The sequence below is a fragment of the Lactuca serriola genome, chromosome 8 (genome assembly GCF_051521515.1).
Source record: "Lactuca serriola cultivar US96UC23 chromosome 8, Lser_US96UC23_V15, whole genome shotgun sequence".
Classification (NCBI taxonomy): domain Eukaryota; kingdom Viridiplantae; phylum Streptophyta; class Magnoliopsida; order Asterales; family Asteraceae; genus Lactuca; species Lactuca serriola.
The window spans coordinates 191,115,067-191,187,155 of record NC_136415.1 but is presented as its reverse complement, the minus strand read 5'-3'; the positions used below and the strand labels follow the sequence as shown (position 1 = coordinate 191,187,155).

The 72,089-nt window shown below is 34.8% G+C and overlaps 1 protein-coding gene across 1 annotated transcript; it reads left to right on the top strand.

Moving 5' to 3' along the window:
• Positions 1–45,079: 45,079 nt before the first annotated feature.
• Positions 45,080–46,000, top strand: LOC145067704 (uncharacterized). Its single transcript, XM_079014781.1, has one exon. The coding sequence runs from the start codon at positions 45,080–45,082 to the stop codon at positions 45,998–46,000; it is 921 nt and encodes a 306-aa protein (XP_078870907.1).
• Positions 46,001–72,089: the final 26,089 nt, after the last annotated feature.

The window sequence follows — 72,089 nt, the reverse complement described above, 5'->3', positions numbered from 1 at the left end:
AGATAGGGTGCAAACCCCAAATATTAGGGTTTCATCCAGACAGTCCTACCCGTCGAGTCGGTCTCCCGACTCGTCGAGTAGGTCACTTATCCTGTCGAACCGATGTCGAGTCTACTCGACGAGTTGGGCCTCTAACTCGCCGAATCCCTGAGCAAAACATGAGATTACCTTAAATTAGAATACGCATCGGGAACCGGGTGTTACATTATCAGATGTGATTATCATATATATATATATATATATATATATATATATATATATATATATATATATATATATATATTCAAATACATTTAACAAAACAATGTCTTAGACATCCAAATGATATTGTATTTAAATATTCAAATAAAAATTAAGTATTCAACAATCTATTGTTTCGTTTGGTGAACTTTTCGTAATTAATAATGAATGCGATCTACTAATTTATCTTATTTCTCTGTTTTTTCAGTTTATCTTAGTTCATTGAACTTTTCGTAATGAATAATGCATGCGATGTACTAATTTACTTTAACAAAACATAAGTCAATACAATCATAGGACTATCGAATAGATTTGGGGATGAATGATATGAAATTAAACGAAAATAATCACCTCATAAGATCGATTCAATCTACTAATTTACTATAACGAAACACAAATCAACGCAATCATAGGTCAATCAGATAGATTTGAGGATGAATGATATGCAATTAAACAAAACTAACCACATCGTAAGATCGATCGATTTTTTGTTGAGAACAAAGTCAATTTTGTGTTGAAATCGAATAGATTTTAGGATGAATGAATGATCGTTGTTGAATTTCTTCAGTTGAATGATTATCAGCGTCCCATAATTTTGAAGAACTTCAAATCAGATGATAATAGAGAATATTTGAAAAAAAAATCGTATAGAATCTTTTGTTTTTTTAATGAAATGATGTTATAATCAGCTAATTAAATTGTTTAAAAGTATTAATTAAAAAGTGTAAACGACAATCTTACCCTTATGATCGTAAATCAAATCTAACAGTCCATTTTTAGTTTTTGGGTTCTTGAGAAACTATAAGTTTTCAACCGATTATATATATATATATATATATATATATATATATATATATATATATATATATATATATATATATGTGTGTGTGTTTTTGTATGTGATGGTTATCAAAGCAAAAAATGCTAAAAGATTATATTATCATTTCTGAAACATTGAATACAAGATCATATTATCATTTCTAAACATTGAATACAAGATCATATTATCATTTCTAAACATTGAATACAAGAAGAGATAACAAAAGGCTCTCTCTCTCTCTAAATACACATATCTTTGGTTATAGCATATTCTTATATTTATTTATTTTTTTTCTCAAGAAATTTTAATTTAATATTTTTCATCATTTATAATTTTAAAGTTAAATTATTGATTATTTGTAACTTAGGACTTTAGCCCCTTGCTATGATTTAAACTTATGTTTTTGGTCCCTTGTATAATTTTTTATAGTTTTTATTTTTATTAATTTCCTTAACATACACTTTCAAGCCTTATTTATGTCCGCTTCCTCCATACATAATTGTTTGGATTAAAGTTTTATTTTGATACTTTTGTGGTATCGTCACCATTCTATATATGGATTGTTGACATTTATAAATCACATCATATATACGAATTGCAAATGAGTAATCATGCGAATTAAAGTTATGATTATGGTCCGTTACGTAAATTTTATAGTTTTGATTTTTGAATTACAAATGAGTTCTCCATGGAAATACGTAGGATGAGTTAAATATTAGTTTGTACATAAATCAGTAAGATATATTATCATTGGATCAAAACATGTTCAATCATGTTTGGTTATGTCAAACATTTTTTTTTCATTTTCTTAAAATTTTGTAAATAATTATTATATTAAAAATAGCTACAAAACAATAGTTATTTCATTAAAATGACGATATAGTTTTTTATAAAAAAGGTTAAGTTCAAAATTAAGCACTAAATTATAGTTTTTTTTATTAATTTAGTAACTAAACTTTGTTTATGTTGTGAAAAATCTTGAATTTCTTATTTTTTATTTAAAGTGGTCATTGAACCAGCTATCAAAATGGTCACTAGTCATGCGGACCATTTTAAATAAAATACAAGCTACGGTGATTTTTTACGATTTAAACAAAATTTAGTGATTAAATTAACACAAATTCAATAGTTAATGCCTAATTTCGATCTTACCCCTGCTTTTATTCTTTACTAGGTGTGAGACCCATGTATTACATGGGTTTAATTAAAAAAAAATATGAAATTTTAATAATTTGAATAGTTTGAATTAATAAGAAAAATAAGAAAAAATTTTAATTATTAAAATTAATGAAACTTTAATGTATTAAATATATTACATATATAAACCATTTCTAATAAATACTTTACATATATATTACTTACATATTAAATGTGGAATTTTCATTTAATAAAATGAAAAATACAATAAAATGATAAGTGGAAAATAGAAAATTTAAAATTCTAGAAAATGTCATTTGTCCAAATAAATAAGAAGAGGACATTTGACAAAAAACCTTCATTTATTATAGTAGATTTTTCTTGTTTTAGATTTTTTTTCATACATTGCAGGTCGTGTCGATAGTCAAGGATCACATTCTTTAAGGTATATAAAATAAACATTGAAATATATAATACATAAAATATGAACAGTTTAATGTCATAGATGTACGATCAAAGTTTTATTAAAATATTCGAGTGTGAAGCATGAATTATTTTTTGTAGGTTGACAAGGACATAGGTGATGATAAATCATGAATACTAATTTTGAAAGTGTGATTTGTGATAAATTTCAAAATTAGACTACAATGGCAATTGAATGATCAAAATTACAAACATTTTCATGTATTGATGCATATCTAATTTGAGTTTCAATGAATTAATTTCTTATATATTAGCAAATTTAAATGAGAAGTAAAATAGATATAAAGATGATCATATTATTGTATTTTTTTTAATTTATATATGTAAAGGAAAATACTTTGAATCTCTCTATCTGTATTTTATATATATATATATATATATATATATATATATATATATATATATATATATTAAAATGACCATGACTTCCGTAGAGAGAGGGCCTCTGCGGAAGTCATTATACTCTAAGGAACAAGAAACTCTCTGAGGAAATGATATGGCGGGGGAAAAAGACAAATATATATATATATATATATATATATATATATATATATAATTTTAATTTCGTTGAAGGTACATCGTTCTATAGAGATGCCCTCTGCGAATCTGTTCTTCAGAAGAGTATCTCTGAAGGATTGTTCTTCGCTAAAACATGGTCTAATAATGATTTTTGTATTAGTTTTCTTATAAATCTAACGATGTATCAACATTTAGCACATATCATTGATTCAAAATAACAATTTAAACTATAAAACTATGTTTCTAAGAAATAGACTTAGAATTTAGCGAAAAAATAAGTCATATTTTAGCGAAGAACAATTCTTCATAAGTACTCCTCTGAAGAATAGATTCGCAGAGGGCATCTCTGTGGAACAATGCACACTTTGCGGAATTAAAATTTTATAAAAAAAAATTGTCTTTTTCCCTGACACATCATTTTCTCATAGAGTTTTCTTGTTCCTCGAAACATAAGGACTTCCACAGAGTCCCTCTCTGCGGAAGTCATGATCATTTTATAAAATTGTGTTTTTCTTGGTCATTTGCTTCAAACACTTCCCTCATTTTGGTTATTAATTTGATGAATTTTCTCATATATATATATATATATATATATATATATATATATATATATATATATATATATATATATATATATATATACACACACACACACACGTAGAGAGAGAGAGAGAGGAAGAATCATTTGAGAACTCATAGTTTTCCGAGAACCCGATAACTAAAGGTGGAGAGTTAGATCAAAGTAAACTCATTAAGGCCTTGATCGACATCTTAACAATCTCATTTAATGTTCAATTTTTTGTGTTATTGAAAATATTAATAGAAATGTCTTAAAATTAACATAATAAATCAAATTTTCATACTTTCTTTTTAAATAAAAAAAAATTATTTTTTTAAAAAAATGCAGATTATTATTATTTTTTTTTTTGGAAAACTTTAATTTTTTTTTAAATTGAAAAAATATTTTAAAAAAAAAAAAACAACTAACAGTAATTTTTGAAAAATTAATAAATTAAAAAAAAATACTATAAGTAATTTTTTAACCAAAAAAATCAACATTTTAAGTGCATATATGCATATTTTTCAAGTACATGTATGCATCTTTCTTATACTATAATAATCGTAAGTAATCATATAAAAATCTATTTTTATTTAATAATATATAAACACAATAGTACAAGTATTTTATTCGATATAAAATAAAATATAAAAATACTAAAGAATTTCAAAACGTTTTCACGTCTTCGTGTCAAGATTTCCATATTTTCTTGAATTTATTAATTTTCACCTCTTCAATATTTTCCACAATATTCTTCCAAATCTACCAAAAAAATTAAAAAAAAATGATTAATGCAATAAAACTCACAAAAACACATGTGTGTATATAGACGTATTCATATGTGATTCACTTGTGATTTATATGTGAATCACATGTTATCCATATGAGATTTACTTGTGAGTTACATGTGATTCATATGTGGATTACATGTGAATCACATGTAAATCATATGTGATTCACTTGTGGTTTACATGTAAATCACATGTAATTCATATGTTATTCACTTGTGATTTACATGTAATTTACATGTGAATCACTTGTGATTTACTAGCGTCACAACTAGCATTTTTGCTAGGAAATTCTATTCTCATGTAAACATCATCTATTGTAAGGCATGTACTCTAAGTGAAAATCATACTCTATGCTTAATCAAAACCATCCATTTGAATCTAAACTCTTGATTTAAGATCAAAACCTAATACAATACATCTCATATGGATTGAAACCCCTAGAAATCTCGGTTCAAGTTAATATGGACTAGGATTCTCTTATTGGGCCTAATAGACCAATAAACCTTCAATTTGACTACTTTGGGCCTAGGAACCCTATTTGGGCTCTAATTGGACCCACCTCCATGAAATTAGGGTATTTTGGGTCATATGGGCCTAGAATAATCCATCTTATTTCTAATGGGCCATGATGGGCCATAACTAGTTTCATAAGCCCAAATGGGTCGTAAACTACATCCTTGGTCACCATTGGGCTGTGAACCCTCATAAAGGCCCAATGGGCCGAAAAATATTATTTTGAGCCTCATGATTTCGAGCTAGGTCAAGGAATCGCCCAAACTATCTCACTTCCTTTTTCTCCTAGCCCATTCTTGGCCCAATTAAAACCAAAAAAAAGATTTAACTTGCAAGTGCCACCTCAATGTTGCATGGTGGTCATCCATGCACAATAACCACCATACAACAAGGTAAGTCCCATGTATCTATGCATGGTTTTCTCTCTCCCTCTCCCCTCTTCAAACTCACGACCATAAGGCCTCCCCACCATCACTCTTCATTTTCAAACTCAACATTTTCTCTTATCTTTTCCTCTCAAAACTCAAAGAAATCCTCTTATAATTCCCTTCCAAATTTCATGAGTTGTGTGGGTGTTTCAAGATAGCTTTATCAAAAACTCATCCATTTTGGTAAGCTACTCTTACTCAAGAAGTTTAACTTCAAGTTTACACCTTAAATCTCTTCTTAACCCACAGTATTTTATGATTTATGCTCTTAGAACATCTTAGAGCTCGAAAATCATCTTAAGAACACACCTAGGGCCGAGATCTCCTCATCTCATCACCAAAAACCGAAAACATCAAAGCAATGTGAGTTCATACCCCTTGTTTTTCGGTATTACTATGTTATGGGGGAGGATACAAGTTGCTTATGTGCTAGATCTATGTATTTGTGCATGTTTATGTGTGTTTATTAAGTTATATGTTGTGATTATGTGAAGAACTTCATAGATCTCGACAATATATATATATATATATATATATATATATATATATATATATATATATGTAAACTAAGATACTTTATGTAACTTACCATAAAGATGAAAGTGTTAAACATGTTAAGGGTGTTGAAAAACTAAACAAAATCTTGTAAAGGGACCATTTTTGACAAATAGACAAAAAGGAATGGAGTTTTATGAAACTTACGGTTTTACATGGACTAAAAGAGTCATATATACATAAAAATGGTTCTTTATGATAATCATAGTTTTAAAAGGGCCAAAAGTGTTAAAATTTTGTATAATGGGCCTTAATGTGGGCCTTCACGGTTTCTTTGGGCTTAAATTGTAAATTTATGATTTTTATGGATTAAATTGTCATTTAACACAAATTTGAGCCAAAAATGCAAATTTACGGTTTTTGATGGGTTTTGAACATAAGAACCTCCTATGTGCTCATACAAACCCTAATGCTTGGATCTAGGTTTCTCTATTGTACATGCAATTTATCCAAGACTATAAACCCTAGATCTAGCATATGATAATCAATATAACATATAATTAGGGTTTAGATCATACCTTGATTGTTATATAGCAATAACAATCTCAAACCCTCCTTGTAATGACTTTAGAAAGCTTAGAGTCACAAATGTCACTCCTCTAATGGTTCACAAACACCAAGAGCAAGAGGATGAAGAAGAGAAGAGAAGGAGGCTGCCCAAAACATGTGGAAACCCAAGAAGGAAGCTTGTCCACGTTTTTGGGGCATAAGGGCTCTATATATAGTGAGGCTATTAGGGTTATCTAACAAGGAAACCCTAATTTGGATGCTTAAGCCCTAAGCAACCCATGGGCTCCATCCTTAAAGGCCTTGGGACGATTTCTAATGGGTTTCCCAAAGAAATCGTCCACCCCTTTAATATGGAGTCCATTAGCTCAATATTCAACTATCATACAATTGACAGTTCAAGTCCCTTAAGTTTAATTAATCTCTTTTAGTCACAAACTTAATTCTTATTAATTCTTGACTAATATTAATTAAACAATATGATTTCTCCTTTAATATATTATTCCCATAATATATTAATAAATCATATTTAATCCTTTCTCTCCATAATTCATCCTATCAAGTTGCTTTGGTGAAGACAACCCCAAAGGATCATGCATCATCGGGTCAAGTACATACCAAAATAGTTATGGACTTAGACACTAATCCAACAGTATCCCACTTGGATAAGTCTAATAACTATTATGCGTATGACTTCAGATCCTGATGTGCAATCGTAGCTTTCCAAAGCCGCTGTCAACTTTGATCCTATCAGATACGCGTGTCCTTTAGATAAGGGATCATATATTCCTCCATTCTAGATATCGTATGTGACATGACTTCTAATCATTCTCTCTGTACCATTTCTCGACTTCCGATTTATGACGACTGACTAATTGAATAAATCAAATTAGCCCTAGCCCGGCCGAGCATTTACGTTTGTCATCACTAAATCATCGAGGGGCCCAAAGATATCGCTTTTATCCTACTTTGGATAAAAGGAACGGATAAACTTTGATTCAATGCTCGCTTGCACTTACTCACCGAATCACACACAACAATATATTTTATAACACCAAGTTACTGGTGCGTTTACATATTATCAATGTGCAACCGATTTGCAAGATACAACTCACACATCTCAATTTCAAGAATATAAGATGTTATCGTCTCACCAATCACTCGTGATACAATTCATGGAGTGATCCAAGTGAGCGTGGGTTTAATCCAATGCTCAAATCATATTCATAAGCACTCATGAACGTTGCAGCAAACATTTGCTTATGTCTAATACTCTTTAGACAATCCTCACACCAATTCACGACAGTCTTCATTCATACCTACTTCCAACATATGAACGACTGTGGCCCGTTCGAATAATTTGACTGTTCTCAACCAATTAAATTATTCAGGAAGTCAAAACATGCAAAGTGAAACACAAGGATAATACTAATCCCATATGGCCTCAAACCTTTGAGTATAAATAAAACACCTTTTATTTATCACCATATCGATTACTCATTATTTGTTGTTTCGCGTAATCAACTTCTTACTTGAATTATTACAACACTTGTCCCATGCTCCTAGTATGCACACAATGTTTACCTATGGTTCTTACTTTGTGAAATAGATCAAATGAACACATTTCCAATCATACTCGTTTCACAACTCCTAATCCTTTTCACAAGTGAAAGAATATCAAATTCTTGCCACTTATGGAATATGCTAGATTCTAACATTTTATGCAATGATCCTTTTGTAATGTCACTGCACTAAAGTCACAAAGACTATTGCCAATGATATTACAAAATCCTCTATCGGAGATTGTTACAATACAATTCCTTAGATATGATGTCTCTCACTCAAAGTACATTCCTTCAAACATCCTTTTGCATAAAAGTTTCTAATCTAGACATAGATTTTTTTCAATATTCAATTCCCAATATAGAAAACTTTCCATACTTACCATATGACAATTCATTCTTAATAGAATCTTTTCTATTCATAATAATGTCGATATGGTCCATCCAATACTATACTTCTAACTACTCACAAGCGACCAATCCTAGGCGAACTTTGGATTGTCCTTTGATAGTTGTTTAATTATCTTAGTCAAAACCGATTCTTGTCCTTTTTCCCTCTAAATGCGCTAGACATTTGGAAAATTTTAGAATGGTCAAATATTATAGCATTTGCAATTAATCCTATACCCGAAGCGTATGGGACGCGATGCACAATGTCTTACATGAAGATTCGATACTTTATCAATCTTCTGCCATAATATTTTATGTGCTACGTTCTCAAAATTCAAGCTATGAAGAGAATGCCATAATCATAATCGAAATTTATGAACAAGCTATGTTTCCTTGACTAAATTATTAACATTCCACAACCTAAGCCTTTAGATTTGAAATGAAGCATAATATTCTCTCCCTTAATTATAACAAAACAATTTTTCAACTATTGCGACTTTGCAAAATGTAACTTTTGTTTTCTATAATTAATATTGCTAACTTGCAATACTTTCCATAATAATCATGCATCATAACATTTATGCTCCCACTATCACGATAATTATTATAAACATAACACTTATGCTCCCACTAGCTTTGACATGTATTCAGAAACCAGCTTAACTTCTAGAAAATCAATACTTATTGAATTTCTTAAGTTCATGTTTCTAATACCTAATGCTTTGATAATCCTTTATCTAAGCTTCTTAAACTTATACACCTTTGCCTTAGATAGCTTATATGTGTTTCTAAACAATTTTAGACTAATTGCCAAGTCTCACAATTCGAATCATGGAAAGGGATACCGTAACCATAATCGAATTCGAGAATACAATTTCACAATCACTATCTTCTTAAAAACTTTCTTGGTGAAAGCATTTCCTCATAGTCATTTTCATGAAGGAGGGAATCTTATGACACTTAGATTTTAATGGTGTATGTGTTCCTATCCATGTGATTTTTCAAAACTAAAGTTTACGACAAAATCAAACTCATATGGACCGAACTTTCTTAATCTTGATTTCTTGTCTTATGGTAGCATAGCTGCCCACCATGTCTTCCAAGTAGTTAAGCAGCTCACCTTTTCTTATCAATGTACTTTTCATTGATCAAGGCCCTTGCCTTTTATGCATTCAAATGAGAACTCATAGGGCTCACAGGCATAATTAACTCAATTGGAATGGCACAGAAACAAAAATAGTGTCAACACGATAGGTTGTAAACCTCAACTCGTGTGCTAGTGATGATCAATAAGGTTTATTTTGATTTGTTCTTGAACCCTTTCAAGACCATTAACACTCCCACTGACTCCTTGACTTATAACATTTCTTGACAAACAAATATTCAAGAGTTAGTGTAGTTTTTATCAAAACACTTCGTAAATTGGTCCTAGTTGGTCTTTGTCTTATCCAAGACATCACAACTTTCCACATTTGATGAATGTTATAAACCTTCTTAATACTTTTCACTCAATGTCACAATCTTAACTCTAAGACTTGTTTCGGAACGAAGTATGATTGAATTCTTGATTTAACTATTTCTTCAATTCTTGATTCCTCTTCTTAGACATACAATTGTACTAAGACTCACTTAGAGGATCAATTGAGATGTGGTTCTTAATCATTAAGACCTATCATAGAGCATAAAAAGTACTCTCCCTTCTTCTTAGAATGGAGAAACTTTTATCTTTCTGCCTACTTGATTCTTCTTATTCGTTCTGCTATTGATTTAAACATTTTCGATCAATTCAGAATTACACTTAATCTTATAAGTATAATCATATTTATTAAACCTTTAGCAAATCATGACGAATATCTTGGTTACTCTTATGGCGGACTTGATCAATACGTAACTTTGTGTACTTGATCTCCTAGTCCTTCACTTGACACTTTGTCAATGAATTAGTCTAATTTCCAAATATGAAATTTCTCATTCATCGTGCAACCAAGTTGCATGATTCCAAGTTTTTGTCCAATTGAAACTTGGGCGATGAGAAACTCTCCCTATTTGGTAAATTTTCAACATTTCCATAATTAAGAATCAAATCCATTATTGCTAATAATAGAAACATTCAAACATCAATTTTTCATACACTCCATTGCAAGGATAAATAAATAATATAAAATCAAAATTTACTTTATTGCGGAAAAAAAATTGGTCCTTACAATGCAATTCATTGAAAAACTATGCTAACACATATTTCTTAGCAATCTAATTCTAACTCTAAGTAGTAGCTCAAGAATCTAATCTTCAAGTAATGCGATCGAAATCCATTTCTTCACGGTTAGATTCTGATCACTTCTTCCCTAAAGCTTCCTCTCTTTTCTTCGATCCTACAAAACATCAATTGTAATCTTATCACATTATGTATTAAGAATCTAGAATAGGAGCTTAAAAGAGTTAGTCAATGGATTTTACCTAAAGTAGAGCCATACGTTTTGACTCTCCCATCTCTTAGATCTCTTACGTAAATAGGGCAGCTTCGTCTCCAATGCCCCTTCTCTTGGCAATAAAAGCAAATTGACTCCTTTGGAACAGTTAATGGAACTACTTCAGACATTGCCTTTCTCTTATGATCAAACTTTTCGATCATAGCATGTCTTTCATTGACATTGTCTATATCCATAGAGGTCTTGAAGACAGATTCACCAATTAACTTTGTTTCTATTGCGCCAAACCATTGATGATTCAGCAACAATAAGCATATAGGTGAGATCTATAAGGGTCACATCGCAATTCATCATATAGTACTCTCTTACGAACTCACTATACAAGTTAGGAAGTGACTGAAGAACCCAATCAACAGCCATCTCCTCACAGACAACGGATCCCAACATTCTTAACCTATCAACATGTGACTTCATCCCTAGGACGTGTGCACACACCGACTTTCCCTCTTCATGTTTACTTGCCAAAAGGGCTTGAGTGAGCTTGAACTTTTCAAGCCTTCGAACTTGTGGGTTAGGGAGAATAATTGGAGGAGGTGGAGGAAGTGAAGCATGATTTCTTGTTCCTCGATCGAATCATGGAATATCATTTTCATGTGTAAAACTTGTTCCACGTGATTTGGGAAGACCATAGTTGTCGTACTTTGACATCTACAAAACGGGAGAAAACGAATTCAAGTTAGTTGATTGATTGCGTCCTTAGTAAATCACCCAAATGAGAAACTAAGGCTAGGACCCAACACAATACGCTACAACCTAGAAAAGGGATGCCGTAATCTAGTTGCAGAATATTTGAAGGTAAGTGAATGACGATTCACTAATTTCCACCATGAAAAACGAAAATTAAGTTTAAGTTTTAAATTTATGAAAACTCCTAGATCCTTTGATATTCATTGAACATTTCAATGGCATGTTTAAATCTCGATATGCCCCTCTAGTTTGTGACTGGGATGCCGAGGATCACAAAGCGGGTGTGAATAACCATGCAAACTGACATGGTGCCCTCACATGTTACAGTCACCTATTTGATGTGCCGGTAAACCACACACGCTCCACCGAACTATGACAAACATTGAGTCACCCTATGCTACCTTTGCTTAGAACCATTTAGTGTGTCATTTAACCACACACACTCCACTAACGTCTTCGCAAGGGCACAAAATGTAATTTCATGGAATTGCATCAATTCACTTTTGCCTAAATAACTAAGATTGGGAATTTGTAAAACATTTAGTTACTTTTGTATATCATTATACTTATAATGGAAGGTTTTGTCCTATCCTACCCGTTCGGCTAACAACCCTCCACTAGTCAAGAGTGCGGTGGGTAAGAGTGGATACCCATTCAATCGCCATTTTATAGGCAATTTCCTTAAACACCCCTTATAGACCAGCTTCGTGAATGAGGCCTACTAACGGTAAGACTGACTTTTACTCATACATATATATAATGTTAGACTTTTAATGTTATATATAGTATAGGGTGTATTTTACACTTTTACAATACTAGGTGGTCAAATTTAACAATTATACTTTTAATTCAATCAAATTGTAAACCAAAACTTTATGGATTTATTAAACCTCTTTTAATTATACACCTTAATTAATTAATAAAACCATAAGGGTGTGATTTGAATCTTTTCAAAACATGACTAGGGTTTTAGAATTTAACATTCCTAAATTAAACCTTTTAATCAACTTTTAAATTCCAAAACTTGAGGGCAAGTTTTGAAACATTTCAAAACATTTAGGTTTAGAATTTAAATATACATCAAAATTAAACTTTTAATCAAAATTTAAATTCCAAAACTTGAGGGCAAGTTTTGAAACCTTTCAAAACACTAGGGGGTCAAATAACAAATAATCTAAATTAACATTTAATCACATAATTATCCATATTTGATTTATTTAATGATTTCTTGCAAAACAATTTACCAATTTAATCAAAATAATTAATCAATTGTCACATAAGGAAATAAATATTTTATTAATTGATAAATATCTTCAATTAGATCAAGAATATACTCATATATATCATAAAATCGGATTTATATTGATCTAATATGATAAAGGCAAGTATCTCAAAGATAAACAGCAAGAAATCCCGAAAATAGCTCCATCTGACGCTCAAACTCGCCAAGTACCCCCATGGACTCGCCGAGTATGGGGCAACTCGCCGAGTCCACAGTGGGAATCGCCGAGTCCATCATGCAAAACCACAAAAATTGAATTTTTTCAACATACAAGGCATCAATACAATAGAAACCAATCAAGGCTCTGATACCACTGATGGGTTTTGAACATAAGAACATCCTATGTGCTCAAACAAACCCTAATGCTTGGATCTAGGTTTCTCTATTGTACATGCAATTTATCCAAGACTACAAAGCCTAGATCTAGCATATGATAATCAATATAACATATAATTAGGGTTTAGATCATACCTTGATTGTTATATAGCAATAACAATCTCAAATCCTCCTTGTAATGACTTTAGAAAGCTCAGAGTCACAAATGTCACTCCTCTAATGGTTCACAAACACCAAGAGCAAGAGGATGAAGAAGAGAAGAGAAGGAGGCTGCCCAAAACATGTGGAAACCCTAGAAGGAAGCTTGTCCACGTTTTTGGGGCATAAGGGCTCTATATATAGTGAGGCTATTAGGGTTATCTAACAAGGAAACCCTAATTTGGATGCTTAAGCCCTAAGCAACCCATGGGCTCCTTCCTTAAAGGCCTTGGGACGATTTCTAATGGGTTTCCCATAGAAACCGTCCACCCCTTTAATATGGAGTCCATTAGCTCAATATTCAACTATCATACAATTGACAGTTCAAGTCCTTTAAGTTTAATTAATCTCTTTTAGTCACAAACTTAATTCTTATTAATTCTTGACTAATATTAATTAAACAATATGATTTCTCCTTTAATATATTGTTCCCATAATATATTAATAAATCATATTTAATCCTTTCTCTCCATAATTTATCCTATCAAGTTGCTTTGGTGAAGACAACCCAAAAGGACCATGCACCATCGGGTCAAGTACATACCAAAATAGTTATGGACTTAGGCACTAATCCAACAGTTTTATGGGCTGAAAACGTCACTTTATTTGGATTTGAGCCTAAAATGTTATTTTTATAAAAACATGGGCCGAAAATGTCATTTTTATCTAAACATTGCTGAAGATGTAAGTTATATATAAATAGGCCGAAAATGTCATTTTTATCTAAAAATGGCTATAAATGTAAATTATATATATAAATAGGCCAAAAATGTCATTTTTATCTAAAAAGGGATGAAAATGTAAATTATATATATAAATAGGCTGAAATTGTAAATTTTTATAATAATGGGCCGAAAACTTCAATTTATATTTACTTGGGTCAAAAATGTCAACTTATATATAATTAGGCTGAAGATGTCAATTTTCATGATATCGGGCCAAAAATATCACTATTACAAAAATTAGGCATTTATGTTATTTTGGTAAACAACCGAACAAAAACCAACAATGTAATAACAAACGGACTAAATACATTGATTACATGTTTATTGGGCCTTAAGGGTCCATTTACGTACTTATTGGGCCTAATACTTACCTTACATGTTTATTGAGCCTTAAGGGTCCATTTACATGCTTATTGGGTCCGGAATGGACAACACGTGCTTATTGGGCCTTTGTGGCCCATATACATGCTTCTTGAGCCTATACCATGCATTACATGTTTATTGGGCCTTATTGGTCCTCCTACATGTCTGTTGGGCCTCATACATTCACACACATACTCGTTGGACTTTTCAAACATAAAACGTACTCGGAAAAATATTATACATAACATGATACCATATTCACGTAAACACAGTTAAGGATCTAGTGATACATGTCGGTTGACACCTCTAGAGTGTAGAATCATAGCCTTTAGTTATAACCAGAGTCTCCTGGAGGGAGAGTGCGAGCTTGTGTATAGATCTATACGGGGTGACACCCCACACCTAAGTTGTTCGCTACAGTTAGACTAGGCCAGTCTAGGGTGACAAACCTTACTTTAATCAAGTCGGCGCCTGAAAATGCCATGACGGGCGAATTCGTCATAATCAAGTATGGTTAAAACGGCTCACCTAGAGATTCTCTCTAGCATAATTTTATGGAACACCTATAAAATCTTGCTGATACGAAAACACACATACACTGATATTCGGTCTTAAGGTTGAGACCACGAATCTCTTATAAACAGAAAATATAGGATTTTCTGGTAAAAACACAGTTAAACAATACCTTTTACTTACAACAGAAAATACTGGATTTTTAACCGAATTACATCTTTATATACATTCCAAAAACAGAAAACACACATGCATTAATACTTGATTTTGACACATTACGTTCAAACTATTTTTTCAGAAAATATCGGATTTCTAGTGCTTTACTAACATTATAAAACCTTTCATTCGAACATGCTTATGAACTCACCAACATTATATATGTTGACGTTTTCAAAATAACTTGTATTCTCAGGGAATCGTTAAGCGGAAAGGTCTACAAGAACATGTGGAATTTGTTGAATTTTGTTATCATCGTACATTGAATATTTTGGCATGTAACTTATGATACTATACTTGATGTAAACAATGTTGGTTGTATTTTGATATGTATGATGATGGTGTTGTCTTGTTTCAATTATATACATTGTGATAATATTACAAGATGAAGTCACGCATAAGGCCCCAGACGTTTCCGCCGTTTGGTTCGGGGTGTGACAACTAGTGAATTACATGTGACTCATATGTAAATTACATATGAATGGCACGTAACTCATATGTGAATCACTTATGATTTACATGTGAATCACATGTAATATATATGTGAATCACTTGTGATTTACTTGTGAATTACATGTGATTCATATGTAAATTACATATGATTTACATGTGAATCACATGTAATTCATATATGAATCACATGTAATTCATATATGAATCGTTTGTGATTTACTTGTGAATTACATGTGATTCATATGTAAATGTAACTCATATATGATTCACTTGTGATTTACATGTGAATCACATGTAATTCATATGTGATTTACTTGTGAATTACATGTGATTCATATGTAAATTACATATGAATCACATGTAACTCATATGTGACTCACTTGTGATTTACATGTGATTTACATGTGAATCACATGTAATTCATATGTGAATCACTTGTGATTTATTTGTGAATTACATGTAATTCATATGTCAATTACATATGATTTACTTATAACCATCACACCATGATTCAGACAAATACTAAAATTCAATAAAATTCCAACATGAACCATTATCAATTATGATTGACCTGATGGAAGAGTTATAGGATGACACTTGGGATCATATATGCATGGCAGTCCTTGTTCATCTTCTAAGTCTTTTTCTTCGACTTTTATAGTTGAGTTATCATGCATATATTAGTATATATATGCACTGCTTCCTATGAATGCAATCTATAAAATAATCATTTTCACCATTTTAATATTCTGGCATAAAAGAGGTTAATAGAATTTAAAGGAAACAAGAACTAGACCTTATGAACATTGGTATGAAACTATATGATACCATCTATATGGGTCAACTTTGACTTTTACATATTAGTTTTTGAACTTCAAAATCGATGAAAATATATATGTTCAAGGGGATGGATTCATTCTATAATGATTCATTGATTTGTAGAAAGATTTTGTACCTTAGACAGCATTTGAATTTGGAATGTCATAGATTTTGGTTATAGAAATCATATCATAGAGACACAGACTGTATTTATGTACCAGATTTTGCGGTTTGAAGTATTAGATTTTATACAGGTGATCAGCCAAACCAGCTTCAAATGTACAAATGCTAATGCACGTTTTACAAGTTACAATAGCAATAATTTTCTAGGTATTCCGCAAAAACATAAACTCTAAATTTGTTGTCGCGGATTATGAAAGCCACGAAATAAAATTATTTGAGAAAACTGATTGTTTCAGAACTAATGAATGAAAGAATGAATGATTTCGACCAAACTACACCAGAACACAAACATGTGTTGCCGATCAATTGCAGTGAAGTGGTTGATTTGATTTGGGGTGAAAAGAAATAAATTGGTGTTAAAAACACCCTAACAAGCATTCTGATTCCATTCCAGTCACCCATCTCCATCGATTCGGATTCCATCCCTCCGAACCATCGGTAACATCATGACGGATGATGACCTTTAAACTCAATGCATCATGGAGTTGTTAATTCATAATTCTACATCACCTGCCACAAACTAAGCAATCAACTTAATGGTTGAATCCATCCAGAAATTGGTATGTTATCTCTTATAGATACTTACGAGAGATTGCTATTCAGCTCTTTCTTGTAATCGATGCAAATAGACACATACACATCGAGATACATTAAAGTATATCACACCTGACAGAATTCGGTCCGAACAGTGGAATTGACATCTTCAGTGACGATCATATAGGGCCATTCCATCTCAATCGACCGCCTTTGACTCCTTGAATGCCACATCACACCTTCATTTTGTTCATGATCGTCAACAATGAAACTTCCGGGGCGATTTCAAAATAATATATATTGATGATTGATTGTGACATCCCCAATTTTTTCGGCCAGAAAAGACCGATTTAATTTATGCTTTTAAAATAAAATTAGAGTAATTTTCCAAAAGATGTTGCGGAATTTGTTCTCAAAACAAGATATAATTAAAAAAAATTAACAAAACATTTATTAAAGAAATAAATATTTTCATTATATATCAAAAATCTTGGGATGTCATGTTTTGAAACAGACCAAAAGCATAAACAGTAAATTACAAGCCTTGCAACAGATATTTACAACTAATGGCTTATAATTCAAAAATCCTTCTTCAACCTCCAAACTACGCTCAGGGTCCACTACCTGTAATACAGAAAACTAAGTGGGTCAGGCTTGGGAGCCTGGTGAGCATATAGGGTTTTCAACCCACAATAAATAATTATATTTAATTTCACCAACCAACAAAAACCCGATTACCCATTCCCGTTATCCTCACTTTACGTCCCTATGACAACAACTATTACAAGGGACCTAATCTAGGATTTTCATCGGGACAGCCACTACTGCAAAGGGGTTTCCTGAGTAATAAATGTCCTAAGGCAACTATGAGGGGGATAGAATACAGCAAATGAACACCCAAGTTCATTACACCTACAGGTTATGAGCCTCCCAGCGTTCCACTGAACTGTCTAGAAAAGTCTATGGTCGTCATCCATATTCTGCTGGATGACTAGATCACAATCACATCGAGGCCTCTCATCATTTTTATTTCATCATACATCACTATCTACCCATGTTTTACCCAACATATTTGAAGATAAAATATATTTCTTTATATACAGCTTAAAACCTGTATAACATATTCATTCAATACTCATACCACATAACAAATAGTATATAATCACATAGCACGTATTTCATAGAGTATAATTCATATTTGTGTATTATCGTAAAGCAACTACACACTTACTCATATCATATATCTAATACATTCATCAATACTTGTATCAAAAATCGTGTATATGAAAGGGACTATAAACTGTGATATCTTCACACACCGGGCTTCTCGCGGGCAGAGCTTCGGCTCGAAACTCTTTTCTTGTCGGGATCTTCGGGGCTTCGGGACTTGCTTCGGGCTTTGGTATGATATCGGGGCTTCGGGGGTACTTCAAGACGGCTATAGAGAGTATCAGGAGTGAGAGAGTGGGGAATTAGCAACCATGGCCAGCTACCCTTCAACTTCTATTTATAGGGATGAATTTATGTGCTCATGTCGTGGGCCACAACTGCTCACGTCGTGAGCTTAGTATGTAATTGCGTTCTTCATTCGGCCACTTGCTCTGGTAGGCACACATCACCTGCTCACGTCGTGAACATTATGCTCACGTCGTGAGCTTTGACACAAGTGGAAGTTCGTGCCCCGAACTTCAGAAATTCATATCTTTCGCATACGAGCTCCATTTTCGACGTTTTTTATATGCACGTGTAGGTGAGATTATGCTCTACATCTCTCGTTTAGACTCTGTCGGCTAATTTCAATTTTAACTTTTATTTTATTCTTTAAGTAGGCCGGGACAGGAAAACTTTGTTAGGAATTCACAACTCCTTCATCTGACGTCTGTTTTCGTTTGTCTTTTTACCATTGGACTACTATCGACGGGATCTTTGATTCTCGTTTAGATTGTTTCGGCTAGAAATCACTTGAGCTCATATTCGAACTTTGGGCTGCATACTGCTAAGTCAAAACTTCGAAAAATCAAAACTTCCTCATGCGAAGTTAGATTTTGACATTCCTTTCATGCATGCTATCGGTTTAACTTATTCTACGAATTTCGTTTAGATCACTAAGGCTAAATAACACTCTAACGTAAATTCATGATTTACGTCACACAGTGTCATACCGGTTCTGTCGCGAAACTTCAACAGGTCATAATTTTTTCGTTATAACTCAGATTTCGGCATTCTTTATATATCTGGAACCCTTGTCACGACCACTACAACTTCCTTCATAGATATTGAGCTTATCTAATATTTTATTATTACGCTTATTTTTATTCTTAATTCATTTAAGTGATACAATTAAGCAATAAACACATAATACTCAAATAATATATTTTCTTAATTCATTTAAGTGATACAATTAAGCAATAAACACATAATACTCAAATAATACATTTCTATTACTTCAAACGAGTTGCAAATGTTAACCTAGACTATTACATCAATATTAATGCATAGCCTAGAAACACAGGCGTTACATTGATGACGATAGTTAGATCGATTGGGATCTACAAATCAATGATAAATGTGGTTCATTGTTTATCTTCACTGTATTCGTGTGAATAGAAGCAATTTCAGAATCAAAAGCATTGAATTTTATGAATGATTCGAGGGGATTTGACGGAGGTGATTCGTCGAAGGATGGATCGTATGTTTGAGCGAGAGAGGAAAAATTGGAGGAGAGAGAGAGAGAGGGAGAGGGAGAGAGAGATGAAAATTTATTTGATCAGACATTAGATTTAAGAAATCATTTAATTATACTTTTATTACTATCATATCCCTGATTGAATTAATTAAGATACCCCTCCTTCATTTTTTGTAATTATTTACGAAAACCCACCTTGCATCTCGACTCTTCCTTTTTCTAATCTAACGTTCCACCTTTAGTTCTCGAGTTTTCGGGAAACTATGAGTTCTCAACGGATCCCACTCCTATATATATATATATATATATATATATATATATATATATATATATATATATATATAGGGTTAGGTTATTTTGTTTTCACTATCTACTGTGTGCATGTATAATTGATTATAGACCAATCATTTTAGTTATTTTAAGAAAGTAATTAATGCATATTACATGTTGAAGATATAATGGATATTAATTACATCTTCAGCATTTAATATACATTAATTACTTTCTTAAAATAACTAAAATGATTGGTCCAGAATCAATCATACATGCACACAATAGATGGTGAAAACATTTGAACCTAACTCTATATATATAATCGTATTTATTTGGAGAGCGCGTACAGTGCGTGAGATGACTTTAAAGAATTCCATATTGCGTACATAAAACTAGCCAACCAAATCGACGTGTATCTTTGCCTTTCTGTCTCTTCGAGATACCTAACTCCATCACCGCTTCATGAAATGATGCAGTAATCGACACACCTCTTGTACTCTTGGTGTATGAGGAAGACATGTTCATGTGTCCAAGTAAAATCCATTTTTGTGAAACCCGTTACCAACAGAGACTTATTGATTAGTCGTGTTAAACCTTATCAATCAGCTGGATACCCTCCTATGAAACTTACCCTTCCCTTCGACACTCACTTTTTCATTGAATAAGATTCCATGACTTTAATTTTCTTAAAGAGAAAAGTAGAACAATAGTCATCCTTGCCATGGAATAGATCCCTTCTTCAACACTTCAAAGGTACATGAACATAACTTAATCGTTGGTTTTGACCTAATTTTTATGAATATACTCTTTATTGATATTACATCGGTGTTTTATTTTGTTTGTGTCACTATAGACCCTAATCCATGTTTTCTTTTTTACATTCGGTTAATTGCAACACTTAGACTAACATCCAAGTTATTGAAGACAATTCTATACACGATAAAGTCGCGCTTACAAGGAAGGTTAATTAGGAATTGCTTGAAGACAAACATTCTTGTTTGGAGCATCCACAATGTATAGTTTAATGGGAGAGTTGAATGAGGTGGCATGCCTAATTGGTATTCAATGGATTAAACTCTACCATTATGGGATGCCATGTTGGCACTCAATAGATATGGAGTTCAATGGCCATTGAACTCTTCAATAGGAAAAAGGAAACCTTTTAACTATTAAATATATATTCCATTGAACTCTAATGCATTGTAAGAAAATTAATGTAAAGTTGTATATTAAGTAAAATGATGATGTGTCAATCCATTAAACTCTAATAACTTTAATCCATTGTGGATGCCCTTATCACAGGTATCTCGCTTTCAGATTTTATGAATTTTGGTACTCTGGTTACTGAAATTTATTTGAAATATTAAACATAATGATGCAGGGTGGTGGTTGGAAAAATCTAATCAGAGAACCAAGGTAACATGGAATTCTATGCTAAGAGGGAACATGATACATAGATAAATATTATTGAAGACACGGCAAGTGATTGACGAATATCGTGAGAGAAATATTGTATCTGGATTTTTTTTGTAATTTGTTTGATTGATAACCGTTTGTGTTTCTTTTGCGATTCTCTCAAGTACACTGGTAGAATATCAAGATGTTGTGGTTCAAATTCAGATCATGTGGAAGATTGAAGTAGGAAATCCAACTATATAAATTTCTTTTTGGAACTTTTATCATCTTATTGAAATTGTTTCATGTTATTTTATCCAATTTTTCATGTCTTTGGATTTGAACATAATTTTCAGGATGATGGGATTCAAGTTCAAATCATGAGGGAATATATTTTTTCTCTAATAATTCAATTATTGATGACGATTTCAATTGTAAAAGGTACGGATCCTTCTAAAGGTGTGCTAAAATTGTTTATATATCATCCTTTCATTCTCCATTTGTCTCGTACTCATGTCTTCTACTATCTTTAATAAACTAAAAGGTTATCCATTTTTCTTGTTTCTAAACTGTTGATGTTTTTCTTTTTCTTTTTGATTTACTGTATATATATATATATATATATATATATAATATCTGCATTGCTCGAGGTGAGAGGTAGGTTAGTTGAACCATTGAATCATCTCAGAAACTAGAACAAAGGGTATCCATGCACACACTACTAGAAAAAGGTTAATAGAGTACGGTTGAAATTATGAATATAATACATACATAGAGGGGCGTATTAGTAGAGGGGTGTATTAGATTACATGTCTAATAGAGTACGGCTATTTAGTCGTACTATATGTAATCCTATCTACTTTTTACAACCATCGCATACAATCATCTAATACGGCATATATACACATCTAATACACCAATACACAACCGTACTTGATATGAATCCTGTCAAACACACAACCATCTAATACACCATTCCATCTCATCATACAACCGTACTAGATTAGTCATACAACCGTACTAGATGTCAAGATACCAAACCCAGACTCCTTCCTAATGGCCATTCTTAATTGCATTTCAGCCCTATTCAGCATCCAATTACAAACTTCACATTCTTTGATTCTAAATAAAGGGGACAACAGTCAAAACTAATATCAACAGACACCTGGATATATCTTCTATCTTCTGGAGGTAAAATATAATTGAAATTTCATCTTCATTTTCCTTCTTATGAATAGAGAACATATGGACTCAAAACATTGAAGCTCCTGTTTACACAACCAACAAAATCTAATCTTAAGGACAATGATGAATGAAATAAGTGAATAGTTGGAAAATTACTAACCAATATGAGACCATGTTGCCGACAGTTGGAGCATTTGGCATTCTCATATATAAGGTGATACTCCATATTTCTAGGCACATTAATTGCAGATTCCTTGACAGTAAAAAGAAAACAAAGTCTCACCATCTAGGGGCACAAATAGAAAATTAGAAAATGGAATAATAAGAACAAAATCATGTGTGTGTGTCCAAGAGGGCAGAAAATACATTTTCCTTCCATTATCAGGATGATGAGCATGAGATCTTTCAAGTATCCTAGAAAAGGACACAAAAAGACAACAAAATATTGAAAGGTCAATCCAAAATAAGACTTACTTGTGACCATCATTCATAACATCTTGTGTCATAATCTCCATGATATCTTTTAGGCTCCTTTTTTTGCATTGGCACAAGGTGTTCATAGAAAGCTGAAGTAACCCATTTAAATCTTGAATGTAGCATGCCAAGTGTCCTTATCTAAGGATTAAACAACACATAATGATGATGTCATATTTCTATTTCAAAATTTGGTAAACTAAAGATATATACGTACTAACCTCACCTAAGTGGCTGAAGGCCACATAGATTCCACCAATAACTTGAACACTCTTAAAACGAAAATGTAAAAAAAATAAAGTTAGTAACTTATATTATATTACTATATGTTAAGAGAGCTTAAATAAAAGATTTAAAAAGATATAAAGAAAAAAGATGATTTGTTGTATTGTTATAACACACACCTCTGCCATGCCATACCAGTGTAATGACACCTCTTTCGATTGTGCAAGTTCCACTTCTTTAATCTGTTTCTTTAACTTCTCTTGAACACCTTTTTTATGCAATAAAATAATAAGAAACATGTTTTTTTAAATTTTGTTATTGTTATAAAATAATATAAAATATATAAAATTATCATACCTTGTAATTGTAAAAGAAGAAGAGATTGAATCTATTTTCCATTTATTTTTCTTGAACTTCCTTGAATGTCATAGCTAACAATTTCTTTTGCCATATTTACTAATCCCTGAATGGAAGACTATATAACATAATTTTACAATAATAAATACACAGTTACACAAATATTAAACTAAATTCAAAATTCATTTTTAATTAAGTTAATGGACATAACCTGAATCTAAAGTTCTGTTACAGCAAGTTCACTTTAAACTCTGTCACACCCCCGAACCAGACGGCGGAAACGTCCGAGGGCTATTGTGACTCAATTGAATACCATCACAATGAATATTGATGAGTTAAAAACTAACTTGAAGATCGATTAGATCTTTATAACAGGTAAAATAATAAACATGAAAACAGCAAATAACACAAGAATGGATCAAAGTGTGTCGAATGATTAATCAACAATCCTCAGCAGAGCTCGATAAAGAACTTCCGCTGTAGAGGATTTAGGGTTACAAGAACGATAAAGAAATTATGCTCTGATCTATCGTGATAATCGTATTCTCTCGTTATCAAATCATTTTTCTAATATGCATGCAAGCATATCAATATATACTAAACCCTATCAAGCTCTCGGTTGGACAGGCCCAAACCGGAGTTTACAAAACTGGACTAATAAACGAGCCCAATAGACGCAATACATCAAACCGCTACCCAACAATCTCCCCATTTGCGTCAAATTGGAGCGAGATTACTTCGTCTTCTTGCTTGGGCCAGCAGCGGGAACCTTCTTCTTGACAGTATCAAACAGACGTGAGATAAGCGCAAGGATCGTCTGTCTGAACCGAATGTACCATTGTATCATGTCGTCAAAATACTTGATATCATCCGCTGTATTTTCCTTGCATCTGTGGATGATCCCCAACACATGCTCTAGGCAAGCATTGGTATAAAGATGTTTATCAGCTAAGGCAAAAAGACATTTATGTCCTTCATTCCTAGTGAACATGACTGAGTTTCGCCTCGGGTCAATTTTGCCCATCTTCATCTGGTTCAGATCACTAGCCGAGCCAACAGGAGATATTGTTGGTTTCTTCTTGAAGACGTTTGCAATCTCCTGATCCATCAGTGCGACCTCCATGATATAGCACACCAGCATCCTCTTGAGATGGTCAATGATCGGACCATATTCGGCTTCGTTGGTCAGAAGGATATTGTGCAGGATGATCTAATCATGGGGATTGAGGTTCGGTAGATCTGCTAAAGAAATGACATGTTCGGTCTTGGTAGATCCCCTAAGCACCTTGAACCGAACGTTAATGAACTTCCCTTCAGTGTACGGTTTCAAGACTCGAACGTTGTTAATCTTCTGAGCGCTCCAGGTTTGATATTGGGGTTGAGCAGCCTTCAGATAGAATTCAATCAAGTCCCGATCAACCTGTGGATGAGGATGAGGGAACTCGGCAACGTTGGAGAAGGCGTGAAAGATGAACGCCTTTCGGGTCAGTGGCATGTCGAACTGAGAGTCGACAGAATTGAAACAGTCAAATGAGATGACTGGTTCCAACCACAAGATGCTCGGAGTGTCGATTGCCTCCTTTATCATCCTCTCGAGAGTCCAAGCAGGAAAAAGAGTTTTCCTACTCTCGAGAAGGTCGTGGGCTTCTTTCTGTTTGCGTTCAGCTTCTTCAGCTTCTTTTGCCACACGACCACTATCATCTGCATCATTGCGTCGACTTTTGCGTTTCAACAAGTCGGCAATGGTTTCTTGGTCATCTTCCTCTTCATCCTCAGCAATCTTCTTGCCTTTGTCTTTCACACCCGAACCGGAGGCTTGGCCTACAGGAGGAGGTTCGGTTATGTGAGTTGCCTTTGAGGAATGAGGTGGTTGAGATGCAAACTCCTTTTCTCCCCCTTGTTTCGGAATGGACGCGAAATCGGGTAGCCCTTCAATTTTGCTTAACAGGTCTAGGGCAGGAGCGAGCTTCTCTGCAAGGGTACGCCTCACAGAATGGTTAAGGATAGGATCATGTGCTTCGAGGATGTTGGATATGGCTGAGTGGACATCCGAAACACACGTCTTAATGACCTCCCGTTCGGACCGAAGAGTGTCAATTTGCTGTTGAGAATGGGAGAGTTGAGCACTCTTGACTTTCAGGGCAGTGGTCTTCCTTGCCAAAACATCCATCAACGAGTTCTCTGCAGCCAAATCTTCTTGGAGCTTTGAGAGACGCTCATCAATAGAAGCACGGAAGGCTAAGTTGTCGTTGGTGAGCAATTGACGAAGTGAAGCAAAGGACTTCAACTAAGTAGAGACAAACGTGGCCAACTGTTGAACAATTGGTTCCAACGTAGTCTTGGTGGCATCAGCACTCTCCTGTAAAGACTTTAACAGGGCAGAGGCATCAGAAAATAGTTTATCGACTTTTTCGGTCGCAGCCTGACAGGCTTTCGTTGAGGCATCGATGGCGGTGGTTGCAGAAGCGACAGAGTCTTGCTGAGCCCTTGAGAAAGCATCAACAATCTTCTGAATAGCAGCTTCAGAGAGGGATGATTGAGACGTAGAGGAAGAGGCAATGAGCAAGTCGACCTTGTCATGGAGCTCCTTAAGATGTTTCTTTGTGACCGGAGCGTCATCATCATCATCGCTCTGCACTTGAAACGGACTGTAGTAGACCGAATCAAACGTCATGTTTTTCCAGCCAAGGAAAGTGTCATCTCCGTCAGAGGCGTGACCGGGAGATGGTGGTGGTGGTGAAGCTGGTGGTACAGTTGTATGGGTAGGTTCGGGTTGGGTTGTTTCGGGTATAGGTGTAGGGGTAGGTTCGGGTGCTTTTTGGGTTTCGGTTGTGTTTATGGTTTCGGGTGCTGGTGTAGGTTCGGTTGCATCAGTATGAACCCCCATATCAGATACGTTGGCTCTAACATTTGCAGTGGTTGTTGTAGTTGCGTTGGTGAATATTGGTGGTGGCATTGGGATTGAAGTATGTGGAATGTGGGTAAAGGGGTTTATGGTGGGAATGGAAGTAGGAATAGTTTGAGTAGGAGAGGGAATTGGAGAAGGAGGGATTTGCATTTCAGGGGTAGGTGATCTGGGTGGTGTGTTGCCTCGTGGAGAGCCGTCAGAATCCGAACTCTCACCCTCTGACTCACTGGATGACGAAGCGATAACCAGCTTTCTCCTGGGTTGAGTTTTTCGCCTCTTTTGCTGCGGAGACTGAGCAGCTTTTGTGGGTTTCCTCTTCTTAGGACAAGGGCCTTTAGCCCCTTTCGCCACCTGTTTCCCTTTGTCAGCCTTTTTGCCTCTTGGAGCAGGCTTGTCGGCGTCATGGATCGATTTCAACATCTCCGGTGTGAGATCCCTCGGACCAGAACGCTTGAATTCTTTATAGGTTCTGATAATCCGGCTGTCAGCTGGAACGCCAGCATACATAGATTCCGGAATGGAACCATTGAAGGGAAATTTGGAAGCATCTGAGACGATGATCTTCGTGGTATGAAATGTACCAATCGAAGATATCGGTGCACCGGCGACAGTGGGGACGCTGTACTTGTCCATTACCCACTTCGTAACCAAGGTCCAAAACCTAGAATAAGACACCTCTGAATGCCGTGAAGAAGAGGAGAGACTCTGGATGAGTTGTTGCCAAAGAACAAACCCATAATCGACATTGATGCCATTGTAGACACCATATAAGATGGACAGAAACAGTCGACTGGAGCCATCAGAGCCAGAACTCCTTTCAGAAAGGCCTTTGAATAACACAGTGAACAGCCCATTCCACTGTGGCGGCAAGCACGACTTCTTTAATTTGGCAACGGAAGTAAGCACCTCCGTATAACCCATGTTGTAGAACATATTGAACAGGTGCCCCATTGGAATCGTCTCTGGATTAACCCTCGTAGGGTCAGCTTCAAACCCTAACAGGGAGCAAAATCGTTGCTTGGAGATCGACGCTTTGTGATGAGAAATTTCAAAGAAGATCCTGTCAACCACTTTGTCGTAATGAGCAGTTGCATAGATTTGCGACAGGAACTCCATTGGAACTGATTCCACCCTTGAAAGTGCAGGAGCAATTGGCGAAAACTTCAAACACTCAATAATGGGGAACATGTAGGAATCATAGACATGAGGGGTTAGATCGATAATGAGGCATTGTTGAGCACGAATAGGAAGAATGTGGGATGTTGCGTGAACAGAAGACGAATCTGCCATTTTTGAAGAGAGTGAAGAAGATGATGAATAGTTACGGTTTGAGGGATTTCTTGCGCTCTGGGAATTTTGATTGCAGTAAAGAGGTAAATGATAGAGGATGTTGCCTTTTATACTGGGGTTTAAGGAGAGAGAAGGATCTTCCCAAATCTTCTATCGAAATACGAAGGGTTTTTCGGAATTTGACTGATGCGTGACAGTTAGGGTAACCGATGATCACGCATGAGAGAGAGTGTCAGATTCCTAAGAACACGCCTCCCATCAAGCGTCGTTTGGAGATAAACCGTTTCAGATTCACACGCGCCCGTTCTGTGCCATTTAGAGAAGAATCGTTTCAAATTCACACACGCGTCTGCGACGTCATTTGGAGATTAGACGTTTCAAATTCACACGTGTTCCCTTTTTACGCCGTTTGAAATCAAATCAATTAGACTCCCGCCTGAGTCAGCAACTTTTCATCTTATCCCTTTAAAGTGCAACGGTATCTTTTGAACAATGCTCCCACGTGGATGAAAAATTGACCACAACTTATAATTAAGCACCAATCCAATGAAAAAGTCTGTAATTATTAGAACCAGAATTTTGGAAAATCAAAGATTTTCGTGCTAAGGGTGTAAAAGAAAAGAAATAAAGCAATCCTTTTTAGGAAAAATTGTGATGTCAATAAAAGACATGAAACAAATGATCCCGGGCACGAATCTCTTCCTTCAAAGTCAAGAGATACCTTAAAGTGTTAGTGTGGTTTCCCGTTGAATAACGATCAAACACTTATTAAGAAGTGTTGAAAGGCTTCTTTTAATTAAGCTTTTTAGGGTGGCTTTTGCTTTGATTCAACAGTTCTAATCTTGAAATAAGATAGAAAGTGAACAAAGTACTTGTGAGACCGGTGTAGTCTGTTGAACAAGTAGGTTTGTAATAATTGTAAAGTGGTTGGGAAATATAAAATATCAACAAAAAATTAAAAACTGGATCCCAAGGGAAGAAACGTTATGGTTTTTAACAATTTCATAGGAATCACACAAAAGAAAATTTTGAGACTTCATGAAGATACGTCCGTCAATTCATTAGTGAAAACTAGAGCAAATTAATTGTTCACCGTCAATGCAGATTAGGTATTGAACTTTGGGTTTCACTCAGCTCGTAGTGGCACGAAACTAAGATCATAAACGCAGTTTTTAAGTAACCATAAACCTCAGTGGTAATTTCTGAGAGTCTCAAGGGTTACGTTTGTGAAACGAATTTAATGGAGAAATGCAATAGAGATGGTGTAAGAAAGCAAAGTACCTCTACTGTGAAAAATAGGACCAAGCAGAAAACTCTTATCTCATGTGAGAAGAGAGTTAGGTAGCTCACGATTAGAATAAATGTGGTAGCCGAATTGGGAAGACAAGGTTTGTGTATACCAAGTCATTAAGGCTATTATTCAGAATCTGATGAGGCTTTGGGCACATACAGCAGCATGCTTCTAGGGACACTTAACTAATTCAACAATTTACCCATAAACAAACACACAAATAAAATTAAAGCCAAAAAGTAAATAAAGAACAAAATATTTTTGGAGTTTTTGATATTAGAAGAAAAGAAATATTTTTGGAATTTTTGATATATAAAAGTATTTAAATGATACATAATAAAATAAAAAAAACTGAGAAAGAAAATAAATAAATAAATAAATAAAAAACTTTGGAACCGAACCCGAGCGTTCGGTTGATTTCGGTTGAGAAAAATTTTGAAAAACCGAACCCGAGCGTTTGGTTGATTTCGGTTTTGAAAATTTTGGAAAACCGAACCCGAGCGTTTGGTTGGTTTCGGTTTTGAAAAATTTTGGAGAACCGAACCCGAGCGTTCGGTTGGTTTCGGTTTTGAAAAATTTTGGAAAACCGAACCCGAGCGTTCGGTTGGTTTCGGTTTTGAAAAATTTTGGAAAACCAAAGAAATTAGACTTTCAAAAAGGAAATGCTTTTGACAATAAGATAAATAATTTTGGAACAATTGTACATAAACTTTACAACCAAGAAAACTACCTTTAATTGATGAGCGAAAGGCAGATTATCCAACCGAACCCGAACGTTCGGTTTATTTCGCTTCTTACGTTTGAGTTTGAGAGGTAGTTTGTGGTACTGACTCTGATTCCATCATACCTAGCCCTTGTAGAATTTTGTTGAACGACGCTTCAGGAAGGGCTTTGGTGAAGACATCAGCCAGTTGATCAGTGGTTCTAACAAAGTGAATTTCAACGTTTCCATCTTCCACATGATCTTTAATGAAGTGATACCTCAGTGCTATGTGCTTAGTCTTTGAGTGTTGCACTGGGTTATGATAGATCCTAATTGCACTTTCAGAGTCACAATATAGTGGGATCTTTTTCATATTGAGTCCATAGTCTCGGAGTTGACTCTGGATCCAAATCACTTGAGAAGTACAGGATGCAGCTGCAATGTATTCTGCTTCAGCTGTAGACAAAGACACACACGATTGTTTTTTTGATTGCCAACTAACCAACTTCCCGTCAAGGAATTGGCAGCCGCCAGTGGTGCTTTTCCTGTCTAGTCCACAACCTCCAAGGTCTGCATCTGAGTAGGCCTGAATGAAGAAGCCTGAGTTGGATGGATACCATAGACCTAAAGAGGTAGTTCGCTTGAGATATCGTAGAATGTTCTTCACTGCAAGCATGTGAGGTTCGCGTGGGTTCGCCTGAAATCTAGCACAGTAACAAACAGAGAACATTATGTCAGGCCTGCTAGCAGTGAGATACATCAGAGAACTGATCATCTGGCGATAAAGCGTAATATCAACTGCCGGTTTATCCAATGATGGAGTGAGCTTGGTGCCGAACGCCATTGGAACTTTGACCTTTGAATCTCCCATCATGCCAAATTTTTCTAGAAGAGTCTTTGTGTAAGCTTCCTGATTAATAAAGATGCCTTCGGGTCCCTGTCTAATATTTAAACCAAGGAAAAAGTTAATTGGACCCATTGAGCTCATTTCAAATTTAGTCTCCATCAGCTTTCTGAATTCAGCCGTTAAGCTGGGATTCGTAGAGCCAAAGATGATATCATCGACATAAATTTGAAGAATCATAAGGCGGTTACCTTCCTTCTTACGAAAGAAGGTTGGGTCAACCGAACCTTGTTTGAATTTGGACATCTTTAAAAACTTTGTCAGCGTTTCATACCAGGCCCTCGGAGCTTGTTTCAGTCCATACATGGCTTTGTCCAAAATATAACAATGATTAGGATACCTTTCGTTTACGAATCCAGGAGGTTGCTCCACGTACACTGTTTCTTCAAGTTCTCCATTGAGAAATGCACACTTGACGTCCATTTGGTAGACTTCAAAGTTTTTGTGTGCAGCATAGGCGAGAAATATTCTAACGGATTCCAGCCTAGCTACAGGAGCGAAAGTCTCTTCATAGTCAATTCCTTCCTCCTGACAGTATCCTTTCACAACCAGGCGTGCTTTGTTTCGTATCACGTTCCCTTCCTTGTCCATTTTGTTCCTGAAGACCCATTTGAGACCAACAACTGAAGCATCTGGATGAGTTGGAATGAGTCGCCAAACTTTGTTCCTTTCGAATTCATTCAGTTCGTCTTGCATAGCTTGAACCCAATCGGAGTGATCAAGAGCAGTGTTAACTGTCTTTGGTTCAACTTTTGAGACGAAGGAGTTAAACATACAGAATTCTACTTTTGAAAACAAGGAAGTTTGTTTTGACTTGAGTTGTGATCGGGTCAGAACTTTTTCAGATACATTACCAACAACCTGGGAGACAGGATGATCTCTGGTCCATTTGACGAGAGGAGGGTAGTTTGGATCAAAGGTTGGATCCAATTCAGCGTTTACCATCTCTTCTAGTTCAGATTGACTTTCATAGTCGTAAGACATATCTATATTCTCCCCCTCGACAGATAAGCTTTCTGGTGTGTCTTGAGTTTCTGGAGCTACAGAGGTTTCGGATGGTGCTGAGCTTTCGGGTACCACTGGACTTTCGTTTGGTGTGGCACCTTCGGTTGGTGAAGTGCGTTTTGGAGCAGCTTGAGAACTGTTCTCCCCCTCGACATGTGAGCTCGCCTGTGATGACGAAGATGGATCCTCCCCCTCAACTGAAGTATTGTATTGTGGAGGGTCGTCAGAATTTGATCCTCCTTCATTCATTCTCTTTGCAGCATCATCGACAAGTTGCTTCAGATGATCTACCTTGTTGTCAGCTGCGCTGGCTTCTGAGAATGTGGCCTTCTCTGGTTCATCAAATAATTCAACGAACTTCTCAAATAGGTTTGCGATTAAGGCTGTGACTTGGCCAGTTTGAGGAAAGATTTCTCCAGCTGTGTCTTCGTTGGCCTTTAGCTTTTTGACATAGCTATCGTCAAAAGTCACGTAATAAGTTTCTTCTATTTTCCTCGAGCGCTTGTTTAATACCCTGTACGCTTTAGAAGTGAGAGAATAGTCCAGAAATATCCCTTCGTCGGCTTTGACATCAAACTTGTTGCGGTGTTCTTTAGAATTGAAGATGAAACACCGTGAACCGAACACATGGAAAAACTTGACATTTGGCTTCCTGTTGTTGATGATCTCATAAGGAGTGATAGTGAAGCGCTTATTGAGATATGACCTGTTCTGTGTAAAACAAGCAGCAGAAATAGCATCAGCCCAAAAATATAAAGGTAAGGAAGCGAAACTTAGCATGGTTCGGGCCGCTTCACACAAAGATCGGTTTCGTCTTTCGACAATTCCGTTTTGTTGAGGAGTGTAGGGAGCTGAGAAGTTATGACTGGTTCCCTTTTCGGCTAAGAATTCTTCGAATTCTTTATTTTTGAACTCCAGCCCATTATCGCTCCTGATGTTGCGAACGACTTTCTTCAGCTGTACTTCAACCTGCTTAATGAACGTCTTCAGTTTGAGAGTCGCTTCAGATTTTTGCTTCAGAAAGAACACCCATGTAAAACGTGAAAAGTCATCAACAATAACAAGAATGTACTTGCTACCACCGATACTTTCGATAGATGATGGACCACACAAATCAATATGAAGTAACTCGAGTGGTTCAACAACTTTAGTGTTTATTATAGATGGATGACTTTGACGGCTCTGCTTCCCCATTTCACATGCAGCACACAAATGTTCTCTATCGTACTTGAGCAATGGAAGACCTCGAACATGTCCTCCAGTGACAAGTTTGTTGATATCCTTAAAGTTGAGATGAGAGAGCCTTCGGTGCCACAACCAGCTTTCGTCAGATTGTGCTTTGGATAACAGGCAGATAGCTGGGTTTCCTTTGATAGGTTTGAGGTTTAGAGGAAACATTTCACATTTACGCTCCGATTTGAGAATAACTCTTTTCGTCTTCTTCTCAATTATTTCAAAACCCTCATCGTCGAATGAAACTTTGAGACCGGTACCTCCAACAAGCTGAGATACACTAATGAGGTTACGTTGTAGTCCTTCCACGTATGCAACCTTCCTAATCGTGAAATCACCGTTTGTAATCATTCCATAGCCTTTTATGGTGCCGAAGGAGTTGTTCCCGAACTTGACATTTCCATCGTTTGAAAGAGACCTGTATTCCCTTAGCTCTTCCTTCCTTCCTGTCATGTGATGCGAGCAGCCACTGTCAATGTACCATTCTTCGTCAAACTGCTCGTCACTGATAACCTGCAAAAATTAAGCAGATTTAGGAACCCAAAGTTTCTTGGGTCCTCGTGAGCCTTTCACAGGAACAGGAATAGTGAGAGAGATGTCAACAAGATATGTTCTTTTTATTAGTGTTGTTTCATCTTTCTTTTTGATGGTGAAAACCTTAATTTTATTGGGATTCGTCGCTTTTGGTTTGGACTCTGGTTTAACTGATGAAACCTTCAGTTTTCCTTTCAGTTCAGTTGATGATTGAGGTTTTTGAGAGTGAACATAATGGAATTTAGAATGGGGTTGAGAGGAATTAGAAGAATTTGAAGAATTAGAAGAGTTAGAATGAGAGAACTTAGACTGAGATGATTTCTTGCCTTGAGATTCTAGGTGACCCTTTTGCTTTGCATCATTAGTGGGACCGAACCTAGAATTTTGATCTCTTTTGTTCTCAGAACCAAACCTTTGCTTTCGGTTGATGTTATTTTCTGAACCGAACCTCTGCTTTCGGTTGATGTTATTTTCTGAACCGAACCTCTACTTTCGGTTGTTGTTGCTCTCTTGTGATTTAACAGGACTTTTCTCTGACTTTAAGTTCCTGTCATGATATGAGAAATAGGCATTTTGAGATTGCCAAAACTGTTTTCTTTCAGAGAGATTCTTCTTGTATCTCTGATTCCTTTGTTGTTTTTGATTTCTCATCTGCTTCGGTTGATGATGAATATTGGCTTTTGGTTTCTGTTTTCCTTTAGCTGGTTCACTCTGAACTGATGATGTTTCGCTTAAAGGAGTGACTTCTTTTGCAGGAATTCCTTTTTCTTGAGGAACATCTTTTGTACCACTAGTACTTGGCACATCGAAGCTATCAGGCTTATTCAAAGGTTCTGGCACATATCTGCCTTTGCTTTTCCATGAAGTCCTTTCAGACAGACCTACCGTTTCGTCAGCATTGTCGATGGGAGCTGACCAGAAGAACTCGTCGCAGCCATCAGCATTGTCTTCTTTTACAATTGTTGTGAGTTCAGCGGTCTGATGTTCGGTTACGCCTGTGACCTTATACACCTGATTTGGAGTTGTTCTTACTTTTTGGTATACTACAACCTTTTCTACAAGAATCGGGGACTTTTGTTGTGACAAACGAGCAAACTCCACTGAATTTTCTGAAATGAGATTCTTGTGGTTTTCGGGTTCGCTCTTAACAAATTCTGAACAATCAACTGTGTCCTCTACAGAAATTTCACTCATATTGTCGTCCTCATTAAGCTCAAATGCATTTTCAACATCAATTTTATTTTCTGAGCTCAAGTTGGCATTCAATGAGTCAAATTTTTGTATGGTTTTGGTCCTCAGTTTAAGTTTATCATTTTCATCCAAAAGGTTTTTAAGCATGTCCTTATGGTCCTTGGACTTTATGAAAGATTCGATTTTGTCTAGTCCATACATATACGTCGGATTAACATCCTCAGACGAAATAACACTTTCACAATTATACGCTTCAGCATCAATTTCATCCTCCTTAAACTCAAGGAAGGGTAAAATCATGCGATGAATCTTTTGTCCTATTTCACAGTCCAAATGAAGCTGAGTGATATTAGTGTAAAGACGTTTAGCAATCAAACAAAAAACATTTCTCTGTTTTAAAAGTTTTAAATTGTCTCTTTGCAAATAAATGTTTTCATCTTTGGTTTTGATTAACTCCGACTCCTTCAGTTCGATCCACATCCTCCGTTCCTCACTCTTTGAAGATACCCTGCTTATTTGGTCAGTTAGGTTAGAATTGGTGACTCGAGTTTGAGTTAAACTACTGTCTAGATGAGAGATTCTTGAATTAACACTTTTTAATTCTTTTTCGTATTAGCATTGCGGGACTTTGAATGAAACAAAAACGGATTGTACCTTCTTGATCAGTTCATCAAGTTCGTTGAACTACACGCTGAGCGGTTTTGCTGTGAAGCACAAGTCCTCTCGCTCCTTTGCGTCTCCATTCCCACCATCAGTGTTGTATCCCCTCATCTGAGATACATCAGATACCATCAAGCATTTTCCCCCGCTATTCTCATCTTTCTCCACATAAGCCTTTCCATGAGAAGGCTTCCTTACTTCATCATCTTCAGAGTCGGTTGACCAGACCTCCACGCCACCGAACTCATCATTCGCTACCGAACCCTGCACAATTAAAGCATTCATAGAAGGGTTAGCAGTGGATTTCTTCTTCCTGATCTCATCCAGCTTTCTCTGCAACAAAGCTTCTTCATCTTTTTCCTCATCCTTTTCTGCCATTTTCTTGAGGACACAATCTTTTGCATAGTGGTTCTTTCCTCCACAATAATAGTAGCTCACTCCCGAATCTCCTTCAGCTTTCGGTTCCTTCTTTGATTCTTCTGCCTTCGGTTCATCTTTGACCTTTTCAGAACTATAACTTCCCTGTCAATTTCTATTCTTATTTGTGGGAAATCTTTTCTTGATGAACCTCTTGGGGTTTGACACCATCAAAGCATAGTCTTCCGAAGTGAGGTCATAGTCCTCCAAGATGAGGTCTTCTTCTTCCATCACCGCTTTGCTTTTGGACAAAAGGGCCAACAAACCCAAGCTTGAGACCACATTTTTCTCCTGTAACACGATCTTTTCTTGAGATTTCAGGATGCCCACCAGTTTCGCCAAGGAGTAGGATTTGAATTGCTCATGCACTTTAACTGTGGACACTACAGCTCTCCACTCAGATTTGAGGCCGTTCAAAAACGTAACCTTCTGCTCAATTAGCTTCCTTTCAATGTCATGTTTAATCATCTTGCTAAGAAGATGATTGAAGCGATCGAACGTTTCAGTCACAGTTTCTTCGGCTCCCTGCTTGAATTCACCAAACTCAGACAAGAGTAAGGTTTGAATGGAGTGTTCAAGATCTTCGTCCGTAGAATACAATTCTCGTAGCCTGTCCCATATTTCTTTTGCAGTTGTGCACGAACTCACCAGCCTGAAAGTATCAGATTGAAGAGCGAATCTGATTAATCTCAATGCTTTGATATTGCACTGAAATTTATCTTTTTCGTCTTGAGCAATATCTTTAACGTCTTTCAAAAGATCATTTTACTCCTTTTGAGTTTTAACAATCCTTGAAGTTGCTGAATGAGCGAATGATCCAGATACTATTGCTTCCCAGATGAGGTATCCATTGTCCTCAGATCCTATAACATAGTCTTCAAAGTGATGCGCCCAGACTTCATAATCCTGGGTGTAAAGGATGGGAATTTTCGTTGTTGATCCGATGCTGTTCGAAATATTAATGGGATTGGTTTGCAACTCGTCCATGCTTGATCGAATAACCTGTTTAAAAGATCAGACTTGTAATGTATTAAATTAGGGCAAAACAATAAATACCGAGTTACGTCAATTATGGGATGACGGCTCAATAAATATCAGTAAATGCGGAATAACCCTAATCGAAACCTTTTTCACAGAAAAGAAGTGTATGAATTACACAGCCTCCTGCTCTGATACCAATTGATGAGTTAAAAACTAACTTGAAGATCGATTAGATCTTTATAACAGGTAAAATAATAAACACGAAAACAGCAAATAACACAAGAATGGATCAAAGTGTGTCGAATGATTAATCAACAATCCTCAACAGAGCTCGATAAAGAACTTCCGCTGTAGAGGATTTAGGGTTACAAGAACGATAAAGAAATTATGCTCTGATCTATCGTGATAATCGTATTCTCTCGTTATCAAATCATTTTTCTAATATGCATGCAAGCATATCAATATATACTAAACCCTATCAAGCTCTCGGTTGGACAGGCCCAAACCGGAGTTTACAAAACTGGACTAATAAACGAGCCCAATAGACGCAATACATCAAACCGCTACCCAACAAATATACATGAAACATAACATCATACAATACCAAGCATTGGAATATTACAACTGGTAGCGTTTACATTCAGTACATTGATCCATAATATTACATGCCCAAAAGTAAATTGTTCGGTACTAATTAAAACAACAGCAAGATGTTACTGAGTACATTTTTCCTTTTCGATTTACCTGTTACCTGAGAATACAAGTATTTTGAAAAACGTCAACATATGAAATGTTGGTGAGTTCATAAGTAATGTTTGAAATATAGTGGTTTGTATTGTTTTGAAAATCACCAGAAAATCCGATATTTTCTGAAAAAGAGTATCGTGTAAAAAGTGTGAAGATCTGTAAGTATGCTTGTTTGTTTTCTATAAATGTAAAAGAACAATTTGTAAAACTCGGTATGTAACTCGTAGGTGTATTAATTGAAAACCCTAGGAAAACCCGATGTTTTCCTAATACTTTGCATCAAATAATTTATATCTTGTTATTTCGTTACGACAGGTGTATTCGTTGAGTCCCGGTGACGTTGGATTAATTATGGATTGTGAATTGTTATAAACACACATTAATGAAAATGACTAGTTTACAACCATACAAACGATCCCTTAGGCGTCGCTCGCACTATTCACTTAATCCAGACACCCGGACTTCATGTAGCCCCACGACCGAGGAGGAAAAGAGGGTGCGAAGTCCCGATATTTTCCGTAAGTCGTTCAAGGCTATCGTGAATGCGAAGGGCCCTTAGCCCGACTCGCATTTGGTGAATTCTCGACTTTACTAGCAGCACCAGAAGGCCCTTGGGGTCCAACAGCACAAAGCCTGTAAAAGTCCTTTTACACGAAATTAGGTCATATAAGACCCAACTACATGTAAACGAGTTTCCTTCGGGCCTAAAGATCATGTCATTGGGCTAGCTAGGCCCAACAATCACGATTTGAAACTTTTGGGCCCAAAGACGGTGTATCGACATCTGGTGTATTCTCACGTGTGTATTGACTTCCCGAATCTTCCGTGTGTGTATTGAAGTTTCGTCGTGTTAGTAATTTCGGATTCATTATTGATTCGAGACCGAATCAATTCGTTTGATAACGATTTTTGGTGTTGACGGTGTATTATAAGTTGTTGATAGTCGAGATGCTAGTATTTCATCATGATGGATTTATTATTTAAAACATTAGGATGCTTCATTATTGCAGCCCCTTTCTTTTGGATAATTTACACATTTAACCCTTTGTATAAAATAAGTTTCTATTTTAGTCCTCAAACCATTTTTCTTGACACTTTAGTATCAAAACTTGTAGAAAAATTATTTTTCAGCCCAAAGTTATTTGAAAAACAGTTTTAGTCCACCAAATGAAATTTTTCTCGGCTAGAACCCTTATTTTCGCAATTTTTACACTTTTGGCCCAAAATAGAAAATTTTTGCATCTTTGGTCCCTTTTAAATATGAAAAGCATTTTTAACCCTTGAAACGGACTTGGAGCACTAGTAGTCCCCTGTTTTACAGAAAATACAGTTTCAGCCCCTTAAATTTGAAAATCTCGCAATTTGGGCTTTATTGGGCCGAAAAGTTCATTTTTGGCCCATTATGCTTAAAAATTCACATTTTAATCCTTCCGAAGAGTAAATTTCTGGAAAATCCATTCTTGAAACTGTTTTGACTCATCTCATCCCTCAGAATTTGTATTTTGACATTTTGGGCCCTTTAACTTCATATTATTAACATTTTGAGTCCCAAAAATAGGATTTTTAGCCCAATGAGTTCATGTTAACCAACTTGGTTATTTATATAGAAATGATTTGTGTGTAATAATATGTTTAACACTTGTTTCATACATCCTAATGCAAATCTCGATTTTAAGGACTTTTTGACTAGTGTCAACACCATAATCACGTATAAACATGTAAATAAGCATAGAAATCATACAAAGCATACATATACTCATAGATCTACACATTTGCTTGTATTCCCCCCCCCCCCCACAAAACTTATAAAACCGAAAAATAGGGGGTATGAAGCTCACCTTTGGGTGTGGTTTCGGTTTTTTGGAAGAAAATGAGAAGAAATTCGGCCTTAGCAACCTTCCTTGGAAGATTTCGAACTTGAATGCTTCTTAGGTGCTAGATCATGAGTTGGAATGAATTAAGAGGTGATTTTTGGATGAAATGAAGTAGCTAGTTTAAGGATCTAAGAGATTTCTTACCTTAGATGATGATTTTTGTGTAAAAATCCCCTTGATTCCTTCTTAGATCTCGAAATATGGATGAGTTATGAGAGAGTTTCCTTGAGAGAAAAGTGAGTGAATTGTATGTGTGTGTGTGTTTGGAATCGGCCGAGAATGAGAGAGAGAGAGAGAGAGAGAGAGAGGAAGAAATAGATCTTTGAGGTGATATATGCATGGAAGTATGAGATATGTTGCATGGAGAACCAAGAGGTAATAATGAGGTGGCAATTGAAAGTCAACCCTCTTCCATGTTGGGTTGTTTGGGCCGAGAAGTGAAGAAGGAAAGGGAGAATATTGGGCTTCTTATGTTTAAGCCCATATTATGACTTAATTATATAATTTTTCGGCCCAATCACATCAAGGTATGATTATTATGATCCATTAGGGCTATATAAGTTTGTTGTGACCCAATAAGGTCCATTAGGGTGTTTTATTTCATTCTAGGCCCATTATGGCCCAAAATATTGGATTAAATGGAATTGGGTCCAATTAGAGCCCATTTAAAGGTTCTAATCCCATGATAGTCAAATTGGAAGCTTATTGGTCCATTGAGTCCAATAAGGAAGTCCTAGTCCAAAATGGACCTAAACAAGAACTTCTAGGGTTTCCAATTGCATGTTGACTATTTGTAGTACTTGTATGGTGTATTGGATTGAAATTTTGTTGTCATAAAGTAAGCATCATACATGCTCTTAAGTTTTTGATTCTACATTTTACTTGAGTGTAGTGATTACAAGACACAAAACTTCTAGTTGTGACAAACTCAGCCAAAACATCTTCTCTCACAAGTAACAACAAATAAAACTCAAAAGAGTACATAAAATTACATTACATATGTTTAACTGGCCTGATACAGGCAAAAAAAAGTATTTATTTTCAAGAACACTCACCATGATAATTGGATCCGAGATAGAAATAACAATGTCAATATTGTAGGTCACTACAAAATGCTCAAATAAAAAAGTAGTCAGATCTTAATCTAATAAGAGTCACAATTAAGCAAAGTTTGTTTATAAGTTTTTAGATATTACTGTCAGGACAGAACTCATAGTTGCTAACATGCATTTTCACACAATAAAATCATAAATAAACTTTATATCCTTACTTGCAAAGAGAAAAGATGTCCTCATGCATGCCTCTTCCAAAATAGATATTTGGCTGTAAAAATTCACAAAATTTAGAATGAAACAAGAAGCATGTAACATTAATACAAACTACCAACACATAAATGAACTTTCATGTGCCCACCACATTAGAAGAGTGACTATACATCAATTGGGATGCTCTATATGTCTGAACAGAAGTAATGAAATAATGTTTAGAAACCTGTTCCTTATTTACTTATCGAACATAGGGAGTATATCCATAAAACGCATTGTTGCTTGTTTTCTGTAATGATATAAATTACATAAGAATTTGAGTGTTATGTATCAAAACTTAGTGACAAGTGACAACGTTTTGTTCAAGATTTACCTTCTTAATAATTTGGCTTCCAAAGATACCCCTTCTCCTAAAAAAAAAGCCACCTATAGAATATAAAATTTTCAAATGAATGTAATATAACTATTTGGTACCACTATTTCTGAATAACAATGATTTTAAACCTATTTCTCCAACTCCCTTATCCATAGCCTCTGATTCCTCACGTTTTTCTTCTACATGATGAATCTGAAATACATGTAGGCTAATCCTACAATTGTCTTTATGTTGTTATACTAATATTTTTATATAACTGGGATTAATAAAGGAACCAAAAGGATAGAATCACTTTATCTATAATGGCATCATGCTCTTCTTGTAGCATATCATGTTGCAATTAAGCACCAATAAGTAAGATCGTCAAAGATAGCTAATATGTTTCCAATGAACCAAAATGAGAAATTTGTAACCACAATGAAATTAAGATGTAACAATGTCTTAATTCTAGCATAAGAACAAAATTTCAAGTGGTTAGAGGTTTATAAAGCACATTTAAGTAGTCGTTTCTTAAGTAAATGGGGTTAAAAAGCTTGAATCATGATAGGAATTGGAAAGTGGAAAGTAGAATACCAACATACTGGCCCAAGTTTCTGTTGGAGGTCTGATTTTGAGTTTGCAGTTTGATGTTTTGAAATTGATTATTTGCCTTATGAAGTAATAAGTTATGGGAATTTGGTTTCTTTGCTTCATAGGTAACACTTCCATTTCTGATGCAGATTAATAAAGAAATTTAGTTGATCAGCAACTGTATACTGGATCAAAATGCCTAGTACAACTTGCTTTATGATCATTAGCAATAATAACATTCTTATCTATGAAGCTGAATTTGGATCTCCTAAAGTATGTTAGATTATACATACAAAAAGGCTTATTTCTAATTAACTTAAACATTTTGAAGTGAATTGTAAAGCTTTAACTCTTATATATGTTCTTCTAATTACATTATTTGACATATCTACAGATAAACTCAAACTCTAGACTAGAAACAACCTAAAAATAGATATAAAACAAACAATCATATGCAAACAAACCAGGATGAAAGAATATCTACCTACAACTGTGGTTAGCTTCAAGAGCATCTCAATCGAGAATTAAAATAATGAAGGTTCAGATGACTTGATTGCTTCACTATCGATGTAGATTAAATATGTGAAGCAATATGTTGTACACAAAGAAAGACATTGTCATCAACACAACACTTAATCAACTAATCAATCAACTACACCCAAAGGCCGATCATACCTGTAAACAATGTGAAAGAAGGGGGGGGGGGGCGGAAGCGGTTGGAGGCCAATGGAGGTCGGAGGCCGGTGGGGGAGGCTTTGTCGGTGTCATCGGGTGGATGTCGAAGGCCGGTGGGGGAGGCTTCGTCGGTGTCGTCGACTAGAGACCGGAGGCGGAGGCGGAGGCAGAGGCGTCGTCGGCCGGATCATTGACTTTGTGTAGTTGATGTTCTTCTAGTGATAAGTGACCTTAGCAGAAAAATGAACACAGGAAAAATAAGAACATTCGATTCAATTTTAACTTTATGGTCAAATGAATATTCGATTAAGTAGTGAGGCTATTGGTGAGTGGTGATCTAGAATAGTGAGGAAAGACAGAGTATGTTTGTGATATAATTTTCCATAAGAATCATTTTGCAAAATATATACACAGATACAAAATACAATTACCTACTAATGGGCTCAAGCTATACAAATATTGGCTAACTATATATATACACATAATGGGCTAACAATATATACACTAATAATTGAATTATCAACAACTTTCTTTTTTTTCAATTCCTCCCAATTAGCTCAAAAACAACTTATTTTCTATCTTTTCTCTCTCTCTAAACATACATATACTAGTACATATGAAAACAAAGATACTTTTTTAACTCCAATAAACAAAAATATTCATGATGAATGAAAAAATTAAGTTGGTACAAACAAATAATTATGATCAATTATTATGATGATTTTCAATCAATTATTATTCAATATACTATATGGTAGCTTCATAAATATAATATTTGTTTACATCCTCCTATATTTTCAAAGATCCTTAACAGATTTTGGCTTAATCTCTTTATTTTGCAAGCATATCTATAAATTTGTTGACTAAAAATATTCAATAACCGTAACTACGCATGATAAAATTTTATGATGTTTATATTCGTCTATATTTTCGATTTAATGTGTCTTGTAGTAATTATCATCCATGAGACAGCACAATATCACAAAGCTGTGATTACAAGAATTAAGAGGGGAAATTTGGGAATTTCACTTTTTCTATATAAACTTTTTTTTGAACATTCATCTAAATGATTATTTAGTTGTCTAGGATCTATTATCTCTTTTTTTTCTGCAACTTTTACATTTAGCTTGTTTAATCTTAGATTCTATCCATCAAGAGGGGCAATTCGGGAATTTTACATTTTCTCTCTCTGGTTTTCATTTGAATTTTTATCATTGAGTATCCCTATTCTCTCCATCTTATTGTTATTTTTGTTACTTTTAAATTTCTAGCATTTTCACAACTTCATTTTATCTCCAGCATATTGGTTAGCACTATTACATTAATTTTGACCCTTTAAAGTGAAAACTAAATTTTCTAAAGCAAGCTAACCACCTGCCATACATAACCACACATACACAGCTACAAACATAAGTATACATGCCATCATTAAACTATCAACAATCTCAATTAACAGGAAAAAATTAAACGATGGCACTTTGTAAATGACCATTTTACCCTTCTTTTCATATTCAAAGTAAAGTAGGTTATATAAAAACTATTATCACCATACAAAAACTCCAAAATACTCTCCTTATCCTCTGTGAAACTGTTGTGGTTTCTTTTTATTTCTGCGTGGGTTTATTTGTAGCAAAAACAGAAATCAAAGCTCTTCCCTTTTAAATTTGAAGGGCATGTGTGGTTAATTTGTATGATGATGATTGTCCGGCTGTGCGATTTTCATGGTGGTTGTAATGTATAATTAATGGTGGTGTGAGGCTGTTTTTGATGGTTAGTGATGTTGGAACTTTGCTCTATAAAATTACAATATGGGACTAATCCCACATTGGTGGAAGAGGAAACCTTTTCCCACCTTATAAGGCTTGTCCCACTCATTTATTTAAATGGACCAAGTAATGGGTTAAGCAAATTGGGTTTGGGTTGTGGTGTTGGACTAGTCAAATTGGGCTAGTAGTAGGCTTGGATTATTAAATATTAATGGTCAAAGATAGGGCCTTGGGTCATGGGGCTCTTGGGCTCTTCTTGACTAAATAATATTTTTTAATATATAATCCGAAATTAATTAGTCCTTAATTAATCTTTTTTTAAATTGAGTGCAAAACAAATTCTGTTAAATAAAGGATTAACTGCAGACAGTTTTTGGCAGTTAATTTCGGTTGGTGGTTTACAACCACCATTAGAAGCCTATAAATAAAGGAATTTGGACAGAATTTGAAGGCTAATGATACACACACGCTTTCTCTAAAAAAAATTGTTTATCTTTCCAAAGGGATCATGGTGAATTTTGACAAATTCAAGATATGTTCTTGAATTGGATTGTTTTATCCTCAAGACAGACCCATTCCAGGGAAATTTCTGTCTTAGGACACTGCAAAAGCAGGCCTCAATCTCTACTATTTTGTGGTTATATTTCTGTGTAATCATCAAACAAGTATGTTTTCTGTAAATTTGATTCTTGTATATTAAATATATCTGAATTTAGTTCGTTTTATTTCAATTACTTTGTTGATTGTATACTTTTGTATTAACAATCTAAGACAGAAATCAAAGAGTGAAGAATGGATCAAAATTCCATCATCAAAACACATGTGGAAAAGCCTGAGAAATTCAAAGGCTCAAATTTCTGGAGATGGCAACAGAAGATGTTGTTTTATCTAACAACTCTTCATGTTTCCAATGTTCTCACTGATGATTCCCCCTCTCCTCCTATTGGTATGACCACTGCAGAAGGAACAACACCACCCAGTGAAGCCCAATTGGCAGAACATCAAAGGGCAGTGGAAACTTGGAACACAAATGAATATAATTGCAGAAATTATATTCTGAATGCCCTGGATGATTCTCTCTATGATATCTACTCTACCATGACTACTGCAAGAGAGATATGGGAATCACTGGAAAAGAAATTCAAAACAGAAGTGGCATGTTCTAAGAAATTCGTGATTGGAAAATTCATGCATTTCAAGATGGTGGATACCAAATTTGTCCTCAAACAAGTGGAGGAAATTCAAGTCATTGCACATGATCTTGAAGTTGAAGGTATGGGTATAAACTCTAACTTTCTTGTTGGTTCAATCATTGAAAAACTTCCTCCTTCTTGGAAGAATTTCAAACTATATCTTAAACACTTAACTGATGAAATGAGTTTTGAGCAACTTGTGTTGAGAATTCGTGTGGAAGAAGATAACAAATTGAATGAGAAGGTAGATGCAAATTCCTTGGAACCAAGTGCAAACTTTTTTGGAGAAGAAAGTACTTCAAGGACAAAGCACAACAACAATAAAGGGAAGCAAGGCTCCAAAAACTCTTCCAAAGATGGCAAAAATCATGGCCCTAACAAGAAGAATTTCAAGAAGAATTCTGGTCCATGCTATGTTTGTGACAAAATTGGACACAAGGCCAAAGATTGCAGATTCAGGAGGGGTCAAGGAGGAAACAATGGAGGAAACAATGGAGGAAATAATGGAGGGAACAATTGAGGGAACAATGGAAACAATGGTGGCAATTCTGGTGGAGGAAATTCTAGTCAAGCCAACATGGTTGAATCACCAAATCAGTTTGTTGTTGTGATTCAAACCAACATGGTTAGCAATTGTGTGGATTGGTGGATTGATACTGGAGCCACAAGGCACATTTTCAACTCCCGAACCATGTTTTCTACATACTAGAAAGTCTTGGATTCTAAACCAATGTTTATGGGGAATGGCTCTACTGCAAAAGCTAAAGGAAAGGGAAAAGTGAAGCTGCAACTGACTTCTGAAAAAGAACTCATTTTAAGTGATGTTTTGCATGTTCCTGAAATTACTAAGAATTTGATTTTTGGTCCTATTCTTAGTAACAAAGGTTTCAAACTTGTATTTGAGTCTGATAAGTTTGTTCTCACCAAGGGTGGGGTGTATGTTGGAAAGGGATACCTTAGTGAGGGTCTCTTCAAAGTTAGTGTCTTACATTTGTACTATGGTATTGAAACACCAAACAATGATGTAACCAATGTTAATGTTAATGCAATAATGGGCACTACTAGCCCCTCTTCTATGTATATGCATGATCCTTCAATTTTGTGGCATTCTCGTTTGGGACATGTCAATTTTCGTTCTATTCAAAGAATGGCAAAACTTGGCATGTTACCAAAATGTTCATTAGATAAAAACTTAAAATGTGAGGTTTGTGTAGAATCAAAATTTTTACATGTGACAACCCGAAATTTCTACTCTGTAAAAACTATATCACTTCAGTAGAAGTTATAGCAGTCACAGTTAATTTTCAGACTTTTTCGTGTAAGTTTGAGTAATTCAGGGTTTACACTTCAGGAAATATCAGGAGAGTGGATGCACTAGGGTTTAATGCAACTCTATTATTCCATCACTCTATTATATTAGAGATCATTTCGGGAATAAAAATATTTGCCAAAATTATCTCAGGACTATAAATAGAATTCTGAACCAAATTCATTCATTATTCGCATTTCCAACTAGAGAAAAGCCATTTTCTCTCTCACGGATCTTCGGGTTTTTATCCCAAAACGTGAGTATCTCTTGCTAGTAGTGTTAGATAGCTTAATATGTGTTTATAACATGATTTAGATGGCTAAATCACTAGATTTAGGAGTTTACTCCCCAAGGTGTTCTTGGGCGGTAAACTCCCGAAACAATGCCTAGACTTTCCCCCGTTATATGATACTACTTTGGGCTTGTATAGAAGTGTATTACGGACAAGAAAACAACAAAGAATCACCCAATTTTATGTGTTCACGGCCCAAGATGATCTTGGACCGTGAACTCCAAAATCATGCATAAAATGGTGCTTTTAAGGCACCTAAAGCCTTAGACAATTGCTAGAAATTGTTTCCACTTAAATCAAGGACCAAAACACATCAAAAACCCCCCCTCAAAGTGAGTTCACGGCCCTAATAAGGTTCTTGGGCCGTGAACATCAAACAAAATCACCAAAGTGTGCCTAAGGCCTTCATATGCTTGGGATAAAAGTCTAAGACCTATACTACATGTGCAAGAGACTTGAAAGCATCAAAAACATCATTCCAAGGGAGTTTACGGTCGTAAACTCCAAAGGAATTGGCCTTGGGGCTGTAAACTCCTCAAATGAGTGTTTCTATGCCTTAAACCCTTCCAAGAATTAAACCACCAAGTTGGAATACTTCTAGGGATCATTTAACACCTCAAAACAACCAAGGACATTAAGTCTTGGAGTTTATGGCCGTAAAATCAAGAGTTTACAACTGTAAACTCCATGTGTGAGGTTATTTGGAGAGTAAACTCAAGTATAGGGTCCTTTGGAACCCTAAACCCAAGTTCCTTGTCCCACAATAGCTTAGATGCAATCCTTAGGGCTTATAACACTTATATAAAGTGTTTATTATGTTCTAGGATGTCTTAACATTATCAATTAGTAATTTGAGACTAATTGAGTGCATATATGTGTGATTATATGTTCATTAGGATTGTAGTGTGTGTACAAGTCCTTACTTGACGCCTAACAATCCTACACCGTTCAGTTCATCCAAACCACCATCTACAGGTGAGTTCATACCCCTAATAAATGTTTTAAATGATTTTAAATGCTTTAATGGGGGGGGGAATACAAGTAGAAAACAGCATGTTATTAAACCACTCATATGTATTTTATAACTGTGTTTCCATCCAATAGATTTCACATACTACAAAATGTGATGCATGAAATTGTTTTCCATCTTAAAATACCTTGATAACAAAAGTATTAGTTTTGAAATGTGTATTAACATGACATCAAGTCACTCTTAGTTATTATTCAAAACTCTTAGATATCTTGCAAAACCATTACGTTTACCTTCTTGAACAAACAATTGCCTTTCAGTTAATTATCATAGGGATAGTTAGAAGATACAAAACAATATTCCTATTACAAGGAATCACACAAGAGTCAATTCATTCATGAGTCTATACCAGTACATTACATGATACATGAGTACATTTATCTAATATTACATGATACATGAGTACATTTATCTAGGATTACATGATACATAAGTACGTTTTCATAGATACATTTATCTGAATACGCTTACATGAATACCATACATGAGTACTGTTACATAGATACATTATCCTGTATTCACTTACCTGGATACTTGTACCTAGAGTTATGAGGAAGATTTATTCGTACCTTCTGTGTAAATTTTCCTGCCTATCCCTGTTCGACGGGATGTCTAGACGGGACTAACCATTCCGGAACCCAGCTGTTAGCACCACTGGGTGATGAACATCTACGGATGTCTAAGGTTATCACTTATAATTGATAGTTTGATATCGAAACTAACCATTCCTCCATCCTGATGTTGCAACAGAGGATGAGATGAAAATCTTCGGAGGATCATTAGGTTACCACTTATATTAGGAGTCGGCTACGGGACTAACCCTTCCTCCAACCTGATGTTGCTACAGAGGACAATTGGACCATCTTCGGAGGTTCATTAGGTTATTCATATCTTATTGTGATGGCGTGTTAGTCCTGGTATCCAGGGATAACACTTACATGGTTATATTTTTCCTATTTACTTTATTTTGTGATATATTCACATAAACGATGAGTTAGACTAATTACTGTTAGTAGTAGTCAAAAGAAGGAAAAACTATGATGTTACTTACAAAACATTCGGGTCTTGGTAGAAGACTGCATTATCATAACAAAACATTCGGATCTTGGTAGAAGACTACATTATCATAACAAAACATTCGGTTCTTGGTAAAAGACTACATTGTCATAACAAAACATTCGGGTCTTGGTAGAAGACTACATTTCATACTAGTAGGAAATAAGGGATTTCTTAGGGTTTTTCATACTTATATCAACTGTCTTACTTAAAGGTTTTACATGACATTCATAACAACTTTTCAAAGCAAGACAATGACACTTAAATACTTATGAATTCACCAGCTTTAAAATTGATACTCTCTTTCAAAATAACTTGTATTCTCAGGTCATCAGTAGACAAGTACGGTGGCCAGGTTTTGAGAAGACGGAGCAGACAAGTCTCGTCTTTTATTTTGATTATATATTTTTGGTGTCTTATTACAATGAAAGAACACACATGTATTAAAAATTTACTTATAATGCAATGGATGATGTTGTTGCTTATTTACTATTTTACACAGTTGTGATACTGTACATGACGTCCTCCACCCCGGAACGTTTACGCCGTTCTTGGTTTTGGGGTGTGACATCACAACATCCTCATAAATCAGTTGAAAAATCTAATGAAATACTTGGCTTAATCCACTCTGATTTATGTGATTTTAGAGCACCACCTACAAGAGGAGGAAAGAATTATTATATATCTTTTATTGATGATTGCAGCAAGTATTGTTATATTTATTTGTTAAATACCAAAGATGAAGCCTTGAATTATTTTAAGAATTACAAGGCTGAAGTTGAAAATCAACTTGACAAAAAGATCAAAATTCTAAGGTCTGATCGAGGAGGAGAATATGAATCCAAAGACTTTGCTGAATTTTGTTCTTTAAATGGTATTATACATCAAACAACTGCTCCATATACTCCTCAACAAAATGGAGTGGCAGAAAGAAAGAATAGAGCATTGAAAAACATGATTAATTCAATGTTAATTACTTCTGGAGCACCATATAATCTGTGGGGAGAAGAAAATTCAATAGTTAATAGAATTCCTCATAAAAAGAGTGATAAATCACCCTATCATCTGTGGAAAGGGAGGTTACCCTCTTATAAAAGGATGAAAGTGTGGGGTTGCCTTGCTAAGGTACAAGTACCTCTTCTTAAGAGGACTAAACTTGGACCAAAAACCATAGATTGCATCTATCTTGGCCCTGCCATGAATAGTGCAGCCTATAGGTTTCTTGTGTTTAAATCACATGTTGATGATATCCATAACCACACCATCATGGAATCAGCAGAGGCTAAATTCTTTGAAAATATTTTTCTTTTTAAGGATAAAGGGAAAGAGGTTACCTGCTCTAGGAAAAGACCTCTAGATGATGGACTAAATGATACCATTCCAGACAAAAGTTTACTATAAAATGAAGAGAACTCTTCTAAGGTTCAAGAAGAGAACTTAGAACCCAGAAGAAGTAAACGGGGCAAAATAGCCAAAGATTTTGGACTTGATTACATGACCTATGTAGTGAATAAGGAACCACAAACCTACAAGGATGCTATGGATTCGTCTGAAGCTCCTTTTTGAAAAGAGGAAATCAAAAGTGAGATTGATTCCATTGTGCAGAATAACACTTGGAAATTGGTAGATTTGCCACCTGGGCAAAAACCAATTGGGCACAAATAAATATTCAAGAAGAAGTTTAGACCTGATGGTACCATTGAGAAGTATAAAGCTCGTTTAGTAGCTAAAAGGTATCGTCAAAAAGAGGGTCAAGACTTCTTTGACACCTATTCACCTGTTACAAGAATTACATCAATTCGCATATTAGTAGCAATTACAGCCATTCACAATTTGGAAATACACCAAATGGATGTGAAAACTACCTTCTTGTATGGTGAACTAGATGAAGAGATATATATGAACCAACCTGAAGGGTTTGTGGTTAATGGTCAAGAAAACAAAGTTTGTAAGTTAGTTAGATCACTTTATGGACTAAAACAGGCTCCAAAGCAATGGCATGAGAAGTTTGACAACACGTTACTCTCTAATGGATTTAGAATTAATGAATGTGATAAATGTGTTTATGTCAAACAATACAAGATAACAAGAATGCTTGTGTTATCATATGCTTGTATGTGGATGATATGCTTATAATGGGTACTAATTTGGATGTGATCAATCAAACCAAGAAAATGCTACACTCCTCCTTTTCCATGAAGGACTTAGGAGTAATAGATGTGATCCTTGGTGTAAGAGTTCAAAGAAGATTAGATGGTTATACTCTAACGCAGTCCCATTATATTGAAAGTGTACTTAAGAAGTTTGGACACTATGATGACAAGCCGGTAGTCACCCTTTTTGATCCTTCAAGTCATATTAAGAAGAATAAAGGTGATAGTGTAGCTTAGTTAGAATATACTCAAGTTCTTGGTAGCTTAATGTATATTATGAATTATACTAGACCGGACTTGGCTTATAGTGTAAGTAGATTGATTCATTACTCCCACAATCCTGGAAAAGATCATTGGTATGCATTAGTGAGAGTGCTTAGATATTTAAAGCATACAATGAATTACGGATTGCATTACACGAAATATCCTCCTGTTCTTGAAGGGTATTGTGATGCAAATTGGATTTCCAATACTTCAGAGGGAAAATCCACAAGTGGATATGTGTTCACTCTTGGTGGAGCTGCTATCTCTTGGAAATCATCTAAGCAAACTGTGAATACTCGTTCTACAATGGAAGCAGAGTTTGTTGCTTTAGACAAAGTTGCTGAAGAAGTTGAATGGCTTAAAAGCTTCCTAGAGGGTATTCCTCTGTGGCCTCAACCTGTTACTGCCATTGCCATACATTGTGATAGTATGGTTGCTCTTACTAGAGCACAAAGTCATATATACAATGGCAAGTCGAGACACATTAGGCACAGACATATTACAATAAGAGACTTGCTGAAGAATGGAATCCTTTCCATTAGTTACATAAAGTCAAAGGAAAATATAGTTGATCCCTTGACAAAAGGCCTTAGTAGAGAGCAAGTTCTCTTCATATCGAGGGGAATGGGCTTAAAGCCAACACAATGAGTCACCACCTGGCGGAAACCTAACCTAGCAACATTGGAGATCCCATGGTCTAGGTTCAATAGGACAACTAGTTGGGGAAGACTCAAAGAACCACCAACACCAAGGTATGCTCACTCCTATGATATTTATTTTGTGTTTTCTGTTGATGATATAGGGATGAATTCTTTATTCTTAATAATGTTGATAGCTTTTATAGTGGAATAGTACGGATTGTTCCAGATTAGCATTACCTATGTGAGATGGATGTGAGGTCGCATCTTTGGGATCTGATATGGCTAAGCTCTCTAAAAGTCTCATGAAGAAAGGATTGTTCACGACCGAAAAGAACACAACGGTAAGAAATGAACCATGCTTAGATATGATATGTGTGATACTTCTTATTTTTGATTCTACTATAAAAAGTGGTTAGTTCAAGACTCTAGTTCACTACCCACAAAGTAGATCCAAGTAGTACTCACTATGAAAGGTTCAAGTTTTCCAACACCTATTCAGATGCATGTCATATCTTACTTCCCTTATTTGAATATCAAAGTTCATTTATTTTCTATTCAAATGTGGGGTATTCTTGGAGTGTGAATAGAAAATATGGGGTATCGTTGGAACTTTGCTCTATAAAATTACAATATGAGACTTATCCCACATTGGTGGAAGAGGAAACCTTTTCCCACCTCATAAGGCTTGTCCCACTCATTTATTTAAATGGACCAAGTAATGGGTTAAGCAAATTGGGTTTGGGTTGTGGTGTTGGAGTAATCAAATTGGGCTAGTAGTAGGCTTGGATTATTAAATATTAATGGTCAAAGATAGGGCCTTGGGCCTTGGGGCTCTTCTTGACTAAATAATATTTTTTAATATATAATCCGATATTAATTAGTCCTTGATTAATCTTTTTTAATTGAGTGCAAAACAAATTCTGTTAAATAAAGGATTAACTGCAGACAGTTTTTGGTAGTTAATTTCGGTTGGTGGTTTACAACCACCATTAGAAGCCTATAATGAAGGAATTTGGACAGACTTTGAAGGCTAATGATACACACATGCTTTCTCTAAAAAAAAATCGTTTATCTTTCCAAAGGGATCATGGTGAATTTCGACAGATTCAAGATCTGTTCTTGAATTGGATTGTTGTGTCCTCAAGACAGACCCATTCCAGGGAAATTTCTGTCTTAGGACACTGCAAAAGCAGGCCTCAATCTCTACTATTCCGTGGTTATATTTCTGTGTAATCATTAAACAAGTATGTTTTCTGTAAATTTGATTCTTGTATATTAAATATATCTGAATTTAGTTCGTTTTATGTCAATTTCTTTGTTGATTGTATACTTTTGTATTAACAGGTGATGATTTTGCGACAGGGGAGATGATGATCATGTTGGGATGAAGAGGATGATGGAGTGATGGTGGGTGTTTTATATGCAGGTTAAGGTGTTGTTCGGTGTTTGGGAGGAGGAAGTTGAGTATTTGAAAATTAATTTGTACTTGATTAAAAATGAGGCGTAGTTGATTCAAAATAGGCATATTTGATTTGGATAACTAATTTAGTTTCTAGTGCACCTAATTAACCGTATTAGATGTCGTATTTGTCTGTATTAGATTAATTTAGCCTTTTATAATACGCATTTTCATTACAACCGTATTAGATTTGGGTGTATTATATTACCTATTTTACATTAGTGACATCAAATTGGACAAGAGTTACATGTGTTTGTGATGAGTTTTTTCTTATTAACAAGTATATTTTATTAATATGTTTCTTTTGATAATTATTTGTGTAATATGGCATTGTACTTCATCTGTGATTGTCTTCATACGATAGTGAAGAAAATCCACAAATTGCCCTTCATAGTATTTGTTATTATTTATTGGCCGTGTGGTAAAAATTTCAATTAGTTGTCGAATACATTATAAAAACTTAAAAACATATACTTTATTATTGGTTCACTTAAAAATAGATAAATGTGAAGCCAAATATTTAAGAAGATTAAAAGGGTTTATAGTCAATCATCAAAAAAAAAAAAAAAAAAAAAAAAAAAAAAAAAAAAAAAAGGTCTAATCGAAAGTCAGGAATACTTCGTGTTAGCGGTAACTTAGCCCTTAATTTGTATATTGTTTTATTGGTGAAAATTATAATCACAAAAATATATGGATTGATTGACTGATAAAGGTATTTATTCCAAAATTTTAGGTTATAGTTTCTAGAAACAACATAATTGTTGCTTTGATACAACAGAATCAGTCTTACATGTTGTTTAACGCTAACCTTAACAATCATATTTATTGTGGTTGAAATACTTTAAGAGAAACAAATTGAAAAAAGAATCCTTTTATAAACAAAAAATAGTTTCGGCTATGTATTCAAAAGAAAGAAACATTTTTTTTGGTTGAAACATTTCAATACTATAATTTTTCTTTCATTTCTATCCCCACATTTTTCCCTTAATTTGTGTTTAACACAAGGCATGCTCACTTGCAATTTAATGTTTGCATAAATGGGGATTTACTAAGCTTCATATTATTATGGGTTTCTTCCTGTTGTTACCCATTTTAATAATTACTAATACAAATCTTAATTTGTTTCACAAACAATTAATTAAATCTTCAACTGGATGATCATGTAATAGCTGTAGGCAAAATATATAGAAATGTGTGGCCATCAGTTTTAGCCACCATAGAAAATAGGGGTGAGAAGCGCTTCGGTTTTTTGGTTTCCTCGAATCGGTTTCCTCTGTTTGATTTTTTTTTTTGTCCAATTCGAAAACCGAACCAAACCGAATTCAAATTCTCTAGACCAAAACGAAAGCCAAATTTTAATTCGGTTTGGTTCGGTTTGAAAACCGAGGAAACCAAATAAAACCTTAAAAAAAATTTCAAACATAAATTAAAATGTTTTTAACATAGAAACCTAAAGTTGCAAACATAAATATCTAAAGTTTCATACAAAATGATCCAAAGATTAAATGAGTTGAAATGAGTATTACTTTATAATTAATACTTTTATTTAATATAAATTATAAAATATATTTTTTTAGTAATTAATTTATAAAATTCGGTTTTTTTTGTTCGGTTTGGTTTAAATTTCACGAGACCAAAAATCGAACCAAAAGCCAAATTCACAATTCGGTTTGGTGTTGAACCAAACCGAAAACCGAATTTGAATATGGTTCGGTCTGAAATTGATTTCAATTCGATTTGGTTTTCGGGTTTTTTGGTTCCAAACCAAATAATTCTCACCCCTAATAGAAAAAGATCAAATTGACAAATAACAACTTTTAGAGGTAACTTTTAATAAGATGACCAAATTTTTATTCTCTCGTTCCAAAAATGACAAACAATTTCTATGTTTTTATTCTTTAACCCTGAAATAAGGACAAACATTGGAAAAATGTTTAATGGTTTGTGTCTCTAAATATCGATGTTGGTTCAAAGTAGGAAATTCTTTTGATTTTTCTCTTTATATTTCAACTTGTATGTGGTAAAATTGGCAATGCACAACTGTTAGGCCAAATTAGTTGAAGAACAAGTGGAAGGAGATTAACATGAAATATGTGAATGAAATATATGTGAAACTGGTCTTCCTATTACAACAACTTGTTTACACTTACACTTACAGTTAAGGTTATATTTGTTTAGTTTGCAAAACGGTAAAACATATAAGATGAAACTGAACCATGAGTTAGCTAACAAGATTCATGAAAAATGTTGGGTTGGAGCATCTAGTATGCATTGATTTAGTAGTTGATGCCTAATGCAAAATGCATGTACGTTCTAGTTGTGTCATTTTGATAGTTTTGAAGTGGTTTATTAAGTTGGTTTTGTGATATGTCACGTACTATGGTTATAAAAGTGTATATAATGACCGAAGCAAGTTCTTTTTGTTCTTAAAAGATATTTATTATAAGAATTATTTTATTCTTGAATTTTCATACATATATAACTATTAATTACAAAACCATATAGTAGCTAGCAATGATGCTGACTTTCTTTGTGCATGATCAATTGGCGATTAAAACTATTTCAACAATGATTTTGCATGTTTCTAAATTGGTTGAAAACTACCAATGCTGATATAATTTACATATACATGAAAGTACATTGTCATTTCTTGCATTTTACCCATTTTTTAAATTTGTTTTGATATGTTTGTAACACTTTATAATTTGTTTTTTTATACTGGTATCCACATATTTAAATCCGAGTAGAATATAATCTATTTGACCAGTTATAACAACAGGCTTTGCATTTTTCTTATTAGAAAGTGGTTGTGGGTGGTGTACTGGTGGTGGTGGTGATGGTGATATATAATGGTGCCTGCTTCTTTGTACCATATAAATATAGAGAAAGATCATGAACTATCATTGGTGAAAAAAAACTTGAAGGCCTTTGGACTAAATACATAAATAAGTGACATGGTTTTGTTTGTATGTGTATTATAGCATTCAAAATTTCTTTCTTTTGATTTAACATCCTACATTTTTCCTTATTAGGGGTTGTGCAATAAAATTTCCATCCAATTAGAGCATTGTATTGTCCATTTTTTCCAATTAAAGCTATGTAGTCACAGAGTAGACATAATCAGTAAGATTTCCTTCAACCATATTCTTGGGTCGTGCTTAGCACGGGCCAAAAACCTTTCTATAATATATATATATATATATATATATATATATATATATATATATATATATAGGGTTAGGTTATTGTGTTCTAACTATCTATTGTGTGTATGTAAGATTGATTGTGGACCAATCATTTTAGTTATTTTTATTGTGTGCATTTAGGATTGATTGTGGACCAATCATTTTAGTTATTTTAAGAAAGTAAATAATATATATTAAATGTTGAAGATATAATGAGTATTAATTAAACATTCAGCATTTATTATGTATTAATTACTTTCTTTAAATAACTAAAATGATCAATCATGCACACAATAGATAGTAGAAACATTTGAACCTATATTGTTAATATTATTACTTCTGGTTTTATTTCCCGTCTTAAAAGCTGGTGAGATTTCTATATTTCACAAGAAAAAGATTATATTTTGTCTGCTAAGAAAACCATTATAATTCAAGAAAATAAATTTAAAAATGTAACTATTGGAAAAATTATAAATAATCAAGTTTCTCAAAAATAGAAAACTCAAATTACTTTAGTCAAATATAATTTTAAAATCAACCTAACTGCCTTGATTAATAGTGGTGCTGACATTAATTGTATTCAAGAAGGAATTTCCCTTACACAATTCTATAAAAAAAATTGCATCTAGACTTATTGGTGTCTGAGGTACAAAATTAATTGTAAATTATAAAGTTTCCAATGTTCATATTTGTAATGATCAAGATTACTGTTGTAAAACTCACCTAATTTTAATAAAAGATCTCTCTTCTCCTTTAATTCTAGGAACACCTTTTATTACAAACTATATCTTTTTTTGGTTCATGATGATGGTATAAAAACCAATGTTTTTGGAAAAGAAATTATTTTTAAATTTTGTAAACCTCCTCTATATTCAACTATTAATGTCCTTAATTATAAAACACAACAAGCCAAATATCTTATTAACGAAATAAAAGGTTTTCGAATGATTAATCAATTAAATGATAATAATATTCAAAATAAAATAACAGCTTTAAAATTAAAATTTGAAAGAAAAAAAAATGTGTGTTCTAATATTCCTAATGCCTTTTGGAATAGAAAACAATATATTATAAAATTATCATATACAAAAAAATAATGAAATAGATATTCATTCAAAATCTAAAGTCATCCACATGAATAATGAACTAGAAATTCATTGTAAAAATGACATTCAAGATTTATTAAATAAAAAACCCATAACATCTTCTAAATCACCATGGTCTTGTTCAGCATTTTATGTTATGAATGTCGCAGAAATAGAAAGATGATCACCAAGATTAGTTATTAATTATAAACCTTTAAACAAAGTTGTAGAATGGATTCGTTATCCCATTCCTAATAGACGAAATTTGCTAAAAAGGCTTTGTGATTCAAAAATATTTTCAAATTTTGATATGAAATCTAGATTTTGGCAAATACAACTTCATGAAGAAGATAAATACAAAACCGACTTTAATGTTCCTTTCGGACATTATGAATGGAATGTAATGCATTTTTGATTAAAAATTGTCTTTTCTGAATTCCAAAACATTATGAATGATATCATAAATCCTATAAGTAGTTTTGCTATTGCTTATATTAACGATGTCCTAATTTTTCACAAAATCCATTGATAAACATTTCTAACATTTAAATCAATTTCATGATTTAATTTATCAAAATGGCTAGATGTTTCTGCGGCAAAAATGTATTTATTTAAAGATGAAATTCGTTTTTCAGAACATGATATTGTCAAAAACATTGTTAGACCTACTATAAGAAGTTTGCGATTTTCTACTAAATTTCCTGATGAAATTAAAGATAAAAAGCAACTTCAATGATTTTTAGGATGCTTAAATTATATCTATGATTTTTTCAAAGATTTAGGAATTATATGTAAACCACTTTATAATAGATTAAAAGATAATCCTGAACCATCGACTCAAAAATACAGATATAATTAAATATATAAAACAAAAAGTTTCTACTTTGCCATGTTTAAATCTACCTCATCCCAATGTCAATATCATAGTTGAAACTGATGCTAGTGATATTGGAATCGGAGGAATTCTAAAACAAAAATTTGTTAACTCAAAAAAGAAACAATTGGTTCGATATTACTCTGATGCATGCAATGATACACAAAAAAATTATTCAACTGTCAAAAAAGAAATTTTAAGCATTGTTTTATGTATCAAAAAATTTGATGATAATTTATTTATGAAAAGTTTTTTATTAAAAATAGATTGTCAATCTGCAAAAACAATTTTAGAAAAAGACGTTAAAAATATTTTTTCCAAACATTTTTTTGCTCGATGGCAAGCCCTCTTAGGTAACTATGATTTCGAAATAGAATTTATAAAAAGAGAAAATAATTCGCTTCCTGACTTTCTTTCTTGAGAATTTTTACAGGGAAAATGTAGCACCTGGTTCCTGGTATGTATTTTAATCTAAGTATTTTTGCATTTTTTTTAGCTGGGACTCGGCGAGTTGTAGGTCCGACTCGCCGAGTAGAGACGAGATATTGAGCACGTTTAAGTTGGCGACTCGGCGAGACCGCCAGTCTGGAAGAAACCCTAGATCCACGGGTTTTGCACCCTATTTAAACCATGTTATGAGCCCCAACCTCACCTCCTTCACCCTTAGAGCACCATTTAGCAAACCCTAACCATTCCTTGAGCATTTTGAGCATTTCTTGCGTGAATCTTGAAGTTTTGGAGAGAAGAAGGAAGCTAGATCCAAAGGAGTAGAAGGAGATCCAAGATCTTGCACCCACTACAGAGTTTATTGAGGTAATAATCGGATTCCTTCTGTTTCTATGATTGATTCTCCATTATTAATCACATTTAGGCCATTTTATCCATTTCTTAGCTTGTTTATAGTAGAGAGATCGCATTGGGTTGAATAGCCTTCGGATCTAGCCATGTTTCAGTTCCAAAAACTTAGATCTAATACCTTTATAGAGCCATTTTGCATGAAAGCCCTAGATCTACTCTTTTAAGTGTCTTTTGAGCCTTTAAATCCCTTTTCATGCATATGTACACGTAAAGTTGGAAACTTTACGTGGTAACCAAGCCTTAAGAACCCAGATCTATAAGTTGTATGCATTGGTTTTGAGCAGAATCAACTGTATAGAAGTTGCATGCAACCGACTCGGCGAGTCGTTCTTCAGACTCGGCGAGTCGAGTCGCGAGTCGAGTCGCGAGTCCTCGAGTTTTCCCCCTTCTATGTATTATGCCGAGTGGAACCAGTGAGTTTTAGGTGGACTCAGTGAGTCGGAGATCGGACTCATTCATGGAAGGACTCGGCGAGTCAATGCCCTGACTCAACAAGTCCAAGGCAATCTTCATATCTCAAGAACAGACTCGGCGAGTTGTTCATACAACTCGGCGAGTCACATTCGGAGTATTCAAACATTTGCCCCTGTTGCAAGACTCGAGGCTGTTCGTATTTTTCTGGCTTTTGCAGCTCATAAAGATTTTGATGTCTATCAAATGGATGTAAAATGTGCATTCTTAAATGGAGAACTCGAAGAAACGGTATATGTTGAACAACCTCCATGTTTCATAAACACAGAACATCCTGATCATGTTTATATTTTAGATAAAGTTGTATATGGGTTAAAATAAGCACCAAGAGCATGGTATGCCACTCTAACATCATTTTTGAAACAATCTAAATTTAAACAAGGCTCAATTGATCCTACTTTATTTCGAAAGAAAATTGGAAATCATCTGATGCTTGTTCAAATTTATGTTGATGATATAATTTTTGGCTCAACTGACCCTGCTTTATCTAAAGAATTCGAAGATCTGATGAAAAGCAAATTTGAAATGAGTATGATGGGCAAAATTAATAACTTTTTGGGTTTGAATATTCGTCAAAATAGGGAAGGCATCTTCATTGATCAGGAGAAATATACGAAGAATTTGTTAGAAAAGTTTGGAATGACAAATAGCACACAGTTACGAATACCAATGGCAATGGGCATAAAGCTAACTCCTTCGTTAGATAAATCTGTTGTTGATATTACTTTGTATCGAAGCATGATTGGGTCTTTATTGTATTTAACTATAAGTCGACCTGATATTATGTATTCTGTTTGTAATTGTGCAAGGTATCAATCAAATCCACGTGAACCACATCTAACTGCAGTAAAGAATATTTTCCGATATTTGAAAGGCACTACTTCGTTAGGATTGTGGTATCCTTCGAAAACAGGGTTCTTTGTAAAAGCTTATTCGGATGCAGATCTTGGAGGATGCAGTCTTGATCGTAAAAGCACAACTGGTGAGTGTCAATTACTAGATGGAAAGTTGGTCAGTTGGCAATCAAAGAAGCAAACATGTGTTTCAATATCAACCGCTGAAGCTGAATATGTTGCTGCAGCTGCGTGTACATCACAAATAATTTGGATTCAAAGTCAATTAAGAGATTATGCAATTAATATGAAAAAGATTCCTTTATATTGTGATTCACAAAGTGCAATAAGAATTTGTCATAATCCTGTGCAGCATTCGAAGACTAAGCACATTGCTCTTCGATATCATTTCATCAAAGATCATGTTGAAGAAGGAAATATTGAAGTTCATTTTGTAAAAACAACGGAGCAATTGGCAGATATTTTTACAAAGGCTTTGGATGAAAAATCGTTTCTTCGTATCTTAGAAGGATTGGGAATGATTAATGGAAATTCACTTCAATATGATAAAAGCGAAGAGTGATGGGTCTGAATCATTTGGTGTATGGACGGAAAGGGTGATTCAGTGTTCAGAGGTTACTGTTCATGGTCAACGCTTCGAACGCTTCGCATTCGGAAGATTTATTTCTTATTGAAATACAACATCAGAGATTACTGTTCAAGTCAACGGTTCGAATGCTTCGTATTTGGACACATTTCAACTAAGAGATTTCTATATTTCACAAGAAAAAGATTATATTTTGTCTGCTAAGAAAACCATTATAATTCAAGAAAATAAATTTAAAAATGTAACTATTGGAAAAATTATAAATAATCAAGTTTCTCAAAAATAGAAAACTCAAATTACTTTAGTCAAATATAATTTTAAAATCAACCTAACTGCCTTGATTAATAGTGGTGCTGACATTAATTGTATTCAAGAAGGAATTTCCCCTACACAATTCTATAAAAAAAATTACATCTAGACTTATTGGTGTCTGAGGTACAAAATTAATTGTAAATTATAAAGTTTCCAATGTTCATATTTGTAATGTTCAAGTCTGAGGTACAAAATTAATTGTAAATTATAAAGTTTCCAATGTTCATGGTCAACGCTTCGAACGCTTCGCATTCGGAAGATTTATTTCTTATTGAAATACAACATCAGAGATTACTGTTCAAGTCAACGGTTCGAATGCTTCGTATTTGTACACATTTCAACTAAGGTTAGATTTTTAGTTTGTTTAATTTTTTTTGAAAAACCTGAAAAATTAAAAATATTTTCTTTTATTGAAAAATTAAAAATCCAAAAAGATTTTGTTTCAGTTTGTCTTTAATTTTTTGAAAAATTTCAAAAATACCAAAAATATTTTTTATTTTTTTGGTTTTAACATGTGTATTGTGAGTTTTGTCAAGTTTCAAATACGAAGGATTCATGCGTCTGGTTTCGAACGAAAGGTATGATCTTGATACACTTTGGATTAGTTAGGATGTCCCTAGAAGCATGTTGCTGCATGTTGTCTCAAGTCTCGTATGATTCTATGTATGGGAAATGAAAGTCTTGATGAAATTATCTCATGAAAATTTCTTCCCAACAAGGCTTGTATTTGCATAAATCAACAAGAGCTACCTTACTCTTCTCAAATGAGTTAAGAGTTTTCTGTTTTGTCCATTATAACAGAGGTACCCTTCGATTCTTATCCAATCTTTTTAAACCAAACAATTCTTACATTCCAAATATTCGAAGCAATTTGTCCTTGACGTCTTTGATCAAACCAATCAAAACCTAGACAAATCACAAATCTGTGTTTATGATCTAATATCATGAGACCGTGATAGAAGTGAAACCCAAAATATCATAAACCTTAAGGAATTGACGGGGAACCATGTTCCAGATCTTACGAAGCATTTGTTTCAGTACATTTTATACTCCAAATCATATTCATTTCTTTTGAGTGATCTTAATCAAACATTCGAAAACTACGATGTTTGTTCCCAACAAGATCCAGCATAAATGTTTTTATGAATATGATTTCCGTGTGAGTATATTTTCAAAATTCTAGTTACTTTGAATATCATTCGCAACCAAGTTGTCACTGACTACATTGGTTATACAACTAATTTTGTTTACAATTTATCACCTTATTTTAAGGTTGATATGTAACGAAATTTTCGAAGCCACCCATTTGACCTATAAAAGAAACCCTTCGAAACTTCTCTACAAGTTATCGATTGTAATTCACGGGAAACCAAACAAGCTGTTAATTATCTCTCTTGATAATTTTCGAAGATATCTTTGCCTGGGATAAAATTGTTTTTGTGTCAAAATAAATTGTTGACATCACAAGTTTTCAAAAAAAAAATTCTTTGTTTCTCATCTAATTTCTTTTGGAACACAGCACACACGAAATCCTTGAGGTTTGAGTAACACCAACTTAAACTGACGATTTCGAAATTCTGGCAAATGACTTCGCTTTTTAAACCTCAAAGTGAAAGAGCCTGACCTCTATTCCGAAGGCATCCGACGGTTACAATTCTTTTGGGGAAGATCAAACAGTCTTATCTCTTGATGACGCATGGTGTATGATAAGCGTGTAAGGCGTGTTGACAGTTACGATTGTTACTTTTTGATGAGTACATTTCGTATTTCAAGGTGTCATGTCAGCAAGCATTTATTGTATCCCGCTTCAAATTCAAAATTCTAGGGTTACATATAAAAGGGCAAATCAAAACTCAATAACACTTTATGCGATCAAACTTTCTGTAACACAAAATTCTCTTTGCAATTCATCTTCTTCATACGTTCTTTGCTCAAATCATCATCAATGGTGTATGATAAGCGTGTAAGGCGTGTTGACAGTTACGGTTGTTACTTTTTGATGAGTACATTCCGTATTTCAAGGTGCCATGTCAGCAAGCATTTATTGTATCCCGCTTCAAATTCAAAATTCTAGGGTTACATATAAAAGGGCAAATCAAAACTCAATAACACTTTCTGCGATCAAACTTTCTGTAACACAAAATTCTCTTTGCAATTCATCTTCTTTATACGTTCTTTGCTCAAATCATCATCAATGGCGACTACTTCATCACCAACTACAGACGAAATCATCAGTGTTCCGATTCTAAAGATCCAGGGTTCCAACTATCAAGTCGAATCGAATTTGTCAAAGTATCTGGAGGAACTTCACATGCTTGTGGTTGCTTTACAGAATTCAGTTCTGTCTAAAGCAATGTTTGATTCATTTGCTGCTCCGATGTCTTGGTTGTCAAAGGCGGGTTCTACTGCATCATACAACAAGGAGACAGGTTGTGTGGAATTCACAATGGTTAATGATACGAGAATTAGGGTCTCCAAGCGGTTATTTTGCAAGATTTTGGGAATTCCGAATTCTGGTCCTTATGATGAACTTTCTTATTCACAAGTGGTGTTTATGTTCAATGAGATGGGTCATCAACCTCCATTGAAGCGTATCAGTGATTTCAAAAAGTCGGGGTTACCAACAGTATGGAATTTTTTGTTTGGCATCTTTCTTAGATGTCTTACTGGAAGAACTGTGGGGCTTGATAAAGGAAGAATGGAGGTGTATGCAATGGTAGTTGGGTTGTACTATGATTTGCAAGTTGATTACTCTGAACAATTATGGATAGAGTTCTTAACAAGCATTTCGAAGACGAGTGCTAAGCAGGGGATTTCTTGTGCACGATACTGGACTCTGATAGTCCAATATGTCTATCAGAAGGAGAAAATCGAAGTTCCGGAATACGAAGAGAAAGCAGTTTTCCACATGTATGGTAGTCCGAAGGAGGTGCATGATGATCCGGCTATCTTTACAATAATTGCTCACATTCCGGATGCAATGCTCAAGAAGGTGGATCCAACGAATGATGTGTTGGTGTCATATTTGCAATCTATTGACACAACAGTCGTTACTGTTAATTTACAACATGAAGAGAAGAAGAAGTCGAAGAAATCAAAGAAGACAGAGGGTGAGTCTTCGGAAAAAGGGGTGAAAACAGAACCAAAGAATCAAGAGCCAATAGTTACATCTGGTAATGTCGAAGAGGTGTCTCCAATTTTAACCTCAGTGGCTGATACACCAGTGATTGAAGCATCTCCATCAAAAGAGACAATTCCTTCGAAGACGGGTGTTTTTCGAAGGATCAAAATCAAGAGAAAATCTCAGTTGGTGAAGAAAACACATGTTACACATCAAGGGGTCACAGTTCCAGAAATTCCAGCTCAGTGTCTCCATCTTCTAAGAAACGAAGGGCTGAAGATATGGAAAAAATTTTAAAGAAATCCCAACGAATTGAAGAAGTGGATCAAGTTCCTGAGACTCCCGAAGATGACATTCCTAAAGCAGTAGAGATCCTTCAGTCTACTGATATTTCGAAGTCTGCTGATGTAAAGCTCATTGACCCAACTTCTTTACCTCAGGTTACATCCACAACTGATTCTCCAACACTTCAATCAATTATGGATCAACCTTTCACCACTATCTTCTCAACACAATCAACTGATCCACCTAATCCATCCTCACCTATTGCTGAAACCATGGCCATTGATGAGGAAACTGATAACGAAGGCTTTGGAGGAACATTCGAAGCTCTTTCTTTCAATAAAGCTGAAGAAGATTTCCCTGATCATATGCTGATGACTATGAAGCAGTTCAAGATTTTGAATTCAAAATTGAATTCTATCTTGCAATCTCAAGCAGATGTGGGAAGTGCTGGCATTACCATCATGGAAGTTGATTCCATAATGAAGGAAATGGAAGGCAGGGTTATTTCGAAGGCATCAGGGTTAATTCGTGATTCTGAAAGCTGAATTCTTGAGAAGACTGATCAGAATGATAGTTCTACAGAGAGTCGAATAAATTCTTTGAGGTCTGACTTTCTGAAGGAGGTGAAAGATTTGAAGATTGTTACGAAGGAGCGTCATGTGCTCTTCGTACAAGAAGTTAAGAAGGTTCGTGAAGATGTTAACATGCAGATTCGCGAACTTCGTGAAAAAATGACGAAGGTGGTTCAGAATATCCAACAAGGGTATGAATCAGCACATCAGAAGATCGACATCATTTGTGATGCGGTTGTTCAATGTGTTAAAATGTTCGAACAAATGAATCCTCAGATGATCTCTCTTTCAGCCAAAGAAGAACAAAATTTTGGAGAGTTGGTCAAACTGTTGAAAGAACTTCAAGAACTGTCTTCAAAATCTACCTCTCCAATTGTTTCTCAAGAATTTCTTTCTCAGAAATTCACACATTTCGAAGCCATCCTACACAAACACCTTGCTCCACTACTTCGTATATCAAGCCTTTTACCAAACGTATCAGATGCCCCACCTGTTGTCACAGGGGTGCAAGGGGGAGAAAAGGTTGGTCATGTAAAGGTTGGGGAACATGAGAAGACAACTAAAAATACGAAGGTGGTAGGAAAAGTATATCCTTCGAAAGTGGTGGTTAAGCCAACAATTGTTTCAGCTGCTCCAGTCATTTCAACTGTGACTACAACTGTTCCAATTTCAAAAACTATTACAAAAGGTATTGTAATTGAGAAACAGAGTGATATATCTTCGTCAAAGAATATAGCTTCTTCAAATGTTAAAGATAAGGGAAAAGGAGTTTTGGTTGAGAAGACTAATAAAGAGAAGAAAACTGAGGTGGCAGCTGAGGTTGAAAGAATGAGGCAAGTTGAAAGTATAATGAGACAAAGAGCTTTTGAAGGTTCGAATGTTGATAAGGATGATCCTTCGAAAGTATACAATTACGAAACAATAGAATCCAGGGTGATGTTCGATCACATGTATTCTTTTGAAAAGATTCCGAAGAAGAGCTTTGTGGTGACAAATACTGATTTTGGTCAACTTGATTTTCCTATCAACGAAATGATGTTCGTTATGACACAGTTCAAGGCTAAGACAAAGTCTATGGATATCGAAGAGGGAAAGAAGATGAAGATAAGATTTCATGCTGTGTTAGCAAAGACTCAAGAAGAAGTTTGGTTCTTGGAGAAGATCAAGAAGGTGATATCTATAAAGAGGGATGTCATTTTCGAAGGGAAATTTCAAAATCTGAAATATATTGTGACAAGAGCAAGTGGAAAGTTACAAGAGTTTACTGTGGTAGACTTTCCTTTGATGAACACTTATGATCTCATCAACGTTGCCTTGATACTTAAAGACAAGTAATTCTCTTTTCTCCAAGATACAGAACCAGATGTTTTCAGTCTTGGGTGTAGGCACATAAAAATATTTTTGGAAAATTATTTTGAGTGCTTAGCTCAAACTGATGTCGAACTTGCTACTGTTAAAGGCTTCGACATAACTGCACCAATGGCACCTACGAAGAAGCAGATTGAGTTGAAAAAGTACGAAGACGGTGAAATATGTTTAAAGCCATTGGGGATTGTTTTTGCAGGAAAACATAAAGCCGGAAGAGCTAAAAGGTTCTTATTTCAAACTTCTGAAGTGGAGAGATACACAAATTCACAATATACGAACTTAATTGTTCGTATGAATCATTGCAAGAAGAACTCAGAAGGAGACAAGAAAGAGATAAAGAAAGTTATCTCTTGGTACATGGAAATCCGAAGAGTGCTGATGTATGCTGTTCAACTACTAACTTCATGAAGACTTCGACCTTTATTCCAAAGGGGGAGATTGTTAGGGTTTAAATGTTGTAATATGTCGAAGTGTTAGTTAGTTTGTTACGAAGGATCTTTTGTCTTCGTAAGAAGTGTCTTCGGATGTAATGTTATTTTTACTAAGGCATTATAATGAATAGTCTTAATGTCTAGTCCTTAGTATTTTTGTTATGCTTTTGTTCTCCTATAAATAGGGGTCTGTACTAAGTGAGTAGTAGAACTTTTGACTCGGTCTTTACAGATTATTCCTTGTACTCTGTAAAATCAAAAAGCATAATATGAGCTGAACAAATATTATATTTACTCTCGTGTTCATCATTTTTATTCTTTCTGAATTCTTACTTGAATTGATCTTAAACTCGATTTCAAATCTCATCAATTGTAGTGGTGTTGATTCTGATGGCATGTGCGGAATTAGAAAGATCTAGTGATTCATCATACAAATCAAGAACACAAGGAGTAAATAATTCTTTGTAAGCTCTTATTAGATCTAGAAAGAATATACAAATGGGTTTGTACAAAATTTCTCTCTCTAGTCTAACACTCCAAATGATTCCTTACATAATAGGAGTCACTCACTTCCTATTTATAGGAAAGACTCAACCCATTTACACATACAAAGAGGAAAGCCTAAAACATTACATCCAAGCATGACTTTGCACCCTAACAGAGAACTCGACGAGTTGTTCATACAACTCGGCGAGTCGGATGCAGATTGACTAAGTGTTAGTATTAAAGAGGAACTCGTCGAGTCTATGCCAAACTCGACGAGTAGTAGCGAGCAGAGTTAAGAAATGAGAGTAGGAACTCGACGAGTTGGTGGCCCAACTCGACGAGTCAGGTCAACTGTATGTTGACTTTGACCAAGAGGTTGACTTTGACCAGGGGTAAAATAGTCATTTTACCCTCAGTATAGTTATCAGTATTTGATTGAGTGTACTTATGGAAATTATAGTCGGGGAGATACCGGAGCAGCAGCAGACAGATTCCATAGCAGTTCACTCAGCAGCCAGACTACGAGGTGAGTTTTCCTTCTAGTAGGAACGGGTCTACGGCCACAATGTTGGCCCGTTTAGTTAGTAGTAGTTCCGGAACTCGGTCTGATGCAGTAGTTTGATTGCTTGATGTCTTTGTGATTCGAGCATGTTTGTGTTATGTGTTTCGGACTTCGGTCTGATGCAGTATGCAGTATATGTGCTTATGCTAGTTGATATGTTTATGCTATGCTATGTTATGCTCAGTCAGTTTCCGGACTTCGGTCCGATGCAGGGACAAGGTCCTAGTCAGTTCTGGATTTCGGTCCGATGCAGTTAGTTCCGGACTTCGGTCCTATGCAGGGGACAAGGTCCCAGTCAGTTCCGGACTTCAGTCCGATGCAGTTTCCGGACTTCGGTCCGATGCAGTGGGCAAGGCCCAGTATGTGTTTACATGTTATTGTATGGTATGTGGTAGTTTGGGGGAGCTCACTAAGCTTCGTGCTTACAGTTTCAGTTTTGGTTTTAGGTGCTTCCGCAACTAAAGGGAAGAGCTCGGGATGATGGCATCGCACACACCACAGCTTCAGTTTTTGCCCTAGGAGTAGGGATGTCAACGGGGGCAAACGGGACGGGGAGTACATCCCCCGCCCCCGCCCCCAAAATTCTCCCGTTGCCCCGCCCCCGCCCCCGCCCCCGAAATTTTTAGCATTGTCATCCCCGCCCCCGTATTCCTTGTTTACCCCCGTCCCCGCCCCCGTTTCCCCGCCCCCGAAGAAAAAACACTATAAATTCAAAGTTACAGCTTACAAACCAAAAAAAATCAAAGAAACAAGAATGATTACGATAAAGTTCCAAAAACCACAATATATCCAAATCTATCGACTCGACTGATTAAAGTTCCAAAAAAGCTCAATAAATCCAAAGTTACAAACCAAAAACTAATGTACGATTACGATAAATTCAAAGAAACATCAATGATTACTATAACACAAAATCATTCTACTTTCCATCTTTCTCTTCATCTTCATCAACATTTAAGTCATCGCCACCATCCACAAGACTACCTATAAAAATGGTATAGTAAGCAACAATTAATATGGAAATGATATAACAAACAACAAATAACAACAAAATGCATACCTTTTTTCCCGCCAGATAACCAATTTTGGGTGCATATGATAGCTTCAATTGTTTCTGGAAGAAGTTTACTACGATGTGGGCCAACAATTCTACCACTAGTAGAAAAGGAAGACTCTGAAGCAACGGTAGAGATGGGAATAGCCAATATGTCTAGTGCAATCACACTCAAAGTAGGATATTTAATAGCATTTAGCTTCCACCAAGCTAAAATATCAAAATCATGACTCTTCGGTAAAGTTTTTTCTTCTAAATACAATTCTAGCTCTGTTTTTCCACAAAAAACACTACTAGAAGAATTCCATGAAAAAAAAGCATCTAACGATTCTGTCTCAACACTGGAAGTTGCATTTTGAGTACTAGAAGTGGGGACACTATCATCACTGCTTGTTTGGCTTACACATCTTGAATCATATTGTTGATATATACCCTCACAAATTGTTTTCACATTCAATAGATGAACTTTTGCTTTATCATCTCCATAGATAAGAGGGAAAAAGTACTCTAGGATTTTCATCTTAAACCTGGGATCCAAGATAGTAGCCATAGACATCACCCCATAACTGTCTTCCCAATACTTATCAAATTTTGTAACCATACTTGATGCCATTGTACTAACTTCAATGAACTTGGAGTCATCCCATTTCTTTAAAGCTAACTTTATTTCGCAAATTTTAGGGAAAAAAATGTTACTGGTAGGATATTTTTTTCCCGAAAACAATTCTGTAACACTATAAAAGATCTTTAGTCTGTCGCAAAGTTCATTAGCCAAATCCCAATCACTTTCATTAGGTAAGCTCTTATATTGGGGCTCACGATTTTTTAACCTGGAGAAGATTTTTTTGTATTTCACGGCAGTAGCAAGCATCAAGTATGTAGAATTCCAGCGTGTTTTGCAGTCAAGGGCGGTTTTTTTTCCACAAATAACACCTGATTGTTTTGCATTCTGTTCAAATGTCTCCATTCTTTTTGGTGTTGCTGTCCAAAAAGAAACACTCTCACGAACTTTCTCAATCCCCTTAAAGGAATCCAACCCACTTCTCACAATTAAGTTTAAAATATGCGCCGCACATCGCATATGGAACAACTCTCGACCTAAAATCAACCCATCAGAAGGCATTTTTTTCTATCATCAGTTCAATCATGCAATCATTTGTTGAACAATTATCAACAGTTAAAGTTGATAATTTTCTATCTAAATTCCATTCCATCAAACAATCTAACAACACCTCTGATAGCTTCTCTGCAGTGTGAGGACACGGCACATATATAAACCTACCAATCAACAAAATAAATTCAATTTAATAATGAAAACATATTATATTAAGCATATATAGCTATAAATTAGTAATTACCTCAAAAGTCGACTTTGCAATTTCCATGAATCATCAATGAAATGGGACGTCACGGTCATGTATCCTTTTCTTTGGTTGTTGCAAGTCCACATATCGGTAGTTATTGCAATACGACCTTGAATACTCCCCAAGAATTGCATTAGCTTTTCCTTTTCTTCATCGTACAATTTCAAGACGTTACTCCTAGCCGTGTTTCTACAAATAGACTTAAATAATGGTTGAAGCCCTTGACAAAAAACTCTAAAGCCTTCATGTTCAACAATACGGAGTGGGTAGTCATGTTGTGCTATCATCCTAGCAAGATCCATTCGTGAATCCTCATACTTAAAACAATGGATTGCTAATACCGATCCCTCACTTTCGTCCATCTTAGACTTTTTTCCAACTAAACGGCTTTGGAAATCGTCAATTCTTTTTTGATATTTCCCTGCTTTACATGTGTTTTGGTGACCCAACAAACCTTTTGTTCCGGTGTTGCTATGGTAAGTTAACGCCTTTTTGCAATAAATGCAAACTGCCTTTTTGATTCCTTTAATTTTTTTCAATTCGTAATGAGCCCATACTGGGGATCTTAGTTTTCTTTTTTTTATCATTTTCTGCAGCCTAATCAGTAGCGTTAGCAGTACCATGAAACGTATTTGAATCATGTGGTTGAGTTTGATCAGCTAAAGACATGATATTTGAATCCTGGAATTGATTTCACAACATCAGAAAACATTCAACAAATTAAACACAACTAACACTAAAACTAACAAACTTCAAGAACATATTACAGGAACACAATAACACTAATAAATTAATTGTATTTGAATGAGAAAAATGAACAGATTACTAGAACATACTAACACATAATTAAACATTAACAAATTAACCACTACTTACACTAACACTAACAAAGTTCAAGAACAAATTACAGGAACACACTAATACTAACAAATTAACT

What these genes read in the sequence shown, in the direction of transcription:
- LOC145067704 (XM_079014781.1), top strand. Translation starts at nt 45,080, where the DNA reads ATGGATCAAAATTCCATCATCAAAACACATGTGGAAAAGCCTGAGAAA.